This window comes from Hibiscus syriacus, unplaced genomic scaffold (genome assembly GCF_006381635.1).
Source record: "Hibiscus syriacus cultivar Baekdansim isolate YM2019G1 unplaced genomic scaffold, ASM638163v2 tig00110831_pilon, whole genome shotgun sequence".
In the NCBI taxonomy this organism is placed as follows: Eukaryota; Viridiplantae; Streptophyta; class Magnoliopsida; order Malvales; family Malvaceae; genus Hibiscus; species Hibiscus syriacus.
Window position 1 is genome coordinate 4,788,665 of NW_024062882.1, and position 72,089 is coordinate 4,860,753.

The following is a 72,089-nucleotide window of genomic DNA, read 5'->3' on the forward strand; positions in this document are numbered from 1 at the left end:
ATCCTTATTCAGACAAAAATGTTTTATCTTTTTAGAGACATAAAAACAGATTAAAGGTACATTCGGACTAAATCCTCTAGACCCCGAACAGCTTCCAGTAGGTTGACAAGTCTTCTGCCTTCATCTGTCACTGGTTGAATGCCTTGTCGAACCACACCAGCTTCCCTTGCTAGACCGTGAAGATGACGGGCTGCTTTTGCACTTGATCCAGGAAATCTCGTATGGTTGCGTCTCGGGCCCTCACCCTTCGTTGTGCTTGTTCCCAACGGAAACGCCATTGTAATCCTCCGTCGAAAGGCACTATCTGAAGCTCGTTTGCTTCCCTTGAACCCATCTATAATAGCTTCTAACTCAGCTATGTCTTGCCATCTTTCTCATGTTGTTTTTCTAAGTCAGCTATCCGAACTCTCAAGTGTTGGTTCTGATATTGACTATCTGCCAAGCGTCTTTGGGCAGTCTTCATCTGTTCCTTCCAGGCTTTCTCATCAGGCCCCTCAAACTTCCTTTTCAGGCTATGAGCTTCGTCTTTCCAGTATTCAGAGGTTACCTTCAACTTGGAGTTATCCTTGACCTTATCTTGATACCCTTTCTCAAGTCTTCGAGCTCAAAACGGACTCTTTTTTGTTCTTTTTCCAGTTTTTCTGCCCGATCTTTCTGAGAGTCAGCATCAAGCTTCACTGATAACGTTCAGCTTCAAGTTCCTTTATCCTTTTCTTCAACTCATTATTCACTGCTTCAAACTCGGTCTTGGCTATCTCGAGTTCAGAATGGACATGCCTGAGATGTTCTTCCATGGTCCGGGTGTCATCACAGTCTGGCACAGGGATGTTGTCATTCTTTCTTAATCTTCGCCACTCCACATAATCTGGAGTGAGCATGCTTCTGGCAGCTACAACATCCATCCGGAATACTTTCCTCCACGAATCGGCTGCTTCTTTGATCATCTTTTTATAGCTGTCGCCGTGATACTCAAACCCTGACCTAGCCAACCCGCATGTTACTGGGACAAACTGTCGTGCTCCATATTGTCTAAGTGCTAATAGCGGAGCATACCCGACTGCTCCCCAAAGTCCAAGTAAGGTCACAGTGTCGGAGTCACACATCGAAAAAGAACATCACTGAGGAATAACCAAGGGGCTCTCCAGACAATATCTCGGTCTTGAAGATGCGTAAAGACCTTCATCCATTTTCTTTCGAGGCGCTTTCATGCCATTTTAAGGTAATAAATTCACCTAGAGGTGAATAGGTGGTACTAAAACGACGGTAGGCAACCCCGTTAGTCTTCCAGAAGTGGCTGTGAATCCAGACCTGAAGGAGCTGAATACACCCGGTAAATCTTCCTCCGCCAGTTCTTCGGCAATGGTTGAGCGATCGAAAGGTCTCAGCCAAGATGGCTGGTGCTGGGTTAACTCGTTTAGAAAGTTGCTCAAATAGTTCCACCACGGCAGCGTCAATGCACCCCAAAGCCTTCGGAAATATGATTAAACCGTACAGACCCAGTGCAAACAGGTCTATAGTCTTCCACTCATCAGGGTGGTTTTTCATTAGTTGCTTATGTGTATCCATTCAATTCCTTCTCCACTGCCTCTACGCTGAGTCCGATCGATTACCCATTTCTCATCTACTCCTGCAACTTTGGCCAGTGCATTCTTGAAGGGCTGGCTTTTGATGTGTTTAATGTAGGCTCGCTCAAGCTTGATGCTTTCACAATGCAGCAGTGTAGTGTATTCTTCGATGGTAGGCACCATGTCCTCTTGGTTAAAAGTGAAGCAACTATATCCCGGGTTCCAGAATTGAATTAATGCTCGGAGTAAGGGTCATCAGTCTTGACATGGAGCAAGAGGGCGATATCACCATATCGTTGGCTGAACTTCTGCTTTCTGTCATTCTTCCAACTGTCCCAAATGTTTCGCATCTCCTGGACATTATTCTGTTTCAGGCTGATAGCGGCATAACTAACCAGTTCTGACACATAGTTTCCCTGAGACAGCGTTTTCAATCTCTTGTATTACCACACCTTTGTCCATTAACTCGAATTATTTTGTGTATAACAAACGTTTTTTAGGGATCAATAGCCTCTTGTAATGATGCAAATGCTAGAAAACAAACACAAAGGCAAAAACGTTAGTAAAATAGAAATAGATAAAAATAAATAAAATAAATGGTAAATGAAAAAAAAGGTTAGGAAAGAAATGTCCTAAGTTTTGGAATGTGGTTTTGGGGTAGGCTCTATTTATTCAAGCCTCCCGGTTTGGGTTCTAAAAACGGTACTCGAGTTCTCCTTGCTGGCGCCCCCTTGGACCGACCAGACCCTTAGTCCGAAACCCATCACAGGCTTGTGTGGACTAAGTTAAACTCGAGAGGACACATTCCCTTATGCCCATACGGAGAAAAATTCACACGAAGGCATAGGTATATGAATCCCGAAGGCTACTTGCTAGGCCCATACGGTGAATAAATTCACACGAAGGCGTCGCTTTCACCCCCACTTAAACGGGTTCGGAGCTCGGGTTTAGAGCCTTAGATGAAAATGTTTGGAAAGCTGAAATCATGAGAAAACGATTAGTACACTATTTACTCGAAAAATATAATCAAAAGTAAGCAATAAGGATCGAAATTTACCTTAAAATTTAAACTTACCTTTCGTTAAAAAGACGACTGGAAATTACCTTAGCCTGACTCGCTTACCTAGTTCCCAGTGGAGTCGCCAAGCTGTCGCAACCGTCTTTCGATTGGGCCCGAAATTGGGCTTCGACTTAGGAAAATGAATTAGGAGTCGCCACCGATCATTTATTAAAAATAAATGGGGTTGATCGGATACCCTATTTCTTACTGATCTGCGTCTTACCGGAAATATGTCGGCTCGGGAGTCGATTACAGCCAAGGAAGGATTAGCACCCTTGAACCGCCCTTTCGGTACTAGTAATTTCCAGTTGTCTTTAATTAAGGAATTAAATTCCCTTAACAATACAGACGTTAAAGAACGAAAACAAAAAAATGAAAAATAAAGGAAACAAGAATGAAGATAAAAAGAGAAAAAAAAGGGGTTAATAAGCAGAGTAAAATAAATAAATGAAATATTAATAATCTACATACAACCAACGAATAAATAAATACAATGAATAAAAGATGATCATCAAGAAATAAAAACAAAGTAAAGAAAAGGTAATCGAAAAACGTTTGAAATGTACACATAATAATAATAGATATATAAATAAACTATTATAAGTATATACATATATATATATATATACATATATATTAAAATATAACATTAAGCAAAAATAATCAAAGAAGAAAAAAAAAGTATACGTATATAATAATAATAACGTAAATATATATATATATATTAGTAAAAAGAAGATAATAGTAATAGTTAAATTAAAAAATAATATATACATATATAATAATTTGTAAAACAGTATATACATATATATTAAAATATAACATTAAGCAAAAATAATCAAATAAAAAAAGTATACGCATATAATAATAATAACGTAAATATATATATATATATAAATTAGTAAAAAGAAGATATAGTAATAGTTAAATTAAATAATATATACATATATATAATTTGTAAACAGTATATACATATATATTAAAATATAACATTAAGCAAAAATAATCAATAAAAAAAAGGTATACGTATATAATAATAATAACGTAAATATATATATATATATATAAATTAGTAAAAAGAAGATAATAGTAATAGTTAAATTAAAATAATATATACATATATAGCAAATTGTAAAACACAACAAAAAGTATTAATATAAAAATAAAATATGAAATACGTATATATATATAAAGTAATCAGAGGGTCACAAGGCATAGTTTACCCTTAATATAACAGAAACACGCAGATCCCCTCATTTTTAACTCAACCAAACGTTTGAAATTCATTTCATCCTCATCTCTCGCCGAAATATCTCTTCTGTTCTCCCTTTTCTCGAATGTTTTTCACCACGAAGAACGGGGGGTCTTGCTTTCCAGAAAAACAATGGCTTTTTTTTTAAAGAAAATGGCCTCGGGAGGTGGATCTGGCAAGATCCTCTCAAAAAGCCCTCCCCGGGTCCTCGGCCTTCCATTTTTGACTGTTTTCAAGCCAAACCTTAAGCACAAAACGACATGCAAAGGAAGAGATGAACGAACAAAGGTAAAACGAATCACTACTCTTTATTCTATGCGAATCGTTTACAAATGCTTGAGTTGCTTCGGTTTTCTGGGATGTTTTCGTGACCTCTCTCTCGTAATGTTTCGTGTGTAATTTGTGTGATAATTTCTGGTTGTCTTTCGTATCCACCGTGTGAAAAAAAAAAATCTCCCTAATACTGTGATTACATGCCTATTTATACAAAAATGCATGCCTATTTTTTTGGTCTAGCTTGAGTCCTAATCAAACCCAACTACTCTTATTTGTTTGACATCCACCATCGTTGCTTGTGGCCGAGAGAACCGGGCTATGTTGAGCAGTTGGTGTCCTACACATTCACGTAAGTTGGAGGCCGAGAAAAGTGGGTTCGTTGCGTGACAAGCGGCGTGCCAAGTGGGGACTGTGGCGCTTGTGGAGAGACGAGTGAGGGAGAGCTGGGTGCACCATGCGGCGCTGATGGAGTGAAGGCTTGCTAGGGTTTCCATTGCAGTTGGGTCAGCGTGTGGATTTGGGCCATACTGTTGGGCCTGTAAAAGGAGAGAAGAAAAGAAGGGAAAAAAATGTAAATAAACATAATATAATATTATATATATGTATGTATTATAAGGGACGAATTTAAGTGTAAATAAACTATATATATATTATAACTTATAACATAATGAATATATTATGAGCGACGAATTTAAGTGTCTTCACACGTTATGATAATGTCTACCATCATATTATCAACAATGATTAAAGCCCACATTAAGGAAGAAATTTGACCAAAGTCTGAGCATCAAAAGTATAATAAAATGATCTCTCTTTGAGGCAACCCTTTTGCATTATTTAATGGTGATGATGATGCAAATTGTAGATGGCTGGCAAGCCCCATGTGAAACCCCAGCCCTAATTTAGGGTTGATTTGGGACCTTAAACCGCTTCTGCAACCTTCCCATTTTAGGTAAGCCCCCATGTTCCCACTTTCGTTTTTTCTTCCCTTTCTATTATTTCATTTCTAACTCGGATATTAACGAATGAATATAAATTTAAATCGTTATTCGGGATGATAATTCTGATCGTAGATTTAGATATTTATAAACATTTGATCTATTTTTTTATATAAATCTAGATAATATTTAGATTCGAACGATAAAATTAATGTTCATTGCATGTTGATACTTAATCAGTTCGATTTCGAGTTGCGATCGAATATGATATTACGATGCGGATGATATGTGTTAACGATGGTGAATGTGGGTGGTAACTGCAGTTTATGGTGAGGTAAGTGAGATATGGAGATATGATGATGGTGACGAGCAATGCAATAATGGTGGGGCAAAGCTCATAGGGGGACCAATGCCGATGGCCAGTGGTTTCCTCTTTTAGAAAACCTAGTATGCATTTGCCTTTTTACTATAAATAGACTTCGAATAAATTCTGATTAAACAACAAAAACTCCACTATATTATATTAATCTAGAATTAGGTAGAGTATAATAAAAGTAATTCAATTATATTTAAAAATTTATTTTAGTTATTATTTTTTAAAAAAATTATAAAATAATCATTGATTTTATCAAATTATTATAAAATAGTTGCCGCTAACTTATAATAATTATAAAATTTTGATAAAATTTAGTGACTAGTAATCAGGGTCGATCCTAACTATTTCTTGGTTTAGGGAAAAATTAAAAAATAATGTGCTACTTAGTTAATTTTTTAAAGAAATATGCAATATAAAATTTTTATTAGATTTTTTTATTAAATTAAACAAATAGAAATTTATTAAAATGTCAAAAGTGTCAAAAATATATTTAAGCATATAAATACTTATAAACAAATGTCGTCTTTGAGCATTTCTTAATGTAGAATCATTGATGATATTATCAAAATCAATGTTTTCCAACATATTTTTCTCAATATATAACTTAACATTTGAAAATAAAAGAAAGATCTTATCTAGAATTAGAAAATATATAGAAATCAAAAGAAACAATTTGAAAACATGATCTTACCTAGAATTTTAAGAACAATCTTCAATAAACGCAATATCTTACCTATTATTTTATTTATATTTTTAAATTTGTTATCTTTAATAAACTCATGGGCTTCCTATTTTATGTTAGAATTTTTTAATTTATTATCAAAATTTAAAAAAATATTATATTAAAATTTTTAATTTATGGGCCCTGGGAAGGCGCCCCTCCTGCCCTGCTAGGGTCGGCCTTGCTAGTAATAATTTGATGAATTTAATGATTATCTTATGCAAGTATTAAGAACCAAATATTCCATTATACTAATTTTGTTAACTATCACGTCAACTCATCCATTAAATATTAATGATATGTGACTTCATTAATATTATTTAAATAATTAAGTAATATGATTGACTAAAATTAAAGATCGAAGGTTAAGTTAAAATCTCTGCATAATTAATGGTCACGAGTATAGTTTATCCAAAAATTTCATTATATAATTAATCAATATAGGGATGACATAGGGCAGGGCGGGGCGGGGCGATTTTTTAGCCACCGTGACCCCAAACCAAAAATACATTCCCTGAACCCAACCTCACCATGCCTCGATAAATTTTAGATTTTCTATCTCTCCGATCCGTCCCGAATTTTATATTAAAACCTCTACCCAACCCGACTAGATCTAAATATATTCATATTTTAAAATAATTAAAAGAATATATTTATAATTATTTATTATATTTTAAACTATTAAAATAATATATTTATATTTTTAATAATTAAAAAATATAATTTAATAATATAAAAATAAAATCCCTATAATTTTAAATATATTGTATATATAAAAAGATAAAATAATAATTTATATCAAGCCAGGCCAAATTTATTTTTTCACCTTAAATCCGACCTTATCCTATCCCGAAATTATATACCATATAACTCACCCCGTCCCGTCCTAATCTCCAAAATTAAAAAAAGCCCCTATAAGATCAAGTCGGATAGACACCCGTCGAGTTCATATGTTTGACCATCCCTGAATTTTAATAACCTTTCCACGTGGAGCTTTAAAGTAAAAAAAGAATATTACTTTTCACTCACCTCTGATTGATTTATCCTCAGGTAAATATGAACCAGACCATGAAGCTGCGATCCATGCATTGAATAGCAAAGAAGTCATAGTCATGGGATTTGTTACAGTTTGTCGTTACCCATTAGGGTTTTTGATGGGCCCCACTTTCATAAAATTTCTATTTTTAGACTGTCATAGTTTTCAACTCACAGTAAAAGAAATTTCTAATTTTGGTAAATTTCAGGTTGCTTGCCAGAAGAGTGGTTAAGGCGACACCCCCCCCTTTTGTCTTTGTTTCGCCTTTTGACAATAAAGGGATGCTTGTTGCTGTTAAATTACTGATAATGCCACTACTCCTACTCCATCTAAAATCATTAAACTTATTGAACTATTATAATATAATCTTTAAACTTAAAAAAATTATTATCATTTTAACGTATATGAACTATTTTGTAATTATTTAAAAAAATTATTGATTATTTTATAATATTTAAAAAATGAGTAGCCGAACAAATTTATTTTTATATATTTCACTGACATCTAACGCACATTACTCTAAATTAATTTGAAAATTAAGGTTAAAACTTTAAATAATGATAAGGCTTATATCACAAATAAGTATTTAAACTATGTTTTCTTTTTTATTTAAGTGTCTAAAATATTTTTTGATCAAAATAAATATCTAAAATTATTTTTTGGTCAAAATAGGTACTTAAATTATTCAAATTTTTTCATCTAAGTTTTAAAAAAAGTTAACATGTGAGATTAATTAAAAAATACGTTAGGTACTTAAATAAAAAAATTGAATACATTATTACCTATTTTGATAAAAAAAAACTTTAGATACCTATTTTGACCAAAAAATTAACTTGAAGTATTTATTTTGATCAAAAAATACTTTTAACACTTAAATAAAAAAATAATATAATTTATGTACTTATTTATTATATAAGCATAACTGAAATAACCTAATTTTACTTTGGTATTCTATGGTTTTGTTATAATCAATTTAATTAATTAAGTGAAAAAATCATTAAAATAATTAAAAGTCTGATTCGAACAATCGAACTAGTAATTTTTTTTAAAAAAAACTAGAAAAAGGTATTCAAACTATTCTATTTTTTGTCTTAAGTACTTAAATTATTTTTAGTTAAACTAAATTCTTAAACTATTATATGTAATCACTTTAAGTACTTAAATTATTTTTTTGGTCAAAACAAGTCCTTAAACTATGACTCTTTTTTGTTTTAAACCCCTAAACTATTTTTTATCACAAAATATATAATTTTATATGACAGTGTAAACGTCTTATTTGGTTGAAACAAATTATTTTAACAAAAAAAATGATACGACATAAAATGATTAAATATAATAATTTAAGATTTTTTTCGAGGTGATTAAAATTATTTTAACGAATCTGATCATCAGTTCTGGATTCAACCGATATATTTGGTGCAGTTCTGTAGTTTTATAGGAAGAGGATGGGGTTTTTAGGAAACGAAAAACTAAAGCAAATAGCATATAGAGAATAAATTCCTTGCTCATACACCAAAAGAGCTGCAGTTTTGCAAGCAAGCAACATAGGTAATTTTACTCACAGAGAGGACTCATCATCTTTCCCATCTTCCATTTCCCTTCCTGGGTTTATCAACTTATTGCAAACTATAAAACAAACTTTTGTTATTTTAAGTTCCAGAAGATCAAGCTCTTACTTTCCATTATTATTTGTTCTTTTGCAACCCTTTTCTCTGGTGGTTTACAGAGGGTTTTTTTTAAAAAAAGAGAAAAAAAGAGTATATAATATGTTTTGATCTTTAGATATAATTATGGGACGTGGGAAGATAGCGATCAAGAGGATAGAGAACCAGACGACTCGACAGGTGACGTTCTCGAAGCGAAGAGCCGGACTTTTGAAGAAGACGCACGAGCTTTCTGTGCTTTGCGATGCTCAGATCGGCCTCATCATCTTCTCCACCACCGGCAAGATGTGCCAGTACTGCAGTGAGCCGTACAGGTCTGAAGTTTTTGGTTTGTTCTTATTATCTGCCATGGGAAAAAAACTAGCTAGGGTTTCTATATCAGGGCTACTTTTCTCATGTTTCTGCAGATCTGCTTTTTGCATGATGAATTTGAATGTTTAAAGCTTTTGATCCTTTGTTTATGGCTAAATATGTTTTCCAGAATGGAGCAAATCATTGATAGGTATCTGAAGGTTACTGGAGCTACCATTCCTGAGCATGACAATCGGGTAAGAAACTTTATAAACTCACATTTCCATCTTTCATGGATGTATATTTATGTATGTATATGTATATAGGAGCATTTGTACAATGAATTAGCAGTGTTAAGGAAAGAAACCCGTCGGCTTCAACTGAGCATGCGGCGCTACACCGGGGAGGACATGAGCTCGATACCGTTCGAAGAGCTCGAACAACTCGAAAATGAACTCGAACGATCCGCCATCAAGGTCCGACAGCGAAAGGTATACGACTTCATCTTCATCTTCTTATTCATTTGAACTAAAGATTTCATCTCTTGCTTTTTACAATTTTCTGCAGAATGAACTTTTGCAGCAACAACTTGATAATCTGCGTAGAAAGGTGATACATGAATTGACACTTCTTTAAGTTCCCTCACATTGTAACCAGATGCTAATTTATGTTTTGTACTTCAAAAAATTGTGTAGGAGAGAATACTAGAGGAAGAAAACAGCAATATGTACCGATGGGTGAGTACAAAGACTTCAATTGAACTTGTATTGATTTAGTAGATCATCTAATCTTGGATGCCGAAACATTTACCATTTGGATTGGTTTCTTGTTGATCTTACAGATTCAAGAACACCAAGCGACGATCGAGTATCAACACGGAGGAATGGAAGCCAAGGCGGTGGAGCATCAGCAAGTTCTCGGGCAATTCCCTTTCTATGATGAACCCAGTAGTGTGCTTCAGCTCTCAACCATTAGTCCTCAACAGTTCCATTCCTATCAGCTTCAGCTTTCTCAGCCCAACCTTCAAGATTCAAATGTCTAGCATTCGCCATTGAAGCTATATGGTATTTTAATCGTCATCGTTTAGTATATTCATTCGAAAACTACTTTTGACACTCTTTTGATTACAATTCTGCAGATTTTCTGAGAATGATGAAATCAGCATTGTTGGGATCAAATCTTGTGCTCAAATATCTATTAGAAACATAATTCTGCTATTGTTTTCGTTTAGGGAGTGTGCTATGTATATGCTTTCTTTCTTCTGAAGCCAAGCATTAAACTCAAGATCAATACCCTTTTTCCGTGGGTTTCTCATTTTTCTTCTTTTGTGTTCTCTTCAGTGTGTTTTTAATGAACCTACACCATTGAGTTCTTATAGAAGTATGAATTACTTAAAGTTCCTCCGGAGATGGTATCTAATAGGTTTGGCATTTCGAGTAGAAATCGATATGCCTCTGCTACCTGCCCTGCTCGAGCCAGAACGTCTCTTTGGAGTCACACCGTGTGTGCCGAGAGACTCAAGAAGTACCGAGCTTCCTTCACTAATCCACCATTAGCACATGCACTCAACAAGCACAAGCATGTGATCTCATCAGAGACAAAACCAACTATTTGCAATTCGGTAACCAATTCGAGAGGTTCATTAACAAATCCATGAATTGCAAGCCCTCTGATCATAGCATTCCACGACAACACATCGGTTTTGCCGTTCAACACCCTGAGAAAGACGTCTAAAGCCTCATCTATTGCCCCACATTTAGCATACATATCAGTTCAAGAACTGATATAGAACATTTTGAAATTTAAATACTAATTTATAATTTAGAGACTAATATAATACAGAAAAAATTCATTCCTGTATGAAATAGAATGAAAGTAAGAAAAAATGACTACAATGGTGTAGATGGCAATTTCTTGTTGGCCAAGAAATGCCTAACTAGTTGAAGAGCTTGTCTTGGTTTTTAAGTAGGAACTTGATGAGCAGCTCCTCTAATGGTCACAAACGTAAGCCCTTCATATTCAATCGTCCACCCACCCACCCACCCAACTGTCAAAATGGAATTAATTTACAAAAAAATATTTATACACGTATCGAAATTATACGTATATTTTATGTAAACTACGAGTATTTCCATCTTTCCGTTAAAAATTTAAAGTGTCACCTATTTATGATTGGTGTACCAAGGTGCCCATTCCTCGATTGTTCTTAACCCTAGCTTTTTTAGGGTTAGTCTAGTTGAAGTCAGGGTCGGTTCTGACTTTTTCTTAGCCCGGGGCAAAATTAAAAAATTGGGCCCTAATTTAAAAGAATATTAAAAAATATGCAATATAAAATTTTAATTAATTTTTTATTAAATTAAATAAATATTAATTCATTACAATATCAAAAATGTCAAAAACATATTTAAGCATATAAATACTTATAAAAAAAATTGTCTTCGAGCATTTCTTGATGCAAATTCATTGATGATAGTGTCAACATCAATGGTTTCCAACATATTTTTCTCAATATATAACATAGCTAGTCCATTTAATCTTTCTTGTGACATTGTTGACCTCAAGTAATTCTTCAATAATTTCAGCTTTTAAAAACTTCTTTCCGCGGATGCTACAGTTACCAGCGTTGTTAATAAGATTCGATAAGCAATTGAAACATTAGGATAACAATCTCTAGCTTTAACAAACTCAAGAACTTCAAGCGTTGACATGAATATATTTGGCAAAGTCAATTGCAACACTTTATTTTCAGAAAAAAAAAAATCATCTGCATCAACATCCGACAAATTATTATGAGAAAAAATAATCTTAAAATTATTACAACATTTTTTTAATAAGTCAATAAGAAATAAGTTTATGGGCCCTGCTTTTAATTTAATTTATTAATATTTATGGGCTCTGTTTTTAATTTAGTATATTAATATAGTTTTTAACGTTATGATGAGAACAATAAATCAATAAGAAATAAATTTATGGGCCCTCTTGTATTAATATAAGAAAATGATATATTAATATTTATGAGCCTTATTTTTAATTTAGTCTATTAAAATATAATAAATTAATACAAATTAAAATTATTGGCCCTGGGCGGGTGCCCCTCTTGCCCCTGCCCAGAACCGGCCCTGGTTGAAGTCACTGGAATTCTCCCATCGGTGTCTCCGCTGGAAATCAGAAAATTGCTTATTTATTTCGTGTTCATGTTATTTTTAGATCGATATTATGTTTGGTTTCATGTTGGTGTTATTAAATTACGTTGTCCATCCGAAATCATTGGGTGGTTACCTGTAAATATAAGTGCGGATGCCTCCGTCTATGAGCTTCATGAGTGTAGGAAGCACAGAAGCTGGTCGATCTCCCCAAATTGACACGATTTCACTGCAGATAGGAAATGAGACAACCTCAAATTTATTGTACATACATGTACGGATGCAAAATTTTATGTTAGAGGAGTCGAAAGGAACTAAAAGAAATTATCGATAGAAAATACAAATAATATATCTAAAATATATAAACATTTGAAATTTTCAAAAGAACAACATTTTCTGTCAGTTCCATCGGTTCATCCCTGTACACATGGTTGTTGAAACACACATCAATATTGAATAATTAATACCAGCAATGAGTCCATGGATAAGTCATGTTGGTAACATTGGCATGAAGTGCTTTTTGAACGCCAGGCCCATTGAAATAAGCTTCAGGGTCGTCCCATGCACAATCGTAGTCTTCCGGTCTCTTGTGTTATCCATCCCGGAAAAAATGGGATTAGCCGAGCTTAGATCGAAGAATCAGAATATGTTACTAATATTACTCAGATTCGAGTGCAAGAAATAGCTTTCGAATTTGGAAACCGTCTGCAGGGCGAAGCCTTGAATCGCGGGACTTCGTCGGTTATTGCCGGTGCCGGAGTTACTAACACAAGTGGGAGCATATAAGCTGTCCATATCGATGATGTTGTAGACGTCAAAGTAGGCTTCGAGGGCTTCCTTGCAATCATCAGATTGCTTTGGACGACTGAAATTACATTCGAGTTTGATGTTGTTGTAAACCCTATCGGATATCACTGCAAGATCCCATGCATAATCCACCATCCCTCTTTGATCTGTTTCATCATCCATCAATGCATTCCCGATCTGCATAAAGTGTTGAAAGTCCAAGATGACAACATTGAAAGTCCAAGATGGCATCATAGATTGATGAAAACTTTCGGTGCCTAACTTAGCTAAAATTTCAACAATAAGTTGGCAGCATGAAAATGTTGATTTTTTGGAAATGGTATAATCTCACATTTAGTCATTGTACTTTAGGGTATTTTCAAGATTAGTCCTTTAGCTTCAACTATAAATATCCTAACTCATTTAGCTTCAAAACCATCCCAAAGCATTCTAGCTTTCTTCCAATACTAGAGAGAATTTAGAGAGTTTCTTGAGAGTTGTTTTCTCCTTTTTATCAAGAGAGAATTATCATTATTTTCTCCTTGTTAGATCGAGAGAGGTTGCAATTCCTATTTTCTCATAGTGAATTTCTTCTACCGTTACCCGTGGTTTTTATCCTATATTATTTAGGGGTTTTTCACGTAAATTTTGTGTCCTCTTTATCTTTATTTTTTTTATTTTCTCAAATTATCAGTTGCGATTTTGCTCTATCTGATAGCCGTCTTCCGCAACAATTGGTATCCGAGCCAGATTTGAGTGTGTAATATCTGCTTATTGTCTTTGTGGTTGCCACCAAAAGGTGGATCCTCCAACATAAGAAAGTAAGAAGGTATTACCCAATCTTTGAAGGTTCCAGAGAGCTATTCACGATAGTGAAATAGCGAAATTTGATATTGAAAAATTTAATGGGAGAAATTTCTCATTGTGGAAATTGAAGATGAAGGCCATCTTGAGAAAAGACGGTTGTCTAGCAACTATCATTGAAAGGCCGGTAGATTTCACAGACGATAACAAATGGATCGAAAAGGACGGGAATGTTATGGCAAACTTTCATCTAGCATTAGCAGATGAAGTATTGTCAAGCATCGAGGAGGAGAAGACAACTAAGGAGATATGTGATCATCTCACCAAATTATACGAGGCAACATCGTTGCACAATAAAATTTTTCTTAAGAGGAAATTGTACACTCTCCGTATGCCAGAATCTACTTCAGTAACAGAGCACTTAAATACGCTGAACACTTTATTTTCTCAGCTTACATCCTTAAGCTGTAAAATAGTAGAACAAGAACGTGCTAAACTTCTACTTCAAAGTCTACCGGATTTGTATGATCAACTCATCATCAACTTGACAAACAGTAATGTCACCAGTCTAGTCTTCGATGACATTGCAGCTGCTGTTCTACAAGAAGAAAATCGGTGCAAGAACAAAGAAGACAGACAAGTAAATCTGTAACAAGCAGAAGCGTTGACAACGATGAGAGGGAGATCAACAGAACGTGGCCAAAGTAGTAGTCAGTCACAAACATGGTAGATCGAAGTCAAGAAGCAAGAAGAATTTAAAGTGCTACAACTGTGGAAAGAAGGGTCACTTAAAGAAGGATTGTTGGAGTCTAAATAAAAACTCCAATCCACAAGGCAATATCGCAAACACTTCAGACGATGGAGATGCTTTATGCTGTGAAGCGTCAACCACCGTGGAAGGAAGAAAACGATTTGCAGATATATGGCTCATTGATTCGGGAGCAACATATCACATGACCTCAAGAAGAGAATGGTTCCATCATTATGAACATGTCTCAGGAGGATCTGTGTATAGTTGTAATGATCATGCCTTAGAGATCGTTGGCGTGGGAACCATCAAATTGAAGATGTATGACAGAACAATTAAAGTTGTTCGAGATGTGCGGCACGTGAAAGGCCTGAAGAAAAATTTATTATCCTACGGATTGTTGGATAATAATGCAAGTAAGATTGAAACACGAAAAGGAATCATGAAGGTGTTCCGTGGAGCGCTTGTGGTGTTGAAAGGCGAAAAGATAGCAGCAAACTTGTACATGCTGAATGAAGAAACTTTGCTAGAAGCAGAACTGTTGCCTCATGTAGTTCAGATTCTGCAATGTTATGGCATCAGAAACTTGGACACATGTCAGAACAAGGAATGAAAGTCCTTGTAGAGCAAAAGCTACTTCCATGCTTAACAAATATATCACTTCATTTGTGTGAGCATTGCATAACAAGTAAACAACACCAGTTAAAATTCAAACACATCAAATTCTAGAGGCAAAAGTGTTCTATAATTGGTTCACTCTGACGTATGGCAAGCACCAGTTATATCCATAGGCGGAGCAAAATACTTTGTCTCATTTATTGATGACTACTCCAAGAGATGTTGGGTGTACCCTATTAAGAAGAAGTCAGATGTGTTTTCATCTTTTAGAAACTTCAAAGAGTGGGTGGAACTTGATTCTGGAAAAAAGATCAAGTGTTTCAGAACAGATAATGGAGGAGAATACACAAGCGAAGAATTCGATGACTTTTGTAAGAAAAAATGCATCAAAAGACAGTTCACGGTGACAAACACTCCTCAACAAAATGGAGTGGTAGAGCGGATGAACAGAACCTTGTTAGAAAGAACAAGAGCAATGTTGAGAGATGCAAGCCTAGAAAAATCATTCTGGGCAGAAGCAGTCAATACCGCCTGTTATTTGGTGAATCGAGCTCCATCAACTGCAATAGAGTTGAAGACACCAATGAAGATGTGGACTGGTAAACCAACTGATTATTCAAACCTCCATGTATTTGGAAGTATTGTGTACGTGATGTACAACTCCCAAGAAATTTCAAAGCTGGATCCAAAATCTAGGAAATGCAAATTCTTGGGGTATGCTGATGGAGTAAAGGGGTATCGCTTGTGGGATCTCACTGTCCGCAAAGTGATCATCAGCAGGGATGTTATCTTTGTAGAAGATAAACTAAAAGGAAAAGAGTACGATTATAGTACTGAAAAGTTAGAGACTACACAGATACATGTGGAAAAGGAGGTTGAACAAGGAGATTCTTCAGAAGCAGAACCAACACATGATGAACAAGAACCAGAGAGTTCTGAAGCTCCAACAACTCGTCAATCAGATCGTGCGAGAAGACGTCCCAATTGGCACTCAGATTATGTTATAGAAGGTAATATTGCATACTGCCTTTTAACAGAGGACGGTGAGCCATCAACATACCAGGAGGCAATAAACAGCTCAGATGCTTCACTATGGATGATGGCGATGCAAGAGGAAATTGAAGCCCGTCATAAAAATAATACATGGGACCTTGTGCCACTACCACAAGGAAGGAAGCCAATTGGTAACAAATGGGTCTTCAAAATCAAGCGAAATGGTGATGATCAAGTTGAGAGGTATCGTGCAAGACTGGTGGTCAAAGGATATGCTCAAAAAGAAGGTATTGATTTCAATGAAATCTTTTCTCCTGTGGTTCGACTAACAACAGTTCGAGTAGTCTTGGCAATGTGTGCTACATTGAACTTACATCTAGAGCAGCTAGATGTTAAAACAACTTTTCTTCATGGAAATCTTGAAGAAGAGATTTATATGCTCAAGCCTGAAGGTTTTGAAGAAAAAGAAAAAAAGAACTTGGTTTGCAGGTTGAACAAATCTCTGTACGGTCTAAAGCAGGCGCCGAGGTATTGGTATAAGAGATTTGATTCCTTCATTATATGCCTTGGATACAACAGACTTAATGCAGACCCTTGTGCTTATTTCAAGAGGTCTGGTGATAACGATTTTGTTATATTGCTATTGTATGTGGATGACATGTTGGTTGCAGGACCCAACAAAGATCATATTGAAGAATTGAAGGCACAATTGGCTAGGGAATTTGAAATGAATGACTTGGGATCATTAAACAAGATTCTAGGGATGCAAATTCACCGAGACAGAAGTAATAGGAAGATTTGGCTTTCACAAAAGAATTTCTTGAAGAAGATCTTGTCACGATTCAACATGCAAGATTGTAAGCCAATTTCTACCCCTCTTCCTATTAACTTCAAATTATCTTCAGTATGAGTCCTAGCAGTGAAGAAGAGAGGATGGAGATGTCTCGAGTACCGTATGTATCAGCAGTGGGAAGTTTAATGTTCGCTATGATATGCACAAGACCAGACATTGCACAAGCAGTGGGAGTGGTTAGTCGGTACATGGCGAATCCAGGCAAAGAGCATTGGAATTTAGTAAAGAGGATCCTTAGATACATCAAAGGGACCTCAAATGTTGCATTATGTTACGGAGGATCAAACTTACTTATAAATGGGTATGTCGATTCTGACTATGCAGGGGATTTAGATAAAATCAAATCTACTACAGGATATGTGTTTAAAGTTGCTGGTGGAGCTGTAAGCTGGGTTTCAAAATTGCAGTCAGTTGTGGCTACATCCACAATAGAGGCAGAATATGTAGCAGCTACACAAGCCAGTAAAGAAGCAATTTGGTTGAAGATGCTATTGGAAGAGCTTGGGCACAATCAAGAGTATGTCTCTCTATTTTGTGACAGTCAAAGCGCCTTGCATCTAGGAAGGAATCCAACATTTCATTCAAGGACAAAGCACATACGAGTTTAGTACTATTTCATTCGTGAAAAGGTGGAAGAAGGGACGATAGATATGCAGAAGATCCATACCAAAGACAACATAGTAGATTTCATGATGAATGCAATCAATGCTGATAAATTTACCTGGTGTCGATCCTCTTGTGGCCTGTCAGAGACGTAAGCAATATGAAGGTACAAGGTAGAAAGAATGGTGTGAAGATATGATTGTTCTAATCAAATCTTCAAGTGGGAGATTGTTGAAAGTCCAAGATGACAACATTGAAAGTCCAAGATGGCATCACTGAAAGTCCAAGATGGCAACATAGATTGATGAAAACTTTCAGTGCCTAACTTAGCCAAAATTTCAACAATAAGTTGGCAACATGAAAATGTTGATTTTTTGGAAATGGTATAATCTCACATTTAGCCATTGTACTTTAGGGTATTTTCAAGATTAGTCCTTTAGCTTCAACTATAAATACCCTAGCTCATTTAGCTTCAAAACCATCCCAAAGCATTCTAGCTTTCTTCCAATACTAGAGAGAATTTAGAGAGTTTCTTGAGAGTTGTTTTCTCCTTTTTATCAAGAGAGAATTATCATTGTTTTCTCCTTGTTAGATCGAGAGAGGTTGTAATTCCTATTTTCTCATAGTGAATTTCTTCTACCGTTGCCTGTGGTTTTTACCCTATATTATTTAGGGGTTTTTCACGTAAATTTTGTGTCCTCTTTATCTCTATTTTTTATCTTCTCAAATTATCAGTTGCAATTTTGCTCTATCCGATAGCCGTCTTCCGCAACATAAAGTTCATCGATGAGGAAGGAACCAAGTTTAAATATCGAAAGGGGTTTAACTTCAAAAATTCAAGGACCTATTATGTGCTTAAACCCAAGAATTAAGAACAAGACATGAATACGATTTAAAGTAATAGGGACCAAAAATCTCATTTGATCGTTTGGGGGTACGTCAGTCCTTGTTTATTAACATTTGATTTTTGGGTTAATTCCACCGAGCGTCCTTAACGTTATTACCCATATTTTAAATTGATCCTTAAACTAAACTTCAAACATTTTACTTAAGTACTCTAAGTATCAATATTGTATCAATCGGGTTTTTCTCTTAGTCTAATCATTAACCCTTTTCTAATGTTAGCTCATATATGACATGGAACACATTAAAAATAGGTGAAAAAAAGAAGTAAATGTGTTTGTAATTATTATATGGACCATTTAGATCTAATGTGTTAAAAATATATATATACCTCTTAAAATTTGTTGATACTAAATATTTTTTAATTTTTTTAATCCAAATTGTCCATATAATATATATACATACTTTTTTACAATTTTTAAAGATGAGTTTAATATTACTATAAAAATGTAAAAAATAAAAAACCATACCAATCTACTTAGGAACATACTCGTTGTTGTCAAAAATCACCTCAGCTAGCTGAGGAACAAATTGACCTGGAAAATTAATAACGAAGAATCTATTTAGATAAGCGTCAGATATAAATATTTGTTTGATATATCGAATAATATTAGTCAGTACACATGTCGAACGAGTAGAGGATTAAAAGAAATCCAAGAGCAAAAGAAAAGAGAGATGAATATATATATATATATATATATATATACCAACGGGAGCTTCAACAAACAATAAGTTGGCAGCTGGCTCACAAGAACAAAAATAGAGAATCAATCCAACATGTTAATGATCAATTTTTGTATTGTTGGTCATCAAATTAAAAAATATATATTTGGTGACCAAAATCGGAACACGCTAATAGTAGAGTGACCCCGATAAGTACTTAATCCTGTTATTTTAAAGCTAACGTATTCAATTCCTAAAATTAAAGGATAAATTATAAATTTCATCATCTAACCTTTTTCCCACTCCTATTTTGATCACTAAAATTTAGAATATTTTAATTTATTCATTCAACTTTCGATTTGTTCTTATTTTGATTATTTTATTATATTATACTATATATTTTTTCTTTTAGAAACTATGAAGTGGTCCTAATTTTTTTAATGAAGAATCTCTTAGTTTTGAAATTCCTTTGATCTCTCGATCATGAAGCTTCTTCTTCTCAATCACAATGGTGAGGAGGTGGATAAATAGGAGATAAATTGTATATCTTGATTCTACGTTGATTGGATAATGGATATTGTAGATCAAAATGATTTGAGATTTCATGTGTTTAGAGTTGAGTTATATAAAGTTCAAAGTGATTTTGGTAAAATTTAATTGATAGTGGTGTTAGACAATGAGAGAAGTTCGTCGATATTTTGAGTGGTCAAAAAATACACCGAAGAATGATAATTACATTACCGACGTGACATAAAGATGAAAATTGTAAAATTTTAATCTATAGAGATAAAATATAAAATAAAAAAAGGAAAAATGACATAACAACACAGAAATTTCATGTCAACAAAAGTAGTAATCCACATCAACACATGTGACTACTATATCACTTCTCCATTTATGATTAAACACTTGAGTAACCAAAAATAGGAGTAAATCGAAAATCTAATGAAGAAATTAAAAAAAATAATGACCAAAATTGGAGTAAAACCAAAAATTGACCTTTCGTATTTACCTTTGTTCCATCTATGTTGGTTAAGCTTTAGGGTTTTTCCATCTCTTTGAGGAAGAAAGGCCCCAACTCCTCGGCTTCCGACGCAACGGATGAGCATCAGGGACCTGCAATTTGAAATAAATATAAAAGCACAGCCAATTATCATGATTCCTAAAGAGTTAAAATTTACCTCCGTTGAGCCAGAGGAGGAGATCAGGCTTGCTCGTTGCTTCGAAAAACCAATAAACCATGGGTCGACCATGACTCTCATTTACCGTCACGTATCCCGCATAGAGCTTGAACTTCACCGGCTGGCCCGGAAGCCCCACCACTCTGTCCGCTTCTTGCCGGCACAGAACGTCACAGTGGCTCGGGGGCACCGCCCTGCCTAAGCCCTTCACTGTTCACACTAAGCAAAACCAAAACAAATACTACAGAAACGGCCGCTCTGGAAGCCATTGCAGACCGCTTCATTGTGATTAGTTGATCATACTTCATCATTAACATATAATATGTTACGATGATTTTTATGTAAGCAGACAACGAGTAGATTCTTGTTAGATTTTAAAATAATTAAAATACAATAAATTTGATTATTGATGCGAAACCCACTTAATTAATATAATTTATGTAAACACGATAATAATAAAGATAAAATAAAAATTTGTGTTTAAACTTGATTTAATAATATAAAAAGATTTATATTTAATTTAAGATTTAACCAACTTATTTTTAAATTATAATATTTTGTTTGCAACAATAATTACATGAAAAAATTCAGTCAAATTGAGTTTTATTATTCTTTATCAGTGAACAAAGAAAAGGGTAAAGTACACAAATGATCCTCTGACTATAAAGTATTATTTTATTGAGTCCTTTAATTATTAAAAGTTATAAATGATCCCTTGATTATAAGGTGGTGTTTCATTGAATGCTAAAATTTACAAGATGATTACCCTATTATTCATTTGTTACAAACTCATCCTTTCTCGTTAAGATAATTGATGACACCTTGAGCTGGACGTTAATCTATTGAGTGAGATATGATAGTCATTTGAGATTTTGGGATCAAGTTTTATCATATCACAGTTAGTAGATTAACGTTCAACTCAGGCTGTCGTCAGTTTTTCAACAGAAAATGACGAGACGAGTTTGAAACATATGAATAGTCGGATGATCATTTTGAAAATCTTAATAGTCGAGAATTCAACAAAGCAGTATCTTATAAATAGTCAATGGACCATTTCATAACTTTTAATAATAAAAAAATTTAACAAAACAACCCCTATAGTTGGAAGATCATTTGTATACTTTACAAGAATAGAATTTTAAATGGATTAAATCTCTCTCTTTAATTTATCTTTAAAAATAAGTTTCTTCTTTAATTATTTCAGATTCGGTTGAAAAAATGTGTAACTGTATTCGAGCCATAGTTAAACTTTCAAGGATAAATTATGTATTTCCTACCTAAACTATCAGTTTCGGTCTGTTTTAGTATATAAACTTTTATTTTTTAAAAAATATATCTAAAGTTTAGTTTTTGTTTCATTTTAGTACCTCATTGTCAAAACATTAACGCGTTATTACCTAAACTATCATTTTTGGTCTGCTTAATTTGTTAAATTTTGAACATGGATACTAAAATGAAATAAAAATTAAACTTTAGGTATAATTTTAAAAAAATTAAAAGTTTAAATACTAAAATGAACTAAAACTGATAGGAATAGTTTAGATACTAAAAATGTAATTTACTCAACTTTAAATTTACACCTTATTAAAAATTTAACGGTAAAATAGATCTATTATTTATTATTTTTTCTGTTTTGATATCCTCCATAAAGGGAGATTATAATTAGCTTACCCTTATTCCTATATGTAATGGGGTAAGGAGGAGGTAAGATTGCCCCAACGCCAGGTTGAGATCAACTTCCGTGAGAGACCTCCAAATTATAAAATACCCTCCATGAGACTCGATCCCACGACCTCAAGATTAAGAATCTTGTGCTCTACCAATTGAGCTGGATGGTCATTTCTTATCAAGGAAGATTATAAAATGACCTAAAAACTCGACAAAGAACAATAAGCTCAACCCTACCAATAGCGAACATGATCGAGTAATGTCACTATCTCTGGGTGAAGTTTTTAAACAGATAAATTGTCATATGAAGGTTGCTTTGGAATTGTTGATAATTTAGAAACAGTCTGGTCTGGTGCATGTGCAGGCATGACCAGGGGTGGATGTATGTAAATTTCAGGTGATCATATGTATATTATCGAATTTGAATTTTTTTTATATTATTTATTTTTTTTATTAAAATTATTTATTTTAAAATTTTATTTATATATATCCTATATAAAAAATTTGTTATCAATATATATATTCATTCTAAAAAATATTTCTCAATCTATCACTAAATATAAGAATATTATAAATTCCAAAGCTCCCCTTCAAAGTCTGGGTTTTCGGGATAAGGTTTTGCACATTTCTCAACTTCAATCATTGCTTCACTACTCTTTGCTATATCCTCCTATTTATATTAAGAATATTTCTATTTTTTTTAATTTAATTAGTATCGAGTTAATATTAAACACAAACATAAACTTAGTAACTAGACATGTCCTCCAGAGTAATGAGCACAAGTATTTCAGTCGGTGGTTCAACTTAAATTGGTGCCGAAATGAAATACTATTTTTTTTTATTTTATTTCATCATTTTCTTCGTCAAAATTAATATTTCATCGTCTATTTTAATTCATTTTATATTGTCACTGAAAATAAAATTCTTTAATATCTTTCGTGGTCACCTTAAAAATCGATGAATTCATCTTGTACTAAAAAGAAGTTTGAAGTGTTTGTTCGAAAATATGAACGATGATAAGCTTACTTTCGAGAGACAAGCAACTAGAGATTGGCATAGGTCAAGTTTTGGCCAACTCGACCCAACCCAATCTGAAAAATATTTACCCTCCACCTGACTCGAACCCAACCCGATTTTTTAAGATAAAATCCGAACCCGACTCAAAATAATAAAAATAATTATTTTTATTCAATAAAAACATTGATTTAATTGAAAAAAATAATATATATAGAGGGATATTATTGTAATTATTCCTAAATATATAAGATAAAATTATATTTTTTTCGGGTCATGTATTTTTACCCGAATCCGACCTTAACATCACATTTAAAAAAATCTGACCCGATCCGACACGAAACCAAATTTTTTATAAAAAAACGCGACCCGACCCGATTGGATTCGGATCCTATGCCCATCCTTACAAGCAACATATATTGAAACTAGTTTCATCGTACAACTATATAGACAACTATATGATGAGATTGAAATATTAAAACAACAAACATCAAAATAAATTTTATTGATTTTGAGTGGACTTATATAAGATAAAATTATATTTTTCCGGGTCGGGTATTTTTCACCCGAATCCGATCCGACCCTAACATCACATTTAAAAAATCCAACTCAATCCGACCCTAACATCACCTTTAAAAAAATCTGACCCGACCTGACACGAAACCGATTTTTTTTTAAAAAAAAACCGACCCGATTCCTACAAGCAACATACCTTGAAACTAGTTTCATCATACGACTATATGATGAGATTGAAACATTAAAACATCAAAATAAATTTTATTGATTTTGAGTGGACTTCATATAAAATTAATGTAAAATTAATCTAAAGAGAAGAAAAAAAGTGAAATATAAATAGTGATATTAATATTATCATAAATAACGTCACATAACTAAAGGTAATTGGTTGACAACAACTGTGGAAATATTTAATATCTTTTTGTAGGAAAACACAAATAATTATTTAATTTATCACATCATTAATAATTGAGTGCACTAAAACTCTAATGATAATAGAATATAAATAGAATTGCAATATTGTAATTGTAACTAAAAACATTTTGATATAAATTAAATGTCCAAACTAGGTTCGTCGGAACATATATATTGGATAGCAAGTGGCTGGCATTCAGCTAGAACCGTGAAGACGGCAAGGCGGTGGCAGCGAGGAAATGGGTGAAGAGATTAAGCGACTGCCAAGGCGCGAACACCGGGACTTGATGGCCGGCACCGCGCACAGTGGCGAACGTCAGCCCCCCTTCGTACACCTCCACCCATCCACCCACTTGACTCTTGTGGAACCACGCCCTCCACTCTTCTTTCACTCTTAATCCCATCTTCTTTATGCTGTACCTCGTAGACGTCACCGGCACTCTCCCATCTGTATCTCCACTGCAACAACGACAACGCCAACAAAAATTACTCCATTAATTATTCGGTATTTATGTAAATATCTACACACGTATGTAGGTAAGCATGCAAGTACCTGTAAATCCAAATACGTAGGCCAGCATCGAGGAGTTTCTGAATGATGGGCAACATGGAATCGGGAGATTCATTCCAGCCCTTGATTTCACCGCTGTCAATATTTAAGACCGTCACATGAAATATGTATCGGATATAAATATCGAATACGAATAGTTGTCCCTCTCATTCATTAAATTTCATGTGTCAGTGTTTAAACAGATTGAAAGCTCTACTTCGATTATTAGACACATGCTCTCATTAAATGCTCGAAAGTTCCAGGATTCTCTGTTTAATTTTCATGCACCACACATTAGCCAATTAAGAAACTGTAAAACCAGAGTAATTAGAACAAAGAAAAAACATGGTTTAGCATCATAGTATTAAATTGCGACCGAAACACAATGTAAGGGCCGCAACACCATAACCTCAATTGCAACTCCAATTTAGTATTGTACTCGGTGTTTTTCTTACCTGCATGTAGTGTAGGGATATGGAAGCTTCGTCAGATTAGCATGCAATGCACTTTGAACATCTTTTCTGTTGAAGTATGTCTCGACGTAGTCTTCCGTGCATGGATCGTACCCCGACGGTAGCTTATGCCAAAAACCCTTAATCGAAACCGAGTTAGTATACATACATACATACATGATATATATATATACTCACAAAGTTATTTAGGGATTTACTGTGAGTTTGGGGTATGTTCTTGTTCTGGGAGATTTGGTGCACACCGGAGTGTAGATGCTGTACATGTCGATGTTGGCGTAAGCGTCCATGAAACCTCTGATATGATCGGCGCATCGGGCCGTAAGGTTACTGGTGCTCTGTTTAAAGTCACATTCCGTGTGTATCTTATCGTAGAGTTGGTCCGAGATGATTGCGTGACTCCACGCGTAATCGAAGAGCCCTAAGGTATCCGTCGGTTCGTTGATCGCCGCGTTTCCTATCTGGATCATTACAAACCACCCGAACAAACGTTACATGCTATAAATAAAAATCGAATTACTCGATCTCACTAGACTCGATTACGTACCATGAATCCTTTGAAATTAATGTAGGAGTCGGGACTCGATGCTTTGTTTTTGTCATAAATGAGTTGCGCCAGCTGGGGAACGTAATGACCTTGATGGAGACAAAAGCACTATGAGTGCACATAAAGTGGTAATAATCGAAGGGGTAAAAAGTTGAAAAAAATTACCAGCATAACTCTCTCCGGCAATGTAAAAATCATGGGCTTTGAAGTGTGGGAATCTTTTGAACCAATTTGTTAAGAAATTATAAGAGTCTGCCGCTGTAATTCGATCACCAAGCTCATGTAAATCCTTGGAATTGTTGGTGTAAGAAAATCCGACCCCAACCGGTGCCTCCAAAAACAGCATATTTGCCACTATATATAACCCAATGTAAATATAACATGTTAGAATCGAACTCGAAATAAAAAAATGTATTTACAAAATTCACAGATAATAAATAAAATTATATACGATCAGTTAGTGGTGGATGTATGCAGCTCCCATAAGGAGCAATTGCATACTCATTATTTTAATAAAATTCCTAAATTTAATTTAATATACTAAAGGAAAAGAAAAAAAAAAGGAATTTTGCATACTCAAATTTTCTAAATATTAAAATTTTGGACACATATTTTTTAATTTTTAGATTCGCCACTGCGATCAGTACATCTAGTTAAGGATGGATGCGGGTGCGAACTTAAGAAATTATATTGAAAATTTTAAGGATGCGAAATTAGATAATCAATAAAAAATACTTTAAAAATCTAAAATATAAGAGCATTTGAAAATTTTAAGGGGTATCGTACCCCCAACATCCCTCGGTCCATCCCTGCATCTAATATTCTAATATATAATTTTTTATTTGAATGGGAATATTTGGACTACCTTTATTCCAAGAGAATTTGTTGAAAGTAAGCCGAGAGTCATTGCTACGAATAAGGAAAGGACCAAGCTCTTGTGCTGCTCCGTAGGCCACCGACGAGCAACCAGGTCCTAAAACATTGCCAATTTAGCCCAAAAATTATATTATTCGAATTCGAAACAAAATACATCTACAAAATCGATTTAAAAACAATTGAATTCTAAAATGATTTTATTTAAATTAATCCAAACTTAAAATAATTTTAACCTTACAATAACTCATAAAAAATGATACAAAAAAATTTAGGTCATGGTGACTCTCTCAGTCCAGAGTCAGAATATACCTAAAACTTAATTGAGATTTATATAAAAATTTACAGATTGTCCATCAAGAATACTGATGATAGTTTTTGAACTTAACCTTATGAACTTAAATTTATGAATCTCAACAGTTAGCTGTAACACTCATCGACACCTTCTAAAAACTCATATCAAAGTGATAAATATATATATATATTTATATTAATTGTATTCAAATTGATTAGACTATAAATAAAAGTAAAGAGAAGCTTCTTACCGCCGAATGAAAAAGAGAAGAGACGTATGCTTTTGTAAAGATGGTGGGAATTTTGGTAAAGGCTAATTGATTAGAATTGGAGGAGCAGGTGGGTCCCAAACCCACAATTTTTCAGGAACAGACCAATAACTCGGGACCCACCTTTAATTTATTATATTTTTAATAGAGTCTGTCTGATTACACGTCTATGATCATCATTTTAAATTAGTCTTTAAACTTTTGAAGATTTCAATTCCGTCCCCAGACTATGATTCTTTTTGAAGTAGTCCTCAAACTTTTTTGCATTCCAATTTTTCCTCAAATTATGGTTATCATTTTAAATCAATCCCTAAACTTTTGAATATATTACTTTAATCACAAATTATCGATACATATTAATCGCATCCCTTGTTACTAAGACTTTTATGCAAAGCTGCATTATTATATGTTTGAAAAAAAAACAAAATCCAGGTCAAACTTGGTCAAAACTAATTATATATTTAGATGGATATGGGAGATTCAAAAGTGTGAAGACTGACTTAAAATGAGGGTCATAATATGAGGATAAAATTAGAATAAATAAAGTTTGAGACTAATTTAAAAAGAAAGCCACAGTTTAAGGAGAAAAATATAAAATTTAAAATGAAGATGATAATCTGAAAATATATTAAACCCTAAAATTTGACTCTAAACCCTAAACTAGATAAAATTATACAAAATTTAATTTACATCGATTATGTATCATATCCTAATATATTTTATAATATATGTTCCCAAGATATGGGCACGTCCGGTCAAAGTCTCAAAGGTCATGGCCGGCCCCGCAAGCAAGCGGTAGGGTAAAAGCAACAGATGTGTCTAATTCCCAATTTTGTCTTTGAAATTTGAATAGCAAAAATGGCCCTAAAATTCTCAATCACGCTACTATTAAATTTGAATTTGGTAGGAAAAAAAATAAAGGATGTCTCGATAGTTTTAATATACTATTAAGAAAAGACGTTATTAAAAATATTATTTTTTTAATATTTTCGGTAAAACTTTACTTAAAATATTATTTTTTTCTACATAAAATATTAATATTAGATTCTACCATAAATTAGTTAGCGAAAATAACATTTTCGATAAAAAATAATAATATTTTAGATAATACTTTATCGAAAATATTAAAAAAATCATAATATTTTCGATAAATTTTTTTTTAACCGTATATTAAGAATGTCGTATAATAAAAATACATAAAAATAGGCGAAAACTTAAGTGTAAAGAAAAACCAACTGGATGTAAAAATAAAATATCTTTTGAAGTTTATAGGCAGACAAATCAATGAGCAGCTGCACAGACACTGTACAATTATTATCTTCTCGAGGATCTTTATTAATTATTTAATAATATAACTTCATTTTCTACTACTAGCCTCGGTGCTACAAGTAAAGTTATACAGATTTAGTTCTTATTCTCTAAATGAATCGTTTTTGGCCCCTTTAGTTTAATCGTGTTATCTTTGAAAAATTTAAATTATTAGGATTAAATACATAACTTATGGTTAGTATAGGACTAAAGACATAATTTGACCAGATAATTTTTCTAAAAGGTAAACACATACTCCTCCTTTATGACAGCAAATATTCTCCTATTTTACTGTTGGTTTTTTTTTCTCTGAGCACTTCATTCATCATCTTCTCTGCTCCTATCAAAGTCCTTTTGGGGACAAATGTACTTTGAAATCTGTTTCTTCTTTGACTGTTTTCCATTATCATCTATGTTTAAGATCCAGTAACTAAGTGTAAATATACAAATTGGTGTTTGAACTTTGTTTTGAAGCTCAATTTGGTACCCTAGACAAAAGAATCTCAAGTACTAAATTGAACTTAGAAGCTAAGTTTATGTACCAAAATATATATTTACCCTTTTTGAAGCAAGCAAATCAATGGAGAAAAGACAGCGAAAATAGTAAGCAATACTGGAAGAGATGATCAGTATGTCAAACCTCCATTAAGCCAAAGAACAAGAGGCTTGCGAGAAACTTCATATTGGGCTTCAAAGAACCAGTAGAACAACGCCTTCGAGTCCTGTGGCCGGAGTTTAACGTATCCGGCGTAGTGCCGGAACTTCGCCGGCGGCTGTCCTGGCAAGTTCGTCACTCTGTCGGCTTCTTGTTGTTGCAGTGCTGCTTGTTCTTCGCCGTGGGGTTGTCTGCTTTGGGTCAAGGTGAAGAGGAAGCAGCAGAGGAGAAAACAGGGGATTAGCTTTGCCATTTGGGAAATTAGAAGCTCTGTTTTGCAACTGGCACCAGTTGGAAGGGACTTTGTTGAAGACAATGGAAAAGGGAGTGGCTTTTTCTTCATTTATATAAAGGAGTAAATTGAAATATTCGAGAATGTAATTATTTTATAATTGGGTTTTTAAAATGGTTTATTTTGTTCTCTGTCACTGTACTCTTCAAACTTTTAAAATTTAGTCCCTCAACTTTGAATTTCATAATTGAATTTCATAAAATGTGATTTTATTTACATTCATTGTTCATAGAGTTAAAAATCGAGGAAAATAAATTAAGTTCATTCCCTCGTCTAAAATTAAAATCTTCTATGTTACCGGCTGAATTTAAATTTTAAATTAAATTTTTGATTATTAAAATATCACATATTTAAAAATTAAATGGAAGCAATATTTATCAATTAGATAATACTTTTAAAGAGAAAAAAAACTCTATATTTCATTTATTGGTATGTCGCTGATCTATTTTATTTTTTGGTTTGATTAATCGATGGCGGTATCAACTTTAACGTTGGTTGTTGACCGTCTATATTCTTTATTGTCTTTTTTATTTCTATATTGTATCTTTATTTTTTTTTCAATAAGTTTGTTTATGTTGCATGTTTTTATCTGCCTTTATGTCACATTTTCTTATGCTTTTGGCAATTTTCGATTCTTTGGTCGTTTTTTCATTTATCTTTTTTTAAGGATTGATTTGACATCGCCGCGATTGATCAAGATGACGCTTATTCTGTTATCTTGTTGATATTCTCTATTTTAAAGCCTCATATTGGATTTGAATACCCGATTTGCGATCGTGGATAGCTTTTCACATCGCTCGAGTCTGATTTGCGGTTTATGGGTGGTCTTTCAATAACTTGATTCCATTTTATGGTTCGTTTGTCTATGCGATCAGATCTGTTTGTATATATCTTTGTTCGAATTTCTAGGTTAGATTTAATCTTTCCTTGTATGGTCCTTATGTGATCTTAAGTTGCTAGTTTTGTTTCAATGATTATAGGAAATTTTCTTAATTATGTGCTTAATTTACGTTTGTGATCCCAAATCTTTATTGTAATTTGGAATATTTCCTATTTTGAATAAAATTAGTTTCTTTTTTTAAAAAATTAAATGAAAATCTAGTAACAACTTTATCAATTATATTTTATTTTTTTAAAGAGAGGGATTAAATTTCTATAAATAAAAACAAAATGACAATTTATTGAAAGCACAAAAATTACAAAGAGTGGGAGCAAAATTAAACCTTTATAAATCAATCTAAACCCAATTGGAATTGAAAAATGGGCAAATTACAAGTTTACAACCCGACCCGGGAAAGGCTAAAAGATCCGGAACCCATAACAAGGAGAAAGGGCGGTGCCCTACGCCCCATGTCTCGTGAGACTCCCGTACTTCCTAATTAACTTTGTTTGGTACAATAATACTACGCTTTTGTCCTTATTTCTTATTTTGTCTCCTTCGCTTTTATGTTTTCATTTCAGTATTTTCTTCTTCCATTTCTATAGTTTTAATTATGCTTAATTATAATTATAAAATAAATGTTCGAATTATGTCATTTTTTAAATATATATCTAAACTTTTTTAAACAAGCCTAATATTACAAACATAAAAATTACCATTTTAGGTGTACTATTAAAAGACATGTTTCATGTTTGTAATTTTAAATTTTTTTATTTTAAATTAAAAAATTAAAATTAGATTTAAAATAAACTGAAATTTTTTGAAATCCTTTGAAGAAAGCCTCAAAACTTTGTTGTCGATGAACCATCAATGTTTGTACCCTACGAACGCTATGCTGAAAATTACGACCCCATGAAATTCTGACAGCCAATCAGCGACAACTATGACGTCGTATGACTAGGAAGATGATAAGGACTATGTCAACGACGGTGGCTGGTAAGGGTGACATCGACATATTAGGATTAGAGATTTGGGATTTTTAGGGATTTGTTTTTTTAATATAAAAGAAATTAAGGGTTTTTTATAAATAAAATAATATTTTTATTTAAAAAAACTTTAAAATTCTCAGAACATGACACATGTTACTTAACGAAAAAATTTAACAGCAATATGGCTCAGGCACCTAAAGTGATGACGTTTGTAACGTTAGGCAACTGGATGATTAAAAAAAAGTTTAGACATCTATTTGGAAAAGAAGGTATAGTTCATACACTTATTTTATAATTAAGCCTTATTTAATCAAATTCACAAAGCCAATCAAGATAATATTATCAATTTTATTAATCATATTTAGTACCTAATGAAAAATTAAACTTATACTCGATTATTAACTAATTAATAAACTAAGAATTAATTGAAAGAAGTTAAAATATATTTTTGATAAATTCTAAATATAATCCTACTTAAAGAGAAAGAAATGAAGGATTTCAAAGGAAAAAGAACAATCCTAGTGAATTTAGAACTAATGATATTGAAGAATATGAAAGAACAAAAATGGTTTCACATTGATCTGGTTTGGCTTCCATTGGTGGGATTTTTAGTGACCACGATGGATCTTTCCTTCTAGCGTTCAACAAACTTAAAAGCTAGTCCTCCGTCCTCCAAGCTGAGCTATGGCCTATCTTCGAAGGTCTCTCCCTTGCATGGTCAAATGGCTTCGAACGTGTTCTCGTCCAAATGGATAATACTGGTGCTCACAACCTTATTAAGAATGCCACGCACATCAGTCCATATTCCCTGGTTCGTGCCATTGATAAGCTTTGCCATCGAGCATGGTTTGTCGAATTTACTGTGATCAACCGAGAAGCAAATTATGATGTTGATTTCATTGCCAAGCATGACGTTCCTCCTGATGGTGCTCTTGTAGTCCTCGACTCTCCACCGGATTAGCTTACTAGTATCATGGGTAGAGATTTTCTCAGCCCTCCTTATAGCCATGTAAAGAAGTAATTTTCTAGCTTAGGCCTCATTATCATTAAAAAAAATATATTACCATTTAAACATCTTTTATCATTCGATTAATAAATCTTAATTTTTATGCTCTTTCTTTTGATCGAATTCGTTCCAAGGTTACAAACAACTAGTTGATCTAACATGATGTGGCATTAGATTCCTTAAATAAGGTTAAGTTTTTATCCCGGTGATTACGAATATAGTAAATTAGATTGGGAGGGTCGTATTTGTATCTAAAATACCCGATCATAATTAATCGATCAATAAATTAGATATCAATGATTGTTCCAAGGTATAAGCTCCTCTGTAATTGCCTGTGCCCGTTGATCCCTCAGATTCAAAGTCAAAGGCTTCAATCGTTGGAAATCAAAGGTAACAAATAGTCATCATAGGCATATGCTCCTTTGCTTTGGGGTTCATAGGCGTTATTTTATTAGTCCGGTCATTTTGGTGAGGGATGACAGTGGCTAGATTCTTAAAGATTTGGAGTTGATTTGACCGGTCAGATTTTCAAGGATAGGGAGGGAGAGGTCTGACCAGGTGCTGACTTGGGTTTTGGGAGTGGGTAATGGTGTAAATAATAAATCGATCATAAGATTTTCATTTTTAAGTTAAATAAATGGATATGAATAAAATTTTTATATTTATGTAATAAATAAACGAATATAAATATATGTGTTCATTTTGTTTGCGCTCTCAAATAAATTTGTTTATAAACTTGTTTATCGACTCATTCATTTATGTTTATATCAAGTTCATTTAGAAGCTCATTCATATTTTTTTTAAAATACTGGTGAATGTAGGAACTAAATTACACACATTGTGAAATTTGAAGTTTAAACTATGAAGCTTAAGGAGTTTAAGCATTAGTGATATAATTTTACCATTTTTTAGCTTACAAATTAACATTTTCGCAAACGTAAAAATAAACACTAAATGAACATGTTCAAACATATAAACAAACACTAAACGAGCTTTAAATAAAAAAGTTCACAAACATATAAAGAAACATGTTCGCAAACGATAAACGAACAAACACAAACACCTTTAAAAATAAACAAATAAACGAATACAAACACGATATTAAAATTTTAAACAAACACGAATTAAATAAAAATATATTTAAAAATAAATAAATGAACACGAATAAGATCTAGTAGGTTCAAATTTCGTTCATTTATACCCGTTGGAGTGATGTTGGGCTAGATTTTGATCAGATCCAAAATTGAGGTTGGTTTAGGGTTTTTTGGCTCTCAAATTGTTGCGCACGAGCCCGGACAAAATTAGTACTTACAATAAACATACTAAATTTATTTGAGGGTAAGTTACACGTCTAGTACTAAACTATTAATTTTAGTTTGTTTAGTATCTAAACTTTAAATTTTTCAAAACCATTCCTAAAGTTTAGTTTTGTTTCATTTTAGTACTCATGTTCAAAATTTAACTTAAAGTTTTGAAAAAAATTGAAAGTTCATGTACTAAAATTGACTAAAACTGATAGCTTAAATATTAAACAATTTAAGTTTTTAACGGTGGGATACTAAAATGAAATAAAAACTAAACATTAAGTATAATTTTAAAAAAGATTAAAAATTTAGGTATTAAAATAAATCAAAACTAATAGTTTAGTTTACCTTTTATTTTAATATAACAAATGCGACATGCAAACTATATTATATTTTAAATATTCAACACGTACCAAATGTGCAATTTCTATCAAATATAGGTGGGCTGAAAAGAAAACACACATATACCGTATATATAAAAGTGATTAATTCAAGTATTAAATGTGTAACTTTTGATAAATATAAGTATTAAATTAATTTAAAAATGGTACCGCACCACATTGGTAAAAGTGACAAAATCAAATAATATAGGTTAAACTACATCAGATACCACCGAACTCTAGACATTGTATCATTTATACCACTGAACTTTTAATTTTGTCAATTGTAGCACTAAACTTTAATTTTCATTTCAATTATACCATTGAACCGTTAAAACCAGTGATTTAAATAGCCCGCGTTTTCAGTCACGTTGCGTTTATCATGGTTGCAGACATAACGGATGCCATCGCGATCACGACGGGTGCCGCGGTCGTGAATTATTTTAAATTTCGCACAACTTATCATAAAACATAATAATTATGATTATGATTATAAGGAGTCATTTTTAATGATTTTTAGAATGTTTTCTAAGTTAAAATGACATATATATAATATAGTTTAACCATATAGAAGACTTTAAAATTCCGGTAATAGGATAAGATAATTAATTCATGATAACATTGTGAACACATTATTATTTAAATTACTGAAATTAGGACTAAATTAAACAAAAAAATTAAAGTTTACATTCTAAACTATAGATTAAATTATAAATTTTAAAAAGTGGAAGGATGACAAATTAATATATTCCTTAAAGATATATTTTATAACTTACTTAAAAAAATGAGCCCAAAACATTGTTTTAAGCCTAATAAACCCTAAAATATTTTAATCCTAAACTCTATCTCTTCTCCCTCACGTTCTCTCATTTCTTCCTCATTTCTTCATACTCCCTTCTATCAACACTCAACATGCATGTATCAAAAACAGGTAAAAAACTCCAAAACCATAACATGTTCTAAGCCTAAATCCAGAGCGTGAATGATTTTATCTTTTTCTTTAACAATCTTAAGCTCCGACGAATATTCCTTTTCTCCGATTCCAGTTAATTCCACTCCGACGAGACCCACAAAACAGGTTCGTTCTTCCTTTTTACTTTTCCATTTTCTTTTTTCTTATGAATCTCAACATGCATGTATCAAAAACGTGAATTTGAAAAGTAAGAAAAAAAGGTTTGGTGACGATGAACACAAAAATCATCATTCTTTAAGTTTTTTTTTGCAGTAACGGTTGGAATAACGCTTGTTGCATCATGTTATCAGCGTAATCCACCGTTTTCCGTTAAATTGAGGGCGCAACATACCGCTATTGGTGTGAATCCGTTACCACCGCAAAAATTGTGAAAATCGGTTTCGGACAGCAACGCTACCGCAATATCACAGCCGCTATCACGTTTTTGGAACGCTATTTGATACCCTGATTAAAACATTAACGACACAATGACTTGTTTGACGATTGTTGACATAAAGATCTCATCAAAACGATATCGTTTTGATTCGGCTGTTAACGATTTGACGGCCCAGTGGTATAATTGAAACAAAAATAAAGTTTAGTGCTATAATTGCCAAAATCGAAAGTTCGGTGATATAAACGATACAATGCCTAAAGTTCAATGGTATCCGATGTCATTTACCCTAATATATTAAGCCTTATACATTATAGAGAGAGATTTAATTTTTTTTGATAAGTTGTATATTATTATCCAAAAAAGCAGAAAACTGCTACACAGAGACAGAACATCCACATAAACAGGACACCCTAAAGAATACCCCACCTAGCACAAAGTTGACTATTTACAAGATCATTCCTATTAATCTGCCTACCCCAAGCTTGGTCCGAATAAAATCCTTAATTACATGCAAAATATCTTCCTCCTGCCTAATTACTTTCCGAAAGACCCTACAATTTCTCTCTTCCCATATACAATATATATGTGCATTCCAAGCCGGCTTAAGAGCTAAGGTAAGCAGTGATTTACTTTTGAGGCAGCGAGTAGCCCAGGCCAGCTCACCATCCCAAGTCAGCACTCATCTGGAAATACCACAGCTCAAGATAGTACCCAAATACCCTGAGAGAAAGGGCACTCGAAAAAGAGATGCTCCCTGGTCTCCAAACTGTTGCCACAAATGGCACAACACCCATCCACCTCTAATCCCATGTGCAAAAGTCTGTCCCTAGATGGAAGCCTCCCCAATATCGTCGTCCAATAGATAATAGCATATTTAGGAATATGGAGAGGGAACCAGACCACCTTATGCCAAGCCACTTTTCCAGCATTACCAGAGAGAATCCCATATCCATTTCATCGTTATCATTCGTAGATCACCTGCCGCAAACAAAGCCCGAGCTTCCTCTCTAAGGCCAATCAAAGTCTAAAAGATCCAACTGGCATTAACATTACACGTTATTTGCCAAAAATCAGATCCTTTAAGACAACTTCGGTTTCTCTTCATTTTAGAATTGGACATATTGATCCATCGCAAAAGTAGAAGAGCAAAAGGCATTGTGGTTTTGAAAAAGGCAATGTGGTTTTGAGCTAGTGGTGGTATCGTCAAGTTAGTTACGAAGATGCGTCATTTCCTTCAATGATATTTGACCCCTTGACTTGAGTATTCACAGGAATTTATTTTTTTTCTGCAGTACATCGAAGAAGATGATCAAACGATACGATATTTTCTGCTTTGAGAACACATTTGAATGACACAACGTTTTCTATATACACGGAGGTTAAAAAATGTTATGTATTTCGATTGTCTTCTTCGATCACCGTAGAAAGATCCCTTGTTGAGAAAAAAAAAATCCATCACGATACACTTAAAATTTGTGAGGTTGGGTTAGGTTTGGGTTTGGATTCAGATCCAGAATTTGAAGTATGTTGAGTGTTGGGTTGGTGAGATTTTAGGTTGGTTTAGGGTTTTGGGCCCTAAAATATTTGGGTCGGACCCGGACAAAATGTTATTTAATTTAAGATAACAAGATGTGACATGGAATCTATATAATATTTTAAATATTAGACATTGGTTTAATATATGGACCAAATGTGCAATTTTTATCGAATATAGGCGGCTTGAAAAGAAAACACATATACAGTCTATGTGCCGACGAGTGTTGGTACAAATAGTTAAGATTTAGGAATTTGAGTTTATAAGGTTAAGTTTGAATCTTACCATTGTTACTCTTGGTGGGGCAATCTGTAAATTCTTATGTAAATCTCAATTGGATCTTAGGTATGCCCTTGCTCTAGATTAAGGGAGCCACCCCTAAACTAAACTTTTATGTACCAAATATATATATATATATATATATTGTCTATGTAAAAGTGATCTATTACAACTAGAGTATTTTTGTAGAAAACTTGTTATTATCCTTTGAAATCTCAGGTTCGAACATTGCGTATGTAAGGACATGAATATTTATTGTCAATAATTGTAAGTCTTTAAACAGATGTTATCTTGTATTCATTTGAAATATATAAAAAAAACACTAAATGTGTTACTTCTATACATATAAGTATTAAATTAGTTAAAAAAATATCTTACCACAAGTAAAAAAAATCAATTATCAAATAATATATTAAGCCTTACAGTTATGTATTAAAAACAAAGTGGTTTTGAGGCAGTGATGGTACCGTGAAGTTAGTTATAATAAAGACGCCTCATTTCCTTCAATGATATTTGAGCTTCATTTGCGTTTGGCCTTAACCTTGTGTATATATTTCAACATATTAAGTGACCAAAGCATGGTTGAATATTAGGATAACCCACTTATAAAATTTTAAAAATTAAATGTATTTATAAAACTTTAAAAATTAAATGTATTTATAAAAATTTAAAGGTAAAAATAGATTTTTAATTAAAAAAATACAAAGAGAATATATAAAATTATAGATTTTTAATTAAAGTTGGTGTCATTTTCTCGTGAAATCATAAGTTCAAGCAACTTCATGTGTACGATTTATATACGTTATGAATGATTAAGATTTTTCATAAACAAAAATACTACTTTGTACTATTTTCCATCATGTCTATGACATGTAAATGGTACTTGTTTATTACCATTTGATCATATTATAATTATAATATACTTAACAAATAAATAAAATTATTGAAATATATATAGGGACGCAGTTATATAGGGAGTGGGAAGGGCTTATGCGCCTTCCAAATTTTTTGATTTAATAGCATTTTAGATATTTAAATATTTAAATTTAAGTAAAATTAGACTTTTGCCGTCTCCCCAAAAATTTTAGATTAAATACATAATAAATTCTTATTATTTTAAAATTAAATATTTTATCCCTCCCTGTATTTAATCCTGACTATATATTCATGAACTCAAATTTGTATTAAAACAAATCATATTTATTATTCTATATTAATGTTAAATCAAAAGTATAATTTTTTTAAGAAAAAAGTTCTATAAAAGTTAACATTTTTTATGAAATAAATTTATTTAACTTTAATTTTTTTATCATAAACTTTATTGTTATTTTATTTATTATCAAATAATTGTTAGTGAATAAAAATACTTATATTCTTTGTATAATCATATTCATATATATTTTTTGAAGTTATAAGTCTAATTACAATCATAATTAATATGTTCATATGATTACAAATATTATCGATTAATTAATACATAAATATTTTAATTATTTTCACCTTTATCTTAACCTATTTTTTCTCGATATTCTGTCTCGTCTTTCTTTTTTTCCCTTTGATTTTTATTTAACTAACAACAATACTAATTTTAATATTAGTTGTTGATCACTAATGATTATTAGTTTTTTTCATACTATGTCTTTTCTTTTCTTCTTTGAGTTTTTATTTTATTTTATTTTGAATAATAATTTTTATCCTCGTGACATGTTTTTCCATGATCTTGTGGCACATGTTTTCTCTACTCTTGTGGCAAGATTCTTGTAGTTTTTGGTATATTTTTCACATACTTTTACAGTTTTTTTTGTGCTTGCACAAAGACCCTCACGACATTTATTTTTGGCCTGGTTAGTCGATGATCAAATATTGTCAGATCCCCTCTTTGGTCAAAAGTTGCTTGTTAATATAATTAGGATTGTGTAGTGGAGTAGTCTGCCAGATAATTTGGTTCACTCAACACTTCTTTATCACTTCGTAAAACGTATCGTTCGACATAAACACTAAATTTTTACTAAAGTTATTGGGTTTTTTTTTTATGTTGGTCGTCATTATTAAAAGAAGGTTTCATTTTTTCTTTGTAACTTTAGGTTTAATAGTTTTATTTTTGTAAGGGTCTCTTGGTGAATATAATCCTAATTTTTCTCTTTATAATTAAGTGTGTTGTAATTTTGATTCATTCTTTAATTTCTATTAGTGAAATACAATGATCATTGTTCAAAGAAAAGAAAGATTATAAGTATAATTAACACATAAATATTGATTACGATTATAATCAATAGTTTAATGAATTCATAAATAAATAAAATTATAACTAAAATATACATGAACTTATATTACAATAAATTCTTAAAAAGGCATGTGAAGTATACTATAGCATATGAGATAATAATACAGAGCGATTTCATGAACACGAACAAACGTAAGATTTTATATATATAATGATTTAAATTTATAATGTTTTCGACAAATTGGAAAATTTTATAGATACTAAATTAGATCATCAACCGAAAATATAAATAAAATATTTTAAAGTATAAAAAAATTAAAATGTCTAAAAAATAAGACGGTCTTTTAACATCTCTCGATCCATCCCTGTTCTAGAAGCTAGGCGTAGGTGAAAAAGTAATGATAGTAATGATACCAGACTACCTTATTTTATTCTAATATGTATCTGCCAGGTGCTATCTTGCATCTACAATTCTTAAAATAATTTCATAGTCAACATCCAAAGACAGCAACCTTAAAACTAAAACTAAACTAAACAACAAGACATTGCGGTGAACAGAAAAACAGTCGCACTTAGGTTATCAGCCCCCCACCCACTTTCCGTCCCACATCGTCAAAAAAAAAAAAAAAAAAAAACCACTGCTCATCTTCGCCAAACATTCCTTAATCGAGTGAAACTTTTTCGACAATTTTTTGTCTCAAAAATGAAAAACATTTTTATTTTACACACTCAAAGTTCAGCTCACCAAATCGAACCAATTCGGGCCAAAACATGCACGCGAAGAAACGCCTTGCCCATCTGCCTATCTGTACATCAAATTCTCTTGTTATAATTGACGCGTTGCTCACTGATCAAATTCCCCATGCAAAATTTGCTCTCTTTCTTTTGTCATACTAAAACGATGATCAACCCTATCGTGAATTTAACTTCGTCTTCCTCGTTTTCCGACGATGGTTTCGTCGGAAACTTTGTTTGGAGGAGGTTGTTTTTCTTGCAATATCTTCAGGTTGTGGAGCTGATGCTTGCTGCTGTGGTTTTTGTTGTTATACATTCGTTGGGGCGAAAACGACGCCATGGTCTCCCTGTTTGGCCCTTGCTCGGAATGTTACCGTCGTTGGTGACCGGTGTCCGGGCCGACATGTACGAGTGGATATCGGACATACTTTGCCAGCAAAACGGGACTTTCGAGTTCAAAGGTCCGTGGTTTAGTAGCCTCAACTGCGTGGTTACGTCTGATCCACGGAACCTCGAGCATCTTCTCAAGACCAAGTTCTCTGTTTTCCCCAAAGGGCCTTATTTTCGTGACACTGTTCGTGATCTTCTTGGAGATGGGATATTCAATGCCGACGACGAGACGTGGCAACGGCAGAGGAAAACGGCGAGCATCGAGTTCCATTCGGCGAAGTTCCGGAAATTGACGTCCGAGTCGTTGGTGGAACTCGTCCACGCCAGGCTCTTGCCCGTGCTGGAAAATGTAGTGAACAAATCGACCTCCATTGACCTGCAAGATGTTCTTTTGAGATTAACGTTTGATAACGTTTGCATGATAGCCTTTGGCGTCGACCCTGGCTGTCTCCGTCCTGGATTGCCCGAAATACCATTTGCCAAAGCATTCGAAGACGCCACCGAGGCGACGGTTCTACGTTTTGTCACCCCGACATGCGTATGGAAAGCCATGAGATGTCTTGATTTAGGGACTGAAAAGAAGCTGAAAAGATCGATAAAGGGTGTCGACGAATTCGCACAAGAAGTTATTCGGACAAGGAAAAAGGAACTGTCGTTACAAAAGGAAGACGAGAAGCAAAGATCGGATCTGTTGACGGTGTTCATGAGATTGAAAGATGAACAAGGCGAGCCATTTTCAGAAAAGTTCTTGCGTGATATTTGTGTCAACTTTATACTTGCCGGAAGGGATACTTCTTCGGTGGCGTTGAGCTGGTTTTTCTGGTTGCTGGAAAAGAATCCCATTGCCGAGGGAAAAATTCTTGCAGAGATTAGTAGAATCGTTAATGAAAGAGACGACTTGAAGAGTCCATTGATTTTTAGACCAGAGGAGATAAAGAAGATGGATTATTTGCAGGCTTCATTATCAGAGGCTCTGAGATTGTACCCTTCGGTTCCAGTTGATCACAAGGAGGCAAGTAATTCGTTTATCTATATTAAATTGACAAGTTGAACCTAAAATCGATCGATTCGATCATCGATTGTTAAACCTAGTTTTCCGTCTATGTTTCTTTCAGGTTGTTGAAGACAATGTATTTCCAGATGGAACAGTGCTAAAGAAAGGTACAAAAGTCATCTATGCAATCTATGCGATGGGTAGAATGGAAGCCATATGGGGAAAAGACTACCAAGAATATAAACCAGAGAGATGGTTAAGAGACGGCCGGTATATGAGCGAGTCGGCCTACAAATTCACCGCATTCAACGGCGGTCCTCGACTTTGTTTAGGGAAAGATTTTGCTTATTATCAGATGAAATTCGTGGCCGCCTCGATCTTGTATCGCTACCGCGTGAAGGTGGTGAAAGGTCACATCGTTGCGCCAAAACTTGCCTTGACAATGTACATGAAGCATGGTTTAAAGGTGAATTTGACCGAGCGACATGAATCGGAGCTTCGAGCATACCTCAAGAACAATAATTGAATGTCTTGCTTCTTAAGAGATGGGGTTAAACCATATTGATGTAAGGGGGAAGATGTGATGGTATTATTTAGAGTGGTTTTTGGTAATGCTTAGGATGATAAAATAATGGGAGTTGGTTTGTCTTTTCCAGGTTAATCTAATCAATGAGTATAAACATAATAATTATATTTATACTGAGATTAAAAATAATATTAATGAAAAAAGCATCCTTAAGAGAGTTTATGTTCTCTCATTTGCTTCCCAACAATAAGAGGACTTATACCAGCTACTCCAAAATAATGCAATTTCGGGCAACAAAACCCGAATATCAACGTCTTATACAACGATTACTGGATAAAAATGAGAAACCGAGTTCAAAACTCCCAGAGAACTCACGATGAATTATTATGCAAGACTCGTGTCGTTGCGATGGTTAATGTACCTAGAGACTGCGTAGTTACAAGAAATTCCTCACCCGCATTCGAAACTGTGCAGAAATCCAGCCGCTAACAGATTCGAAACAGGTTTACCTTCAACTATGAATCCACATGGGTTCTAAGGAGAGAGGTTTCTCACCCCATGAACGGGAAACAGCTGGTGCTCCGGCCGGAGGTGCGTGCACTGTTATGGGAAGAACCCATTCGCATTTGTCTCTACCTTCTATTAAAAGAGGATGCTCATATCTGAATTCATGATTAAGAACAGTCATATTTGGCAACATAAGAAGCATAAATATTCTAAATTTCAATAAAACTTAAAAGCATAGATTACACTAATGGCAAGCCATTTCAACTTCGGAGTCGAAATATAACCTCTATGCCAAAAGAAGTTTCCGAGTTTAGATAACAATTTACAGAGAATTCGACTGACAAATCATATCATAAAAAATCTATTAAATAGGATGGCAAGTTTTTGGAATGAAACTATATATAGCCGGTTGTCGGAAAATTATCACGATTACGTTAAAAAGGAAAGAAAAAGAACTTCCAAGACATTTGATAATCTTCGACCATTAGTAATAAACTCTTTTGATAAGATAGTAAGTCTATTGGAGAGTACCACCAAATGGTCATACCTTGTCCAGTCTACATTCTTGGGAGTAGTGAAGAATTCAAATCTTAGAACCCATTTCACCAAGACATGAGAAGTGGAAAACGACATGGGACCATCCATGGGAATAGAAAAAAGAAAACTTGTCTGTATCAAATCAGCAACAACCTCATGATGATCACTCTGGACCTAAAAGAACAATAATCAATAAACAATGTTACCATAGCTGTCTGAATATGCAGGGAAAGGATTCAGTTTTTCAGTCATGGAGGTTCACAAAAGAAACGGCTTGAAACTGCCGAACTGATACAAATGGTGTGTTCTACGCAATATGTATTGAAATAGAATTACAAGAAACAAAATTTGAAAAATCATTATTTTACTCCCAAGTTAAGTTTATTTCTTTTCTTAGTAAAGGAATGGTTTTATCAAAATCATAAAAGGGTTTATTCAATGTGCTTTTATGAAGTATAATCGAGTAAAACCTACTAGAAAATGAAAGCTTTTGGGATGACGAACACTATCTAAAAATTAAAAAAAAAAGATTCTAGCAATACAAAACTTCTTAACAACCAACAAGCATTTGCAAATGTGCCATTTTCTGAGCATAAAAGTGCATGAATGTGTGTGAAACAAATTATCACAGATTTCATGAACGAAAAAAACAGACTAAGCATGTAATTGAGTTTAATCTATGAAAATCAATATTCTAATTCATGAGTCCAACGTAACTGTAGAATCAAAATTTTGGAAAGGCACACCTTAGTAATTGTTGGGGAATTCCTTCTAGAAGGATGAACAAAACGACGACTTATTGTCTCAGAAGTTTCAAGCGTGACTGTAACCTACAGAATGGAAATTATTCCAGTAAATTACAAGATTCATAATTCAATAGGTCATAGTTTTATCGCTTGCTTTGGTCATAATCTGCAGTACCTCAAGGCATCTTCTAGAACCTTCTTCATGAAAGAAAGTAAGAGTCCCGCCTATCTGTTATTGGAACAGATAATTATAAGTACAAGTGAAACAATGGATGCAAATTCATTGAAGGAGAAAGAAGCTACAGCTTAAAACTGATATTACCATATCACTGAAATAATAAGTGGACTCAGAGTTCTTAGGGGAAAATCTTAGCAAAACTTGGTCGTCCATCCTGATATTATATGACCTTCCTCGAATAAAGCCTTCTGCTGCAGAAAATATTGGTAACAAATAAGTTTACCAGGATCAGCTTATGAGACAGTTCAAGGCTAGATTCATGCTTCATTAGCAACAAACAGAAAACAAACATGGGGGCAGAATGTCTGGTGCTTTACATGCTAAAGGTTCATTAGCTCCTGGGCCGAGTGCAGAATTTACCCCTGTTATATAATTACCAGCTAGTGATCTTGTAGAAGTGTGCTTCTGTCTTGGAGATATGGCTGATGATATGTCTGCAAGAAAAGATCTACTTCAAAAGACATTTTAAGAACCAGAAAACATATTTTGGATCAATTGATTAGCATTGCTTCTGCAGGTCTGCTTAAAAACTTAAAAGTTACCACAGCAATCCAACAGAAAAGAAATACAAGAGAACATAATGACAAAAGGAGGGAAACAAATTCAGAACAAATAGTGACACCGTGTAATAAAGTATAGAACAATTACCAGGACTAGAATCATGCAAGACCTCTGCTATCGATAACCGTGGAAGCCCTACATTTGAAGATAAACTCAAAAGGTCTCCCTCATGATATGGACCATCTCTATTTGAAGATCTGGCTGCTGATGATTGCAACGATAGGGAACTCAAGGTTTTATAAAGATGTTCCTTTGACGGATTAAAGGATGAAACAGAAGATATTTCATCCCTTGAGCTCTCATACCCTTCCTCAATACTGTCATACAGGTCACTCACTCTGGCCTGTAACACATTTTTTCAGTTATCATTCAACTAAAAGAGTAAGTCAAAAGCATTAGCACATAGCAGCATTACTAACAGTCGTACCCAATCTGAATCTCCATCAATCTCTTTCCAGTAAATATCTGTTTGGATGGTTGTAGCAGGAACAATGCCTGAGTCATCAAAAATGAAAAAAATAGTCATTTTTCTATATTCTGATATGCAGAGTATACCGACTCCCATCACAAACTGTAGTTGAGACTTATTTAATTTCTTCCTTATACCAAACCCCAGCCATGTTAACTGGACTTTTCATTTTCCTAAAGTAGTCATGTCAGATACTGGTGACTGACACATACATTGACATGGGTATGGGTTGTGATCCTCCAAATATAAATAAAAACTTGGAAAAAAGTTGAGCATAACAGTATAAGGAACATGTATCCAACACTCATCCCAAGTCAAGGTAACATAGAATTCAAGAATAAAATGTTTACATACATAACTGTGTCTTCCTGCTTTATTGTTCAAGTTATTACATTCATTTCTCAAAACTTAGTGAAAATTTCTTGACTACCAAAACATAATCCATCTTATAAAAAGCGAAAGTCACCACCTAGTACTTGTCAATTATTTTATGAAATTTAATTTTACCCAAATCTCTCTCTGATCATAATCCTATTGTGCTGGAAGAAGATAGGCAGAACTGGGGCCCCAAACCTTTTAGATTTTTTAATTATCTATTGAAGGAAGAAGGTTTTGACATTTTGGTTGAGAATTCATTAGCTGATCTGGAAAAGAAGAAAGGAGGTAGGGGAATTTTCAACATACTAAAAGGTACTAAAAAGAAGATAAGAAATTGGTCCAGCAATAATCATATGGGGATCTCAGAGGCTATTTCAGATATTGATTCCAAAATTAATGATTTGGAATTGAAGTCACAAGGTGCAGCCTTTTCTCAGCAAGATAGGGACCAGTTAATGTTTCTCAGAAGCGAGTTATGGAGACTGCACAGAATAGAGGAGAGCATTTGGTGCCAGAAGTCTAGAGTGAGGTGGGTAAAAGAGGGTGACAGGAACACGAGGTTTTCCCATTTAAGTGCCTTGAACAGAAACAGAACTAATGCTATTAACTACTTGAAGGTGGAGGGTGTGGAATTGACAGATATAGCTCAGATTAAGTCTCATGTCTCGGATTATTTCAGAAGAGCATATAATATGATTACTACGCTGGAAGTGGGGGAATTTGATCTGATTTTCGCAATGCTATCTGTGGAGCAAAGAGATAGTCTTGAGGAGAGGTTTTCAGAACAGGAAGTTTGGGCAGCAATTTCTTCATTAGCTAGTGATAAAGCCCCTGGACCTGATGGCTTTACTATGGGATTTTTCAAGTATTGGCCTTTGTTAAAGGAGCAGATCATGAAATTCGTCTGTGACTTTTATAATGGCTGAAAATGGGATCACGGAGTTAATCATGCATTCATCTCCCTTATACCTAAGAAACTTAATCCAGAAAGTTTAGAAGACTACGGGCCAATAAGCCTTGTGGGCAGTCTATATAAGATTATTTCTAAAGTTCTATCCAAAAGGTTGGTTTCTTGCATAAATGACCTCGTAAGTCCTAACCAGTTCGCTTTTATTCCGGGTAGACAACTGCTAGACTGTGCATTCATTGCTAATGAAGGTATAGATTATTGGAGGAAGCAAGGGAGGAGAGGGATAGTCTTCAAAGTGGATTTTCGAAGAGCTTATGATACGGTGGAATGGCCGACTCTTCTTAAATTATTGAAAGCTATGGGTTTTGGGGAGAAATGGATTTCTTGGATAGAATATTGTCTTTCTTCAGCATCAATTTCAGTTCTTGTTAACGGGTCTCCTACAGAAGAGTTTCCAATGATTAAAGGGTTAAGACAAGGCTGCAGTCTTTCCCCTCTATTATTTAATTTAATTGGCGAACTCCTTCATAAAATGTTGACTAAAGCTGCTTATTTGGGACTTTTTCATGGGTTTGACATTGGTAGATCAGTTAATCCTTTCCATTTAACTCACCTTCAGTTCGCTGATGATCTTATTCTATTCTGTCATGACTCTCTGTCTAATATCCAAAACATCAAAAGAGTGCTGAGGATCTTCAGTTTGATGACAGGGCTGCACTTAAACCTTTCGAAGAGTAATCTGTTTGGTATAAATGTTGAAGATGCTACCTTATATGAATGGGCGAATGTAATTGGTTGCTCAGTGGGCTGTTTCCCCATGGAATATCTTGGCTTACCTACAGGTGCAAAGAAAAATTCTGAAGTACTTTGGGAACCGGTTATACAGAATTTTAACAGTAAGCTAGCTAGTTGGAAGGCTAATTCATTGTCAATGGCGGGCAGACTGGTGCTTATAAAATCGGTATTGTCTTTGTTACCGATTTTCTTCTTATCCATGTTTAAAATGCCGCTCAAAGTCAGGCAGAAAGTTAATTCTTTGATGGCTAACTTTCTTTGGGGGGAAAGATCAAACAAAAATCATATGCATTGTGTTAACTGGCAGACAGTTAGCAATCCTTTGGAGGCTGGTGGTTTGGGAGTTTTGAATATGAATATCGCAAATAGGGCTATGTTGGGTAAATGGGTGTGGAAATTTGCAAATGAGAAGGAATCACTTTGGAAAAAGGATGATATGTAGCAAAAATCATGCTAGTACTTTATCCTTGTCAATTTCTAACGTTGTTTCGAATCAAGACTCTTGGATTTGGAAAAGTATTGTGAACAATTATTTGAAAGATGATGACATTGGAGCTTGTTTGAGGTATCATACTAGGGCTCAATTGGGGGATGGTAAGTCTATTTCGTTTTGGAATGATGTTTGGGTAAATGACTTAGCCTTGAAGACGCAATTTCCAAGGATTTTTGCTTTATCTAACAACAAAAGGGGTAAGGTGGCAGATTTTGGTAGTTTTGATGCAAATGGGTGGGTGTGGGATGTTCAAACTAGAAGGAGCTTATGTGATTGGGAATTAGACCAATGGGTCGAACTTTTGGCAACAATAAACTGTTTTAATCTATCTGATTCAATGGAGGATTTTCTTTCTTGGTCTGGGAAGGGGGATGGTCTATTCTCAGTGAAATCTTGCAGGTTGGCCTTATCAAATAGTCAAGATGAGGGTTTTTCTTGGAAGAGGTTGGTATGGACAGGTTTGGCTCCTCCTAGAGTAGAAACCTTCCTCTGGCAATTCACTCACAAGAAATTGGTAGTCAAATTGGAGTTAAAGAATAGGGGGTTCCTATGGAAGACGTTCTTTGTCCACTTTGTAAAATGAATGACGAATCAGTTCAGCATCTTTTTTTCTCATGTTCAGTTGCAAGGGATCTTTGGAACAGATTTCTAAGGATTTGGAACATCTATACAGCTTTGCCTAATGATCCACTAGTTTTGTTGAGTTCTTGGTCTGATTTAAAGAGAGACTCACCCATTTGGAAGTTCATCCCAGCCGTAGTTCTTTGGTCTATTTCGAAAACAAGGAATTCAATTGTGTTTGAGAATTATAGCCTTGATATAACCTCTCTCTTTTTCATAATAAGATTTAGGTTGGCTAAATGGTTTCTAGCTAAGTTTCCACTATTTAAAATTCCAGTGGATTTCTTGATAGGGGACCCCTCAATTGCAAACAAGTTTGCTCTTAAGAATAATCACAGAAGTGAGACTTTGGCATCCTCCCCCGACAGATTTCTTTAAGTTTAATGTGGATGGGGCTGTCAGGTCTGATGTCTTTTGAGAGACTGTAATGGTATCATTTTATCGACTTTCTCTGTTAATATTGGTCCAGAACCTCCTCCGTTGGCTGAACTGAAAGCTATTAAAAAAGGCCTAGACTTTTTCCTTTCATCAGCTTGGGCTAAAAAAGGAAGACTGATCATAGAAAGTGACTGCAAATCTGCAGTAGACTGGATATTGCTACCAAATTCAGTTCCTAGTTTTTTCAGTTCCCTAGTCTTAGATATTGTGTCCTTAGTTCGAGTGAGGGCGGTCATTATTCGTTGGATTCCTAGGGGTTGTAATTGGGAAGCAAATATATTAGCTAAGGATGGGATCGGTTAATTGTAAGGTCTTCGGTGTACTGTTTTGTAATAATCTCTATATTCAATAAACTAAGGCACTCTTTTCCTCCTTCCGCTAGTTACTCTTTTCAAGAGGTAACTAAGAGGGAGGTTTTTAATGAGGCCTATTATTCCTATAAAAAAAAAAGATATAGAGAGGAGGTAGTAACTAGTAACAATGATGGTAAACTTGAAATATGGCAACTTACCATCACTTTGACCATCTTCCATTACCAAACCATTTCCTTTCTGAGTTACCCACACTTGCAAAGGGACACGAGCCTCCTGTAAGGATTCAAAGTTCATAAATATCATCTCTTGAGAGTATATGCAATTTGGTCACTGGATTCGGACATCAACAAGTTCAATCCGATTCCAAGATCTAGAGATCTGAATGAGAACAAATGCAAAGAAACACATGCATATATGTGACAAAATGTCCATATGTGCAAAGTTATGGTTTTACATATTCAATAATAAGCCGGATAAACAGGATAAATTGGTAAAATGTCATCAATGTTAAATACTAGTGCACAAAAAATGAAACAAGCATAAAAGCCTGAAATTTAACAGAATTCTTATTTTCAGGAGCACTAGGCCTATTAGCTAGTCAAATATCTATAGTTCTGAAAGACAAGAACAGAAGATGATTTGGGGATCCATAATAAAACCATGAAGATTAAGTAAAACCAACCACTTCAGTAAGATCTACTGAATCCTTGCTGGAGTGACCATTTTCCAGAATCAGCCATCGAACAAACAGTTTACTCTCTATATAATATAAATAACGAATGGTAGAACCCTTGTAAGATGGTGGTATAAGGCTAGGAAGCACAGCCCGTACAAGATCTGCATATCAATGTCAAATGTCAGTTACAGAAATGAATCTTGTTAAATCAGACTATCGAAATAATAGTATGGTGGAAAGCTGCAACATTTAACAACAGCAAGGGTTAACAAAATACTATTAGCCAAAAAACAAAAGTGTTCAATTCAAAACATGCATGACTTGACGGCCACTGTCACACGATTAGTTATGCTGACAGTTATCAATAATGTACTTTAGATTTCATCTTGGAAATCGCATTTCTGCATATTTATCCTCTTTTGCTGATAATATACTTGGCACTTGCACTTCTGCTTTTCTCTTAGATAAAATTCATCCTTCTAATCATTATTCTCTCTCTAACAAGTCAATGAACTGAATGAAGTATTATTCCAGACGGTAATTTCAACCAACAATTTCAATGAGCAAAACCAGGGTTTGACCAAAACATGATGACAGAGTCATTGAGACAGCATGGCCAGTATACAGAAACACTCATCAATAGCATATTAACATATTTTGAGGAAGAATCTTACACCCCTGCAGGCCTGCACTTAAATATATCAACTAAACCATTAGAAAAAAGCAGGAAATAGACTAACAAGTTTTTGCATAGCCAGACGGCACAATCTGATTTGAAATGATTGATTGTGTTGAACAGTCCAAAAAAACATGTTCGCCTGAAATAAGATTAAGAGCAATAATATAAGTAAAAAAAATATTTAAATTAAAACTAAAAAAGTGTAGAAGAGCATTGCAACAATATGATCTTTTTCTTCAGGTATCAATCTCAATTCTATGCATATCCATGGAGAAAAAAAAGTAACAAAAATGTAGACTAAATTGCTCAATATAAACAAATTACATGAATGCTAAAAGTTGAGAAGAAATGAAAGATGATAGCAATTTCGATAAACTTCTTTATACTGATAATGACTCCTTTGCCCTCATGGAAAAATAAGATTTTTCAATTCAATCTCTTTAATATTCACATATGCAGTATACTAACCTCTCCTTTGCTTCGTTCCAGACACTGGTTTTTGGGTGGCAAACCATTGAGTGTCCAACTTCTCGATCCCTTTGACTTCGAACCCAAGCTTTTCAATCAAAAGCGAAGGTACACCACTACCAGAATAGTCACTGGTAAGAGGATTGCAGATCTCAATTGTAACATAAACAGAATCTCCAGGTCTGTATACATCTCTATCTGTCTGCAGTTTTAGTGTCGGATTCAATCCCTTCTTATCACCTTCTTCAGAATTACCTTTATCTGATCCCCCGCCTCCAAACAAAGAAAACCTGGACGGCAACATTGCCTCTAAACTGTTTTCATCAATCTTCGATGAAATTCTTTGACAATGTATAAACCTGCAGAATGCATAGGAAATCCGAAATTATATATTATTTAGATGAGATCACGAATCCTGTCACAAAGAGAAAGAATAATCTGAAACCTAAAAGCAGCTAATTAGCTATTCTGTTTGGCGTACAAATTTTAAGAAAGACAAATTGAACCAGTTTGCGTTCCATTTTCTCGTGAATCGAACGGAAACTAAATAACTCCGTTAATATAATGTGAAAAAAAATCCAGAATGCAACAAATTATGACCGATATACAGAGAGATCCATTTTGAAGATCCGATAAGGGAAAAGATTAGATCGCGTTGTATGTAATTGAGATCACTATGAAAATAAACTGGATATGGTAAGATAACGAATGGATCAAACGTACCTGATAAAATTACAATGACATGAATTAAAAGAAAATGGAGATCTGAGCTCAATCTCTAACCGCCCAAGCCAGATTTGAAACCCTAATTCGCTTACCGTTTGGTTGATGAAATAAAATGGAAATTTTTAAAAAAAATTGTTTTCAATTGAAATCTACTCAGCTGTTAATTAACAGAGGCCATGGCAACAGTACGGCAGCATAAATCAGTTATGGCTAAAATCTTCGAAGAGTACCTACGCTTCTCAAATTTTTAGTAAAAAGCACATTTAGGAATGGGCACGGGTCGGGTTTGGGTCGAGTTTCGACCAACCCGACCCGACCTGAAAATTTAACACCCTCCACCCTACCCTATCCAACCCGAAATATATATACCCTCCACCCGACCCGACTTTTCAAGATAAGATCCAAAACCGACCAGACCTGACCCGATCCGAAATAATAAAAAATATTATTTTTATTAATTAAAATAGGGATTTAATTGAAAAAAATAAAATAGAAGGATATTACTGTAATTATCCCTAAATATATAAGATATAATTATATTTTTTTGGACTGAGTCGAGTATTTTTCACTCTAAACCCAAACCCGACCCGACCCGAACATTACCTTTAAAAAACTGAATCGAAATGGATTTTTAAAAAATTCCACCCGATCGGATCAGGTTGGGTTGAGTCGAAACCCCTCAGGTTCGGTTGTCATGCTCATCCCTAATTACACATTCCTTTTATCTTGGGTAAAGCACATGTCATTGAACTATGCAAAAATAATCTTTTTAACCATCAAACCTTCAAATATTACAAAATAATCATTCATTTGATCAAACTATTATAAAATAAATTTCGATAAGTTTAATGATCTTTATATAATATTTTTATGATTTTAGTTACCATTTTTGTAATGATTTGATGAATTTAATGACCGTTGTGTAATTATTTAGAAGTTTAGTAACCATTTTTTAATATTTGAAATTTTGTTGACAAAAAATATTATTTGACATAGTTTAGTGACTTATGATGTATTTTACCCATTTATTTTTGTCATAATGACACAAATTGCTCCAAACGTTTGACTAAATAATTATTTTGACATCTATTGTTTTTTTTGAGCATTTTGGTCCTTAATGTTTTATTTTCGGACAAAAAAGGCCTATTTGTTGATGAAATCGTTAGTTAATTAATGATCAACACTAAAATATAGGGGTCTTCTTGTCCTACAATGAAATGTTGGGAGTAAAAATGCTCTAAATAAAAAGAATAATAGCTAACGTGACTATTTGGTAAATGTTACAATCTTTTGTTTTAAAATGAAATATTTGAGGTTAAAAAAAGAATATGAGTCAAATTGGCTACTTAGTCCAACATCAAAGCTATATTTTAGCATTATCACTTTATTTTTTAATATATATATTTTTATTTAATGAATATTTTATGAAAATTACTACAATATTAGAAAATAATTTTTATTAGTGTTTATTGATTTATGACTTTAACTTTTAGGGGATAATAATAAAATTTCCTGTGAATATCTATATAAATGATCATTTTGTCAATCTATTATTTTTTAACATTTTAGTCTCAACATTTTTATATTTTGTTAAAATAGTCTTTGTTAAATAAAAAATATTAATTAACTAATAGTTAATATATATTATTGACGTAGTATTTTTACCTGTATTTAATTAATTATATGATAAATTAATTTCAAAACGGTGCAAACTACTGTTCCTCGTTGACCTTCTCAAAACAGAGTTGGGTGCAAGACTGGCTCCCTCTTCTATAGAAAATTTATCTTTTGTTAGGGAAAAATTGAAGGGAACAATGAAAACAATAATATTTTAAATTTTCATATTAAAAGGTTTAAATTCTCATGGGTAAGTTCAGCACTTCTCTTTCTAGCAGTAAGCCAGAGTGACATTGATTTCTCATATCACATCCCCATTTACTTATTACTCAATACCGCCTTGCTTGCAATCAGGGTGTTGCAAACAGGGGAGCCTCTATCCGTGTTGGCCGTGACACCGAGAAGGCCCGAAAAGATAAGCGCTAATAATGTCCTAACTATTATATCAATGCACAATTTCTTGAAATCCTTGAATTTAACATTCATGGTCATTGTCACTGACAGGCTACTTCAGAGACAGAAGGCCGACATCGAACATGGATCCTTACATCGCGACATCAGTGATACCGAGTGCTTAGTTTTAGATTGTTGCTTCCGTTGGGGATGATTTTGGTTAGTTACTAAAGAATTCAATGCATCATATTTAATTCGAAAATGAATATGAGTACATTTTTAAACCTTTACTTAAAATAAAAGTTTAATGTAAAAATGAGTGTTCAAACTATATTTAAAGTTAAATTTTAGTATCTAAATTTGTTTTGGTAAAAATAGTTGTTGAACATTTTTTATTTTAACCTTTTAGGTGTTTACCGTTAAAAAAAACTCGATAAGCGACATGTTTCACATTTATATTTTTGAATTTTTAAAAATAAAATATTATTTAAATATATATATGTTTTTAAAAAATCTGATCGTGACATGTGTCACTTAGCAAATTTTTTTAACGGTAAACACCTGAAAATGTAATGGAAAAAAACATTAAACACCTATTTTTAACGAAAAATTCTTTAGACCACAAAAATCAACTTTAAATATAGTTTAGACTTTAGACACTTATTTTTACATTAAGCTTAAAATAAATGTAAATGATTTTTTTACTAATGACATCAATTTTGGTCATTCTAAGTGTGGTAGGCGACTTCAGTCTTTCCTTGTCGCAACTACACCACAAATCATACAAAATTTCCTCTTCATCATTTGTACTAGCAACAAAATTGTGCAAACAATAGAATTCTGAATCATTTGTTGTATAGGATGAAATTATTTGTTGGTTGAGAGGGATTGTTGCCGTTCAAATTACGGGTGGCAATCGGATGGCGGGAAATCGAAAATCACGGGGATCCGAACCGATAAGGATGAGAAATAATCGAAATCTTCACCCATGGTGATGGGGAAGCAGAAAGTTTTATCCTCGAAGCTCAAATGGGGATAAGAACGAGGATTGTTAAATCAGAACCGTGGGAATAACCGAACCGTACTCGTGTGAATAACCATGGGGATCCTCGAAAAATATCCATTGGGATCCCTGATATTTTACAAAATTTAAAAAATATATTTATAATCATTTATCTATATACCCTTAATATATATTTTAGTTATATATATATATATAATACGATTGTGAGATTACGTGTTGCCAATGTTACATCTCAAAGGAACTAAAATTGAAGTTTAGATATTTTCTCATTTAATATACATTGATTTGTTGATATTGAAAATGGTTAACATTGTACATATACATTAGGTGTTAGATGAATATTGACGTTTGAAACTTTCATATTATAGATAGAAACTAATTTGAGACAATCTGACATATCTTATAAGTTTTAGGTATTGCATTGGTTTAAAAAATGTTTGTTTATTTTTTGAGATAATTATTAATCGAAACCCGCAGTGATCCTTTAGGGATGTGTACGGATACAAAAAAATCCTCAAAACATATAATAGAGATTCTCTAAAACTGTACCCACAAGGTTAGGGACAGAATGGATAATGTAAAACCGTCTCCGTCCCGTCCCAACCCACCCCACCCCGTTGCCACCCCTAGTTCAAATGTTTTGATAGAATAATATTTTATGGGTGTAGAAATAATTTTTGAGTCACATTTTTTTTTCAAATTATAAGGATTTCATATATATATTTTACATTTTTTTATTAGTTTGAGATGATTATAAAGTAGTATTTGCTCATAATCTTAGTTATTGACAGCTTACACACATCATGCATACGTTGCTACTTAAACTTAAGACCTCAAGGGAGAACAACACTTCTTTTAACTACCAATGTCACTTAATGTGTTTGTCTTTCTCGATTTTCATATTTAAATACTTAATAATTCTTTTTCCTTCCTAATATATAATCTTAGCTTCATCCCTATAATAATCATTGTAACATAAATTTTATATCGGACATAAATTTTTTAAGGGTGTTCAAATATAAATTTATTTATTTTTATCTTATTTAGTACTGTGATTAAAGACCCTACACATGTCATTGTTATCATCCATTTAATTTGTATTCGTTGATATAGAACCTCAACTACCTCTAAGAAGATTTTAAATCTTACGTGATACTAACCGAATAAGACTTTAAAACTAGTGGTTGATAAAATGCTTTTTAACAGTGCTCTACATTAACCCTAAAGATATAACTAGGCAGGAATGAACTTAGGCATGGGCAGATTATCGTCCCTAAAAAATTAAAATTACTATATATTTTAGATTTTATATATGTATTTTTTTATTAAAAATTTGTTTTTGCTCTTAAAATTTTGTAAGTTCAAGTTTACCTCCTGAAATTTTATAAGTTCAAGTTCGCCCCTTCAACATAAAATAATACATTTGTCTATGTGATTAGGGGAAATCTTGGGATGGGGTCTCAAATGCTCAATTAATTGTCCCAAAAAGGGTTAAATATTGCAATTATTTTGAGAAGAAAACATGATTAAGCTATTTAGAGATGCCTAGGGTCCTCAAGGCCAAAGGGAATGCGTGAGCCATAAGTTCCCTTGTTGAGAATCTATGAATGTGTTCAGAATATCAAAATATCAAAATTTATTCTTGTTAGTTTATGTAGTAAAAATTGAACAAATGATTAAATTAGTCAAATTATTAATTTATATAATATGATTGATTGAATCAATGAATTAACAATAATTAAATACAAAATTTTAAGGCAAATTTCCCAAAAAAATAACCCTATCAATCTTTATTTCCCTGTCAGACATCCATGCAACTTTATTTTCTGATTTAACACCCTTTGCAAAAAGACGCGACCAATGCACCGCGCCTTACGCTATGTGGAGTCACGTGTAAAAATCGGGTGCTAATTTTGTAAATATTTCTAAACTTGTGCCTAATATATAATTAATTTATGTTAGGGTGATTTCTGTGTAAAATCGTCAACTTTATTTATTTATTTTTTGTGTGTGAAAAAAACTTTCTACATTAAAATCTTTAATTATTCTTTTGTAAATTATTTTATAAATCGATAAATTTTGATTTTTACATAAAATTACACAATACGTATAATCTAATATATGAAAACTTTGAGGGTAAATAATTTAAAACATGAATAATTTTATAAAAGTTTTATAACTAGTATTTCTTTTACAAAATGATGATGATAAGAAATATTTTATAATTTAAAAAATTATAAATTTCATATATTTTTGAAAAATTTATTGACTTTTAAAATTAATGGTTTAAAAATATAAAAAATATTAAAATAATTGATTCTTTTGCTTTACATTCTTTTTTTATTAAATTTTATTCACTTTTAATTCTTTTTTATTGTATTTTATTTATTTTTAAATATATGAGTTATAATTCAAATTAATCATTTATTCTGATATTATTCAAATTAATTAAGAAAATTTATGGTAAAATATTTCTAAAAGAAAAATATAAATACATACATGAAAATCTAAAGATTTTTTTTTCTTTTGTGTTACTCTCTAAACTTGTAACAAAATTCAATAAAAAATGTAAAACTAAAAAATATCACATATATATTTAAAATATTCTTTCTAATATTAATTTTAAAAAATATAAAATAATTCATATTTTAAATTACTAGTTATAATTTTTTTATAAAATTATTCATATTTTAAATTACTTACACTCAAAGTTTTCCTACACTAGATTATACGTATAGTATAATTTCATGTAAAAATAAAAATTTGTCAAGTTATAAAATAATTTGCAAAAGAATATTTAAAGATTTTAATGCAGAAAGTTTTTTTGCACACACAAAAAATAAATTAAAAAAGTTGACGTTTTTACAAAAAAATTACCCTAACAGAAATTAATTACTTATTTTGTACTATTTTAAAAATATATACAAAATGACCATTTTGTAATTTTTAATAGTCAAGGGACTCCACAAAAGAACTCTCTATAATCAGATGACTATTTTGTAACCTTTAATAATCAGAGACTTAATAAAATAATATCCTATAATCGGGACCGTATACTTACCCCAAATAAATTACTGTAGCATGTTTAGATTGATTTAGAATCTTTTCAAGAGAGTATGCTATTTTCTATTAACATTTTAAAATGTGGATAGCTTAACATATTTTTATTAAAATTTTTAAATCAATTCACTTAGACTGGGAAATTACATAACATCTTTGGATATCTCAATGATGGACAAAAAATTCACTTTAAGGACGCCATCAATCTTACCAAATCTGCTCTTAGCATTTGTATCAGCAACAGATTTGAGCAAATAGCAGAATTTTATAACCCAAATCCCCAGAAAAAGAAGAAGAAGAAAGAAGGAAAAACACTAAATTCATAATTGTTTTCTTGATGATCAGTTGATCAAATGCTTTAAATTCCCAAGAAAGAAAGAAAGAAGAACAGAAGAAGGCTAATCACGAGATTATGCTTAACAAAGAACAGATATGCATTCATGATGGAACTCAATCTGGTTTACACATGGATTACATTAATTTCTATTTGTTCTTGTTTCTCAATGTTGCCTATTCCTTATATATATATATATATATTGCTTATATATGTAACCATTCACGATTCTTGGACAGATACTATTTCAGACAAACTAAACAAGATCCCCTATTGAACCAAAACCAAAGACAGTAAAAAAAAAATAAAAGGTGTTTTTGTCGAATGCTTTGTTTCCATGTCGGAGTCACAGTGTCTTCTCTCCGACAAGCTCACCGTCGTCTGTAACATCACCTCGCGTGAAGCTCCGATGAGGTATCGGTGCGTTAGACTCCGACATGTATTGCATAGGAGACACCGTATGTGCCTGAGAGCCAAGAAATTAGCTTGGTGAACCCACTTGTCGCATTTCCGGCACAGGTAAGCGTCGTCGGCTTGACAATATAAGATTGCCCTCGAGTCGCAGAGTTCGCAGTTCACCGAGCTCGAAACACTGTTTGCGTCCGGCGAGACTCTGTCTTTCAGGCAAGAACCGGACGTGTTCCCCTGGTGTAAGCCTTTGCACATTTTTGGACGATGGCCTAGAAGTACGGGAGAAAATGGAGACATATAATAAGGCTCTATTGGAATTGGAAAAAATTATATGTATTATGACCCAAGGTTTTCTTTATATACATGGGAGCATATTCTTGTTTTGATCATAAAATTTAAAAAAAAATAAAATTGATCAGTGAACTTTAAAATTATTCCTTCTAGGTCACTATGTTATAAAATAATATTTAATTAACGACATTATAATCAGACATCTACTTCAAAAATTATGAAAAGTCCCTGGAACTTTCTTTAATTTTTTTTTTAAGAAAACACTATTTTCAGATTTTTATTTTATTTTTTGACTATGGAACATCTTTTTTTTTAAATCCTAATAATGGGAAGGTGGAGAAGGAGATGATGAGTTATATATCTCGATTCTATATTGATCGAACAATGAAGATGTAGGTCAGAGTAATTGTTCTCTAGATTTTGGGCTGAGTTTTGTTTGTTTTAAAGAGATTTTAAGAAAATCTAAACAATAGAGTGGTAGGGAGCGATAGGCAATTTCTTCGATAGATCAAAGAAAATATTGGAGAATGGTGGTTCAGACACTAACATGACACAAAGATGAAATTTTAAGAATTTAATTTTTATGTGAAAGAAAAAAGAAAACAAAAATATGATGTGGCCGGTAGGTGGTTTCACATTAATATATAACCGATCATGTCACATTGATATTTCTGATTAAACGCTCAAGTGATGAAAATGAAACAATTACAAAGTTAAATGATTAAATTGAAAATCTTTAAAGTTTAATGATCAAAGCAGAAATACGATCAAAGTTGAATAACGAAATTTACAACTTATCTTTTTAACAATGCTAAAATCTACCCCTCAAAAATATCAAGGGGAATCTTTAATATGGGTCTAGAATACTTGTACAAAAAAGGTGGTTAAAAAGCTAAACATGATTAATCTAAAAACCCAAGCTTTGTGAGATGTTTAGAGACTTGGAGTGTAATGTTATGAGCCATTCATGATTCGTTTTTTTCTTTTGCTTGTCGTGTTGGGGTTAGCAAGTCCATTTCAGTTTACCAAAGAAACAAGTGTGCCATGAACTGAAAAAAGGTCCCTCTGTAGGGGTGGTTGCCCACCAAGAGGGTGCATTGTAAGAGGACACAACACTCGGAGAGAGTTGATTTGACTATTTAAAGTGTTTGTTTTTTCCTTTGTCTTGTCCACATGTTGGGTGATTCATTGACTTCCACTTGTATGGTTCATACTCGAACGCTTCTCCTCGTTTTGTGCCGTCCATGTGTTTGGTTTTGTGGACTTTCAGAGTCTTGAATATTAACAGAAAATTCAAATTCAATGGACAAAAACCATTCCTTTTTTTCTCTTCAAAGTCGGAGAGAAGAGTACACGGGTTTTTGATTATTTTTGGGGTTTACTAGTCAATTGTGATTCTTCTTTTATTCCAAGTTCCAACTCATTATCGCTTGTGGACTTGAAAAGGTGACCAATCATCTAAAGGGTTGGTCTTCACGGTTGTTCGAAAATGAAATACTTGACGATGAACGGAAGAGATGTTTATGTTCGGATCGTATTTGAATCAGATGATAATGGATAATAATATAGTTGACCTTTGAATGAAGGAATAATTTTTCATACATATATTGGGTGATTTAAGGAGTTTAAAAGAAGCATATTGGGTAATGAGAGAAGACTTCAATGTAGTGAGGATTTGATGTGGGTGTAGTGAAAGTTTTAAAAATATTTTTGAGGGCGAACATATATATTAATAATATAAATTGAATCAATATAAGTAAAATTTTTAAGGTAAGTATAATTAATAAAATAAATAACTAATCGAAAAAAAATTATATTTTAGTGTGACTAGACATAAGATAATTACGTTGTTGATGGGGTTATAAATAAACTAATCTTGAAAAAATAAAGATGTGTTCGTTCATTTATTTTAGAAAGTGTTCATGTCTGATTATGTTCGTTTAAATTTTTATTATCAAGGTTAAATCAAGGTAACCAACAGGGCAAATCAAGGTTAATTTGAATCTAATCACAAATCAAAGCTCTTAAAATACTATCAACCTAAGCTCCAGCTCATAGATAGAATAGTCATGGAACTAAAATTAAATATTATTTCACATAAAGTTCCAAAAAAAATAAGAGATGAAAGTAAAATAAAAGCAGTACAAACAATAATGAAAACTTTAAATCACAACAACTAAAGAACAAAATTGAAGAAATACCCAAAAAATACCATAATATATTTAATTTTTTGTCTGGGGGTTATGAATTACGCTATAAGCAGATGACGAAAGACGGCTTCTTGCTATCGTTATGATCGGAATGAGATGAGGAACACAAAGACATCGATGGTGTAGAGCATAGTGTCGTAAAGTAAGGTTTAGGGTTGACAAAGTTTATGAAAAGGGGGAGGGGAAGAAGCTTTTACGAGCGGCTGAAATAAAAGAGGAAATGAGGGAAAGGGAAGGGGTTTTTATGCTGAAATAGGGCGAAATGGTAAAATTACGCCATTGGTGTTTAAATTTCTTAGGATTCATATTTTAAATTTCAAATTTTATAATGTATTTAATTTAATATATACCTTCACCAATATTTAAAATATAAAAAATAAACGAGCTCATAAACGAGTTTGTTCACAAACGGATCAAACACACCTTTGTTTGTGTTCGTTCGTTTATTAAATGAATATAAAAACCATGTTCATATTCATTTATTTAGCTTAATAAACGAACATAAACGAGCGTTATACGAAAGGTTCACGAACTGTTCACCAAACGTTTTGTTCATTTACACCTAGTCATTGAGTGAAAGGAATGATTCTGGTAGGATTTCAATGAGTTTATACACAACTGTAGACTTATGAATATTCTAATGATAGACAGAAAATTCAATTGATTTGATAAAAAAATCATAAGAGTAGAATTGATAAGTTTTTGTTGAACGAACAATGGTTAATCCTTTATAAGAATATACTCCAAAAAGTATTGAAGAGAATGATATGTGCAATGCCCTAAAATACGGGTTAGGAGTTTCGGGTTTATTCATTGGGCTTATGAGTGATTTTACCTTAGTGTATCAACCTTGGACCCAAGTGGATTTAATTTAGGCTTGTGGTGAGCCCAACAAGCTTTGAAAAAAGGGTGTTTTTAATCTCAGCTTAAAAGAAGAAGGACTTGTAGGGTAATTATACCATTTTTTAAACATAAGGCTGAATCCCATTAATGTGAGATGATATCACATATGTTTTTATCCATCTCTTTTTCTTCACCAGACTTGTTTTCTTCATCTTTTCTTCTTTATTCATTTCTCTCCGAAGCTGAGTTAAAGGTTGAAATTTTGAGAAATCTAATCCTCCATTAAGTCATTCAATGTAAGAATTTCAATCTTCATATTTCAAGCTTCCATTCAAGCCATCTTTTGCAAAGTTTGGGTAAGTTAACCAAAAAGAGTTTTTAAAGGGATCTATGGAATCTTGAAGTTTAAAAGTTTTAGGAGAGTTTTGAGTTGTAGAATCGTTTTAACACCTTCCTAAGTTTTATAATGAGTTATAACTCATTTTCCTATGGTTTTGATTAGTTTAAGAGAAATGTGAAATCTATATTTGTGTGTTATAATCTTGAAAATTGACAACTTTTAACCTCTAAGACACTAAATAAGACCTTAAAAACATTTGCTAGCCTTAGGGGAGTGATTGGGTGAGTTTTAGGAATGTTTTCATGCTTAAAACAAAGCACCCAGGTCTGTCAGTATCAATACTGAAAGAACAATACCGATATTGTTCTTTGTGAAAGAAAAAAAACCAAGTGATTTATAAGGGCAATATCAATACCCCTTCAAGGTGTATCGATACTCAGGGTCCAATATCGATACTTAGGTGGTCAGTATTGATATTGAGGTATTTTTGAAAACATCGAAGCCGATTTTGGTATCGATGCCTAGGGTAGAGTATCGATACTCCCCATAGGGGTATCAATACCCAAGTATTTTTCAAAACATCGAAGCAAATTATGGTATTAATACTCATGTAAGTATCGATACCCAAGGGGTGAGTATCGATGCTGCTGGCCCATTATCGATACCCATAGAGATTTTTGGATAATTTTGGTTCAATTATTTGGGTGTTTGAGCTGAGGTGTTTTGAGTTCGTATAAGCCTTACTATTCAATCCAAGTGAAAACAAATAAATTAACTCAATTGTCACCTAGAAATTAAGCAAGATAGGATGACATAAGATTTGTCTTGTGTGACACTTGGGAAACGGTTTGAATACCTGAGTTACTATAGTGATATGACGATCGTTCCTTGTTTGTAAATATCTGGATATTTTCTGTTTGGTATGCATCCGATGCACATAAATTTCGGGTCGTATCGGTATAAAATTTTGATGCACGTAAATTATGGAATCGTATCATATGCTCGGTACAATATGTGAGCTTTCGATGCACGCAAATTCTGGACCTCACCCCGACCTCTCGAGGATCCGAGGTAGAGTAAGGGCTATAAGTTTTGATGCATGTAAATTTTGGTTATTATCTAAAAGCTTTCCCGTTTTAGATGGGCTAATGGGTTGTCCGAGATGCACGTAAATTCCTTCAACCACTCTACTTGGCCTATCTCATGTTTGATATGTACTTTTCCATATTCATGACTTTGCATTCCGACATGTTCATGTAATGAATGCATGTAGTATCATATAGTTATTTTCGTGTCTCTGAGCTTGTGAGCTCAATGTATGAAATATGTTTCTATAAGTAGGTTAGTAGAAGATCATTGAGAAACCTATCGCGACAATACATTCCAAACCAGACGAATTACAGAGTATGTCTTGATTATTTATAGAGGTAATGTATTTTATACAGACCTTATGTATTCAAGTCATAACTCTATTTGTTTTAAACTCTACGGTTGTATTGTACGTATTTTGGGAGAGTCCTGTATTTTGCAAACTTTATTTTTATTTCGCATATGATATGATGGATGCTTTTGGCTATTATAAACTACTTTGAAAAGAAATTTTTGGGTTGACCATTTCGGTGGTTCTGTGTGCATCATAATCCATGGATCTTTGGGTTGGACTAGATTAGGGTGTTACATTTAGTGGTATCAAAGCGTCCATATTTAGTCATTCATAGGACCCGATGGTTAGTGTCTGTGTGAGTACATGCCCCTAAAGTGTCAAAAATACTTAAGATTTTGTAATGACGATAGTAACCTATCATTCCTTTCAAATTTCAAGAGTCGATTATGACCGATAGTGATGTTCCTTGCCATGAGGGCCATGAGGAGAGTCGTGCCTCATTGATTGGAGATTTTAATGACGAGTATGCACTAGACTTATATCATTTGACACCTGTGGACGCTAGTGTCGACGAGGTAATATTCTTCCACGATTTGACCTCGACGCTTCGACAGATAGTCCACACCATACCTAATATGTCTGCTATGCCACCTCCCCTAACTGTACCATCGGTCTAGCATGTCACAAAGCCTCAAGAGTCTCCAATCAAGAGGCTTCATCAGTACATGATGATCAACTTTTATGCATCCAAGGATGACGATTCAATCTCCGCAGATCAGTAGCTTCGAGAGACACTCTATACTCTTCTTCAGTTGCATCTCACTACTGAAGGCAAGTTAGAGTGCATCACCACTCTTTTAAAGGATAACACAATTAATTGGTAGGAGATCGTAGAGCTGGCGATGGAGCCAGTGGGACCTACCTGAGAGTAATTCTTGTTAGAGTTCTGTGAGAAGTACATTGGAGAGGTTTACACTGACGATTTACGTTAACAGTTTTTATATATGTTGTAGGGCGACCAGACAATACTAGAGTATGAAAAAGAGTTTCTCAGATTGAGCAAGTATGTGTCATATCTTATTTCGATTGAGGCTCATCGTTGTATGATATTCAAGGATGGCCTCCATTTGGATATTCAAACTCAATTAGCAGCCAATCATCCTCGTGAATTTGTGGATTTGACCGTCAGGCTAAGACGATTGAGAAAATTTTGAATAAGAGAGCTCAGTCAGTGAATGACTTAGTGAGATAGAGTCGAAGGGCTCCAGAGACATCTAGACTGTCTCAGGCATCAGTGGAAAGGTCTAGGGCCCCCCAGATTTTAGGAAGGCCACCATAAGGGTCATCTAGGGGAGCAATCTATAAATCAAATCAATGAGGTAGATCTAGCTACCGTAGGATACCCTTATCGTTAAATTTTAGATTTAGCGCTAGCAGATTAGAGAGGACACTAGATCATCTGGTATGCCCGACTTATGGACGAAGACGCCCTGAAGAGTGTTATTGAGTGACAAGGGGGTTGCTTCAACTGCTGGTCTTTTGACCATTTTGTTAGGGACTATCCTAGAACTCAGAGTTCGACCTCCACACCATCTCAGCGGTTTGCCCCTTTTGTTAGTGAGGCCGAAGGTCCTTTATGGGTAGTGGAGCTGGTTCAGGGAAGTACAATAGGGGTATTACCATATTGGAGTCCATTTAGAAGACCAGGATAACGTCGCGCCAGTATGCCGTCAGGGACTAGAAAGATTGTGATGCTGTGGATGTGATCTCAAGTATATATATGATTTTCTTTATTCCTGTTACTACATTAGTAGAGTCAGGTTCCACCCAATCCTATGCATGTTATGATCTGGTCTGAGAGAGAAATATCCTTGCCGAAGATATAGAGATAGGGTTCAGAGTGTCTATAGGATTAGACATTTTGGTTGACAAGGTTCATCGTTGCTGCCCCGTAGAGCTTCAAGATGAGATATTCTTAGTTGATTTGATAGAGGTACCGTTCTAAGAGTTTGATATAATATTAGGCATGGACTGGCTTACCGAGCATGATGTAAGTTTGAGGTGAAATGCGAGATGACTTAAGCTTCACAAGGACGAAGGGACCAAAGTAGTAATAACCAGTGGGAGTTTGGGTTGTACTGCTAAAGTTGTTTCGACAATCAAGTCTTAAAGGTTATTGAGTTAGGGGTGTGAAGTTTTCTTAGCTCATGTTATGGATACACTAGTTTTCGTCCCGACGATAGAAGATATATGTATCGTCTGAGAGTTATCTTATGTGTTTCTGGAGGAACTGCCAAGGTTACCACTTGATCGTGAGGTCAAGTTCAATATAAAGGTTTTGCCATGATCAACTACGATGTCCAATGTACCCTATCACATGGCAATGATAAAGTTAAAGAAACTAAAGACCCAAATTCAAGAATTATTGGATAAAGGCTTCATTTGATCGATCATTTCACCTTGGGAGCGTCGGTCTCTTTGTCAAGAAAAAGGATGTATCGATGAAGTTGTGCATCGACTATCGATAACTGAGGAAGTTGACTATCAAGAATCACTACCCTCTCCATCGGATAACTAATATGTTCGATCATCTTAAGGGAACATGTGTATTCTCCAAGATTAATTTGAGGTTAGGGTACTATCAATTAAAGGTTAAGGATATCGATATAGCTAACACCGTCTTCAAGACAAGGTATGACCACTACGAGTTTCTCGTGATGCCTTTCGGATTCACCAATGCCCCGGTGATATTTATGGATTTAATAAACCTAGTTTTCATTCCTATTTAGATCAATTTGTTGTGGTCTTCATCGATGACATTATCATGTACTCTAGGAAGAGCATGATTAACACCTTCACATCATTTTGCAGACAGTAAGATAGCGTTAATTATATGCTAAGTTTGGGAAGTGCGACTTTGGTTGAATAAAGTGTTGTTTCTGGGTCATATAGTTCCATCCGATGGCATTCGGATGGATCCCCATAAAATCAAGGCAATATTAGATTGGGAACTGCCTAAAAATGTCATTGAGGTACACAGTTTCTTAGGCCTAGCAGGGTGTCGCCGCCGTTTCATCGAGGGTTTTTTTCATGATCGTATCACCACTAACCAAGCTATTTCAAAAAGGGTTTCATTTTGTATAGAATGAGAAGCACCAAGAGAGCTTTGATCAATTGAAAGAAATCTTCACGCAAGCCCCCGTTCTGACACAACCGGAGTCGGGTAAAGACTTCACCGTCTTTAGTGATGCGTCACTAAATGGGTTGGGTTGTGTTTTGATGCAAGGAGGGAAAATTTTGTCCTACGTGTCTCGTCAATTCAAACCTAACGAATGGAGCTACCTTACCTACGATTTGGAGCTTGTCGTAGAGGCTTTTGCTTTGAAGATTTGGAGGTACTACTTATTCAGGGTGAAATGTCACATCTTCACAGATCATAAGAGCCTTAAGTATTTACTTACTTATAAGGAGTTGAACTTAAGGCAACGAAAGTGGGTAGAGCTTTTGATTGACTACCCAGGTAAAGTTAACATCATTGCAGTTGCTTTGAGCAAGAAGAATGTGGTGGAGTTGTGAGCTTTACTAGCACGTCTGAGTTTGATTAATTCGGGTTGCCTTTTGGCCGATTTGATAGTAAAAATAGATCTAGTGGGCGAAGTTAAGAGATCACAAGGTTCAGACAACTGATTGAAGGCCCAAGTAAAGCAAGTCCTCTGAGGTGAGGTCATTGGTTTTGAGTTACGTGATGGACGTGTACTGTACTTTCGAGGGCATTTACGTGTGTCGAATGCCAGATAGCTTCATGACAAGATCTTTCAGGAAGCACGTTGTAGCCCCCTCTCTGTTTATCTAGGTAGTAACAAGATGTACCAAGAGCTCCGAACATTATTTTAGTGGCTGAGCATGAAGAGAGAAGTGTCTGAATTTGTTGCCAAGTGCTTGGTGTGCCAATAGGTTAAAGGGAACATTAGGTTTCCTCAGGGTTGCTACAACCAATTCAGATTCTGTAGTGGAAATGGGAGAGAATGATGACGAACTTTGCAACCAGAATACTGATGAAGAGATTTTGGCATGATGCAGTGTGGGATTTTGGCATGCGCTGTCTTCTGGAGACCAGAACAACATCAGACTTGTAATGACTTTTTGAATGAGATCCTGATCTTATTTAGTCAACATGTCTTCTGGAGGTACAACCTTTTGTCTCTTATCTTTCTAACGGTTCTTGAATCGCATCAATCCAATATCGGGAACTCAAGATACGTTCATTTTAGTGAAGACAACTCATGCAGAAATTCCTATACGAGATTAATACGTGATTTTGTAAATATTACGAATTTTCAATATTTATATTAATTATTTTTAATATAATTTAATATAGGATGATGCATTATCTTTTAGGATTAGATTTATTATTTTATTAGGAATTAAGTATTTGTTAATACATTATTTTTAATTATTATTATTTTATTAGGAATTAGAGTTAAGACATGTTTAGTTTATTATTATTTTATTTATTAGTTATTTAGGACCTTTAGAACTCAGCCTCTATATAAAGGAGGTTCGTTTAACTTTGTAAATAATATTTCTTTGATTAATAATACAACGAGAGTTCATTTTTGCAAGTGCTGATTGCCTTGTGCCTTCGAAGCTTATTCTCCTTGAGTTCTTTCAAGTTCTTGTGAGGGAGATTAATCTTCACACTCCAATTTACCTTTTCATCGCGACTAGGAGGGTTGGTTAGAGCCATATTTTCGTGTTTTCCTTCTCATTGTGACTAGGAGGGCTCGATAAGACATTATCCATCTGCACCATCAATCATCTTTATCGTTCACCTTCATAAGGGAGATCTTTTTGATTTCTTGGTTATCTTATTTTATTTTCAATTTCTTTATCTTTTGTTTATCTTGTTCTAATATTGTTCTTACCTTGTTTTCAACACTTAAAAGAAACTCTAAAAAACCTAATTGCTGCCATCACTTTCCCTATTCATCCCCCATTTGTTCTTAATCGAGTCTATAGTTTTCTAAGTTTGATTCTTCAACAAGAGCAACTTTCATTAACTCATCACCGCTTCCCTATCACAATGTGAAAAGTCAAAGCCAATTTGATTTATCTTTGACCAAAGAATATTTTAATGGACAATAAGGCAGTGTCATTGGTAATTATCAAGGTTCATTAATGGTAAAAATGGAATTTCTTAAGAATTAAATTTTAAATTTAATTAATTGGTTTAGTGCCAAGTGTATTAATTATTTAATACTAGAATAATCAAGATAGTCAACTTATTTTTAGCCATTTTCTTTCATTTGGTCGAAACCACCAAGCTCACCAAGGTAAGAATTTTATTTTGATTTTTGGATTAAGTTATTAGATAGAGAATTAACCTACATGAAATTCTCTATCATTTGGTACCGATATTTCATGGTGAGGATGATTATGCGTTGAGATTGAAAGTTAGGGTTCATATAGGGTTTATGAATTTTGAAGAATTGATGAATGTTTTTTATGTTTTTGATGTTAGTAATTAATCCTAAAGCATGTATGATGATTAAAATCATGTGTAAAGGCTTATGTAAGGCTCGATCAAATTAGGGTTTATGGAGTTTGAATGGATTTTGCTTTAATTTGATGTTAGGATGATAGGAGGTTGAATTCATTCTTGAAATTGAATGAAAATCAAGCTCTAATTTACTTAGGGTATTTGGCCATTAGGGAAATTTAGGGAGGAAATGTTGAAATAATTCATATGGTCTTGTATTGATATTAGAAGTGTTTCATATGACTTGGAGATCAATTTGGACCAATTTGGAAGTTGAATAAGAAAATTGGTTAATAAATAAGTTTTGAGAATTGTAGGACATTATTGCAAGAATGAGATATTTGAAAGGTTCAATGCTGATTTTTAATATTTGAAATGCTGGAAATTTAAGTTAGCAAGTTGATTGGAACCAAATTACAAGTTTGGTAAAGTTTAAGGGTAGAATTTGAAATGTCTCAATATTATAAGACTTGATTTTAAGTTTATTAAATGTGAAGGTATCATAATACTAGAAATTTTATGGACATGCTGACTTTTAAGTTCATCTATTTAGTTGGGATCAAATTTTAAGTTTATAAAGATGGATGGTCGAATTCAAAAAGTCTAAGAAAGTTAGGACGAAATTGCAAGTTTTTGAATGTTAAAGTATTGATTTAGGAATTTTAATAAGATGCTGGAAATTTTACAAATTAAAGTGCAATGATCTAAATGGTGAGGGATTATTATGAATTTAATGGAAAAGTTAAGGCGAATTCTAGAAAGAATTCATAATTAGTGGCTTGATTTTGTATTTGACAAAAGTTGAAGGGTTAATAATGGAAATAAATACTTATGGAATTTAAGGAAATATTTTGAGAAGTTTGAAATTACGATGAAAGTACGATTTAGTTTTATAATGATTTAAGTATCAATTTTATTTCTATCAAATTTTATAATTACACTTAGATTATGTTACTTCGATACTAACATGAACATGTAGTATGAACATGTAGTATGAACATTTTATGCTATTATATGATGTCGCCAGACCACGCTAAATCTAGTGATTCGAGTAGCTTGAAAGGGAAGGAAAAAGTTTGAGATCGAGATGGTTATCGTGGAGAAGGTTCGATAGCAAGGCAAAAATGAGTGCATTTAATTTATATTTATGTTATCGAACAAACATTGACTTGCGATGAGCCAGTGTCATAATTACTATGATAAAAAGTGATTCCTAAGTTATATGAATTGTGATTCTAGCCTATATGTTCATTTACTAAGCTTATAGAATTAGGGAAAAGAATTAAGGATGCAAATTAAGGAAAGTTATCTAGAAATTCATGATTCGAACAATAAATTTAGAAATTCACCATAAATTATATATAAATGATTAGAAGATGAATTTTATACCGTTGGATTTTTATATCAATATAGTTTTGTCTAAAACAAACGAATATTGATTTTGAGGTCTATACATAAAGATATGAGTTTTTAATTGAGAATAGGTCAGAAAACAGGAAAACAGATTTTGCTCAAAACAACTTTTGTTAGCCAACTTTGAAAATTTTCTATAGATTGTACAAGTTGAACTAGAAGAAGTTCCTTATATGGTTAGATTCATATTCGAGTTTAGTTTACATTGGTATTAACGAAATAATTTGTAAGTATGTATATGAATACAAAATAATATTTCTTTGAAAGTAGTGCAAATTACCAGATCATGAAATTTTGATAAAATTGTATAGTTGAAGCATTTGAGAACAAAGGATTAATTTTAGAGCTTAGCGAGGATTATATTTTGATTTATTAATCAAGTGTAAAAGTGAATGCAATTTACTTATTCAGCTATTTTGATTGAGAACGACTTGTGATAAGTCAACCGTATTTACTTAAAGTATGTTTTCTATCTTAAGCATGGATTTTTATTTTCATAAAGTTTATATATGTCTTATGAATGTTCACGGTACGAATTACCCAAATTATGATTTTTATGAGATTGATTGGAAAATGATTCTGAATTGAAATATTGATTATGAAACGAACAAGATATAATCAAACAGCCTATTGTATGTTGCACTGAGAGCGTAAGTACAATTGGTATGCCATTAAGTGAGTACTTATCAATTATCATTTATCATTTTCCAGTTATTTGAACCATTGGTTCTCATGTGATGATTGCACTGAAGTACATTATATGTTTCTGTTTTAGTTATGATTGGCACTGAAGTGCCTAGTTCGTGCCTTTCAGTTCTACTCGAGTACCTTATATTCTCATAAATATGCATTGGACTATGAAAATAAACATGAAAGTTATGAATGACATTTCAATTAACAGAAATCATGACATGATTATTTGTTTCAGACATAATATGAAAATGAAATGAAAAATTATGAAATATGTACGAATGACTAGGATATGATTTTTTTATGTTATTTGATATTGATTTACATGATTTTTGATGAAATCATGAGATGATGATTTTCAGGTTTCAAGGGAAAATAAACTTGACCAGCTCGGTTCAAAAGTTTTAATGTTTTTATTTAAATTACAGTTTTATGTTATAATACTTTACAAAATTTATATTTTATATCATTTTAGTTATGTAGTTGCTTCACTAAGTTTTACGTAGCGTATGATGGATTTCATGCGTAGGTTCGAATACAGTAAAGGGCGTGAAGTGAGTAGCTTGCCAACATTTTATGAGAATCAAACCTACCGACAATATTAGTAAGACATCTTAACTTTGACTTATTAGTGGCATGCACATTATAACTATTGGGTTGCTTTATCAGATTTATTTTATAAAAGGCTGTAGTAATAATTTAGGGTTGTTTTAATTTTGGATAATTTTAGCTATAATCATATTATGAATGAATATTATAAATGGTTTAAAAAAGTTTTAAATCAAGCAATATTAGACAGATGTATATAGATATGAAACAACATGGAACTGCCTAATTGTTGCATAAAAATTAGCCTTGTTTGGGACAATAAATTATTATGTTATGACTATGCATACTAAAGAAAATACAATTTTTAAATTATAAGAAAATGGTATCTTAAAACACAACAAAATTTTAAGCATTTATTTTCAGTAAATGTCTGTTAAGTTGATGTAACATCTTTAGTTTGTATTATGAGACGTATATGGGCTATGTGTGTTACATAAACAT

The 72,089-nt window shown here is 33.3% G+C and overlaps 5 protein-coding genes and 1 pseudogene across 6 annotated transcripts; 2 read left to right on the forward strand and 4 right to left on the reverse strand.

Annotated features, from left to right (window-relative positions):
• Positions 1 to 8,743: 8,743 nt before the first annotated feature.
• LOC120142695 (protein TRANSPARENT TESTA 16-like) lies at positions 8,744 to 10,378 on the forward strand. The gene is made up of 8 exons (XM_039157213.1): positions 8,744 to 8,772; positions 9,007 to 9,202; positions 9,370 to 9,436; positions 9,506 to 9,670; positions 9,747 to 9,788; positions 9,875 to 9,916; positions 10,021 to 10,243; positions 10,318 to 10,378. Exons 2-7 carry the CDS (start codon positions 9,015 to 9,017, stop codon positions 10,219 to 10,221), a joined length of 705 nt encoding a protein of 234 aa, XP_039013144.1. The 5' UTR covers positions 8,744 to 8,772; positions 9,007 to 9,014; the 3' UTR covers positions 10,222 to 10,243; positions 10,318 to 10,378.
• A 690-nt stretch (positions 10,379 to 11,068) lies between these two features.
• On the reverse strand, positions 11,069 to 20,743 carry LOC120142867 (annotated as a pseudogene).
• Positions 20,744 to 24,158: 3,415 nt separating this feature from the next.
• LOC120142729 (serine carboxypeptidase-like 35) lies at positions 24,159 to 29,336 on the reverse strand. The gene is made up of 8 exons (XM_039157240.1): positions 29,038 to 29,336; positions 26,519 to 26,626; positions 25,819 to 26,007; positions 25,654 to 25,742; positions 25,307 to 25,567; positions 25,092 to 25,228; positions 24,640 to 24,732; positions 24,159 to 24,545 (listed from the first exon to the last, which is right to left on the reverse strand). Exons 1-8 carry the CDS (start codon positions 29,303 to 29,305, stop codon positions 24,287 to 24,289), a joined length of 1,404 nt encoding a protein of 467 aa, XP_039013171.1. The 5' UTR covers positions 29,306 to 29,336; the 3' UTR covers positions 24,159 to 24,286.
• A 10,820-nt stretch (positions 29,337 to 40,156) lies between these two features.
• Positions 40,157 to 42,058, forward strand: LOC120142919 (cytochrome P450 86B1-like). Its single transcript, XM_039157382.1, has 2 exons — positions 40,157 to 41,426; positions 41,530 to 42,058. The coding sequence occupies exons 1-2, from the start codon at positions 40,191 to 40,193 to the stop codon at positions 41,932 to 41,934; spliced, it is 1,641 nt and encodes a 546-aa protein (XP_039013313.1). The 5' UTR covers positions 40,157 to 40,190; the 3' UTR covers positions 41,935 to 42,058.
• A 108-nt stretch (positions 42,059 to 42,166) lies between these two features.
• LOC120142920 lies at positions 42,167 to 51,642 on the reverse strand. Of its 2 annotated transcripts, none has more exons than XM_039157384.1 (13): positions 51,488 to 51,642; positions 50,765 to 51,123; positions 50,358 to 50,435; positions 49,624 to 49,778; positions 49,139 to 49,214; positions 44,951 to 45,018; positions 44,611 to 44,866; positions 44,280 to 44,384; positions 44,047 to 44,153; positions 43,900 to 43,953; positions 43,725 to 43,808; positions 42,989 to 43,152; positions 42,167 to 42,596 (listed from the first exon to the last, which is right to left on the reverse strand). In XM_039157384.1, the coding sequence occupies exons 2-13, from the start codon at positions 51,066 to 51,068 to the stop codon at positions 42,446 to 42,448; spliced, it is 1,602 nt and encodes a 533-aa protein (XP_039013315.1). In that variant the 5' UTR covers positions 51,069 to 51,123; positions 51,488 to 51,642; the 3' UTR covers positions 42,167 to 42,445. The 2 variants fall into 2 exon arrangements, with proteins under 2 accessions (XP_039013315.1, XP_039013314.1); XM_039157383.1 differs by having other exon boundaries at positions 44,280 to 44,396.
• Positions 51,643 to 58,140: 6,498 nt separating this feature from the next.
• On the reverse strand, positions 58,141 to 58,584 carry LOC120142868 (B-box domain protein 30-like). Its single transcript, XM_039157347.1, has 2 exons — positions 58,294 to 58,584; positions 58,141 to 58,188 (listed from the first exon to the last, which is right to left on the reverse strand). The coding sequence occupies exons 1-2, from the start codon at positions 58,582 to 58,584 to the stop codon at positions 58,141 to 58,143; spliced, it is 339 nt and encodes a 112-aa protein (XP_039013278.1).
• Between the last annotated feature and the right edge of the window lie 13,505 nt (positions 58,585 to 72,089).

What these genes read in the sequence shown, in the direction of transcription:
- LOC120142695 (XM_039157213.1), top strand. Translation starts at nt 9,015, where the DNA reads ATGGGACGTGGGAAGATAGCGATCAAGAGGATAGAGAACCAGACGACT. An exon ending in TACTGCAGTGAGCCGTACAG is followed by an intron (nt 9,203 to 9,369) that starts GTCTGAAGTTTT and finishes TATGTTTTCCAG; the next exon opens with AATGGAGCAAATCATTGATA. An exon ending in TCAAGGTCCGACAGCGAAAG is followed by an intron (nt 9,671 to 9,746) that starts GTATACGACTTC and finishes AATTTTCTGCAG; the next exon opens with AATGAACTTTTGCAGCAACA.
- LOC120142729 (XM_039157240.1), bottom strand. Translation starts at nt 29,305, where the DNA reads ATGGCAAAGCTAATCCCCTGTTTTCTCCTCTGCTGCTTCCTCTTCACC. An exon ending in TGCCGGAGAGAGTTATGCTG is followed by an intron (nt 25,743 to 25,818) that starts GTAATTTTTTTC and finishes GTCTCCATCAAG; the next exon opens with GTCATTACGTTCCCCAGCTG. An exon ending in TATCCCTACACTACATGCAG is followed by an intron (nt 24,733 to 25,091) that starts GTAAGAAAAACA and finishes AAATATTGACAG; the next exon opens with CGGTGAAATCAAGGGCTGGA.
- LOC120142919 (XM_039157382.1), top strand. Translation starts at nt 40,191, where the DNA reads ATGATCAACCCTATCGTGAATTTAACTTCGTCTTCCTCGTTTTCCGAC. An exon ending in TTCCAGTTGATCACAAGGAG is followed by an intron (nt 41,427 to 41,529) that starts GCAAGTAATTCG and finishes TGTTTCTTTCAG; the next exon opens with GTTGTTGAAGACAATGTATT.
- LOC120142920 (XM_039157383.1), bottom strand. Translation starts at nt 51,068, where the DNA reads ATGTTGCCGTCCAGGTTTTCTTTGTTTGGAGGCGGGGGATCAGATAAA. An exon ending in GTCTGGCTATGCAAAAACTT is followed by an intron (nt 49,779 to 50,357) that starts GTTAGTCTATTT and finishes ATTGATATGCAG; the next exon opens with ATCTTGTACGGGCTGTGCTT. An exon ending in GGAAGATGGTCAAAGTGATG is followed by an intron (nt 45,019 to 49,138) that starts GTAAGTTGCCAT and finishes TTGATGACTCAG; the next exon opens with GCATTGTTCCTGCTACAACC.
- LOC120142868 (XM_039157347.1), bottom strand. Translation starts at nt 58,584, where the DNA reads ATGTGCAAAGGCTTACACCAGGGGAACACGTCCGGTTCTTGCCTGAAA. An exon ending in AGGTGATGTTACAGACGACG is followed by an intron (nt 58,189 to 58,293) that starts GTGAGCTTGTCG and finishes TTGGTTCAATAG; the next exon opens with GGGATCTTGTTTAGTTTGTC.